Genomic DNA, 72089 nt, shown 5'->3' on the forward strand with positions numbered 1-72089 from the left:
CTTACAGCTCATTATTATAATTATATTTTAATAGTTGCCGAAAACCTCAGTCAACATTTTGGTGCTTTCATTGAGAGCTGAGGAAAGCAGCTTCACAACAAGCATTTAACTTCACGATAATGGTGGAGACAAGAGCTACACGTCATCCTCGCCCTCTAGAAGACGCTCAAGATCCCAATGAGGAAGATGTAGCCTCAAGGGCAGCAGAGGAGTCCGAGGAAGAGGTTCCCGATGAAAACCACGAGGAACACCTCGACGAGTACGCTTACGATGATGGAAGCTACCAAGAGCTGGTGCTCCTCAGACAAAAAGCTATCGATCATGAAGCTGAGATCGAAGCTCAAAAAGTGCAAAACCAAAAAATGCATGAAGTGATGCTAGCCATGCAAAAAGCCATGGAGGCAGCTGGTATTCACGTACATCCCAAGGCGATGGCCGCTGGACTCGACGGGGAGACAGCGACGTCTTCGCCTAATTCCCAGCAGCAAAGGCCCAGGGAACCTAGCCCTATAAGGCACCCTGCTGAGGAAAACCAAACAAAAAACCCTACTTCTGCCCCTGGTCGAAAGAAAAAGGCGCAGGATCCGCGAAAGGTCCGCTCGGATTTCCCTAAAGGGAAAGGTCCGCAGAGGGGCAAGCCCCAAAGAGGGAGTCTTGGCCCTCAGGATCGAGGGGACCGGAAAAGCGTTTCCGTGCACCAGGAACCAGGGGGTAGAGGAAGGGGAGGACAGAGATGTCCACCCGTTGATCTGAGAAATCAAATCAATGGGAATCAAGGTGACCTCCGGGATCACCTTGATCAAAAAAGATACAGACCCGTAGTCTCCTCGGGTACTGTAAACGAAGGGATTATGGCGGAGCTTGCCATACTTCGAAAAGATATTGCCCGAGTCTCCCGGAGGCAGAAGGGAGATGACTCCGACTCGGACAGTGAGGATCGGGAGCCTTGTGCCAAACATATCCTGGAGGCGGAGCTCCCTAAAAACTTCAAGATGCCCGAGATGGCGGCATATACTGGGAACTCCGACCCCAGTGATCACTTGTCACGATTCAACCGAGTCATGACAGTCATGCGGGTCAGCAATGACGCCAAATGCCTATGCTTCCCCCTCACCCTGAGCGGATCGGCAGAGGAATGGTTCAAGAAATTGGAACCAGGATCGGTGGGATGTTGGAACAAACTCCAAACCAACTTCCGGAGACAATTTGTCGCCGCCAGGAAGGTCAACTTGGAGGTTAGTGCCTTGACCAACATCAAGCAACTGCCCACCGAGACCTTGAAGAATTACATCAAGAGGTTCCGAGAGGAAGCCTCGAAGACCAAGAAGGTCGACGACGGACAACAGCTTGCGCTTCTCCAAGCAGAATCCGCACCGGACTCCCTTCGGAACGAATTACGCAAGAAGGCGCTGCTAGCCTTCAGGACTTCCAGAAGCGAGTCCAAAAATATATTAACCTCGAAGAAGCCCAGATCGTGGCTTACGGAGGCTATTATCCCACCGGGATAGCAGGATACATGCCAGGAGTATCGCCCTCGGGTACTGTCCCGACCGCGACCCCTCCGATAAGTGGCATACAGTTTTCTGCTACTCCCGGATACAGCCAGGGCCAAGCTTTGCCCCCGGCATCTTCCCATTACGGCAACCCGTCCGGGGTGAATGGACGGACTCCTTCACAGGCTGCCCCAACCGCTAGTTTAACAGGCCCTACCCAGGGGTCGAGAAGCAAAAGGTCTTCCAAGGGCAGCACCCGAACAGGAGAGAAGCGCCAAAAGAAGGGGTACACACCCCAATACACCCAGTACACAGAGCTCACGGACTCTCAGGAACGTGTCTATTTTGCCACAAGGCAGAATACGCACTACCGGAGACCCCAGCCATTGTACAGAGACAGCTCCCGGAGAGAACCGAGTAAAAGGTGCGAGTACCACAACGACATTGGCCACAACACCAACGAGTGTAAAAATCTCAAAGATGAGATTGAGAATCTTATCCGTTTGGGACCGATAAGGGGGTATACTGTTACCTAGTCATGCCTTTCGGACTGAAAAACGCCGGAGCAACCTATCAAAGAATGGTTAACCGGATGTTTAAAAGCCTCCTGGGACGAAACATGGAAGTATATGTAGACGACATGCTCGTCAAATCCAAAGCATGCAACAGCCATGCAAGCGACTTAGAGGAATGTTTCGATGTCATCCGGAGATACGGCATGAAACTCAACCCGAAAAAATGCACCTTCGGGGTCAAGTCGGGAAAATTCCTGGGCTTCATAGTCAACCAAAGGGGGATCGAGGCGAACCCGGAGAAAATCCAAGCTCTCCTGGACATGCCATCCCCCAAGAAACATAAGGACGTGCAAAGTTTGACCGAAAAGGTAGCCACACTGAGCCGCTTTATCTCACGGTCCACGGACAAGTGCATACCCTTCTTCAACATACTGAAGAAATGCCAAAAGTTCGAATGGACAGATGAATGCGAGGAGGCATTCAAAAGGTTAAAAGACCACATGGCTAAGCCTCCTATCCTGTCAAAACCCGTCCTTGGAGAAGACTTGTTCCTTTACTTGGCCGTCTCCGAGCATGCGGTCGCGTCGCACTAGTCCGGGAGGAAGAAAAAATTCAGCACCCCGTGTACTATATTAGTAAACGCATGATAGGGGCCGAGACAAGGTACCCGGTTATTGAAAAGTTAGTATTCTGCCTCCTGACGGCATCACGGAAGTTGAGACCATACTTCCAAGCCCATCCGATCAGAATTTTGACCAATCATCCACTCCGGCAAGTTCTCCGTGCCCGAAGCATCCGGAAGACTCCTCAAGTGGGCAATGGAGCTGAGTCAGTTTGACTTACATTACGTGCCCCGGATTTCCATAAAAGGCCAAGCCTTGGCGGACTTCATCACCGAATGTAATGAAGCCGAGGCAACAGCCAATACACCGGAGCCACCCATCCCCACTTGGAGAGTATTTGTGGATGGAGCTTCTAATGAAAACGGTTCAGGAGCCGGAGTGGCTATGATATCACCTACTGGGTTGCGCTCCGGGCAAGACTCCGATTCAACTTCACAGCCTTCGAATAATGAAGCCGAATATGAGGCCCCGATAGCGGGGCTAAAATTGGCTAAAGCTGTAGGAGCCAAGAGGGTGGAAGTCTACAGCGATTCTCAGCTGGTCGTAAACCAAGTTTCCGGAGAATACCAAACTCGCGGCGAAAGGATGGCCGCGTACGTAACAATAGTCCGAGAACTGCTCCACGAGTTCACGGACTATAAAATAGAAAGAATCCCCCGAGAAAAGAACGCTCACGCGGACTGTCTGGCTAAGTTAGCCTCGGACAGCGAAATCGAAGAGCTGGGGGTAGTACCAGTGGAACGCTTGGCAGAGCCAAGCATCAAAATAAAAGAGACCACACAAACGGTTGGGCAAGAACCCAGCTGGATGGTCCCCATCATAAAATACATAACTACAGGTGAGTTGCCCCAAGAGAGGGCACTGTCTCGAAAGATCTCGCATCAGGCTCATCGTTATGTAATGATGGACCAAATTCTCTACCGGAGAGGACTCAGCATGCCTTATTTAAGGTGTGTATCGGACCCTGAAGCTAGACAAATCATGCTGGAGGTCCATGAAGGGTTCTGTGGAGATCATACGGGAGGACCCAGCCTCTCAAAGAAAATATTGAGGCAGGGATACTTCTGGCCAACAATGAAAAAAGATTGTATAGACTATGTCCAAAAGTGTGACTCGTGCCAAAGGTACGCGAACATACCGAGAGCTCCTCCAAATGAGATCACTTTGATGACCAGCCCCTGGCCCTTCGCGGTCTGGGGCATAGATCTCATCGGATCTCTACCTACGGGAAAAGGAGGAGTAAAGTATGCAATAGTAGCAAGGACTACTTCACCAAGTGGACAGAGGCTGAGCCTATGAAGACAATAACCGCTAAGAAGGCGTTGGACTTTGTTATTAAAAACATAGTGTGTCGATACGGCTTGCCTCACAAAATAGTCTCAGACAATGGAAAGCAATTTGATTGCGAGGAATTTACTGACTTCTGCAACCAACACGGAGTAGTGAAAAGCTTCTCCGCGGTAGCCCGGCCTCAGACAAACGGCCAGGCGGAAGCAAATAATAAAATCCCGAAGGTCACCTTGAAAAAGAAGCCGCCGTCCGTAAAAATAACTGGCCTGAAGAATTGCCAAGGGTATTGTGGGCCTACGGACGACCCCCAGAACCACAACCGGTCACTCGCCGTTCTCAATGGCGTACGGTTGTGAAGCAATGGTCCCGGTGGAAACATTATTCCCATCCCACATGAGGACGACTTACGATCCGCCACCAATCGTGCCCCGCTCCAAGAAGCTCTGGATCAAGTCGAAGAACTCCGGGATGAGTCCCAAATACGGATGGCCGCTTATCAAAAGAAGGTGACCAAGTATTTTAACTCCAAGGTTAAAAACAGAAAATTCGCTATTGGGGATATGGTCCTAAGAAGGGTTTTCCCAGCCACCCAAGAACCCGGAGTGGGGGTACTTGGACCAAATTGGGAAGGACCATATGAAATCGAGGACGAAATCGGTTCTGGCACTTACAAGCTGAAAAGAATGGACGGAACTACTGTCCCAAGAGCCTGGAATACCGATCACCTCAGAAAATATTACCAGTAGCGAATTAAACTTAGATTTTGTTCAAAGGGTTTGTACCGTCCAAATGTATGCCTCCTCTATATTAAATAAAACTGAGTGCCTTAAAAACAAAGTTTCTATGCCACTCGTGGGTACTAGTGGTATACCGCACGGACAAACAAAAACAATCTAAGTAAAATATCCTGACCCAAAGGGCAGGTCAAGCTAAGTAAAATATCCTGACCCAAAGGGCAGGTCAAGCTAAGTAAAATATCCTGACCCAAAGGGCAGGTCAAGCTAAGTAAAATATCCTGACCCAAAGTATGTGTCAAGCTAAGTAAAATATCCTGACCCAAAGGGCAGGTCAAAAAATATGCGCAAAAATAAAAAGCGTAAGTATAAAAACCTTGAGCCAAAGGACAGGTTGAAATATATAAGTGTGAAAAAAAAAAGATCGCATATATATATATGAATATAAAAAAAAAATATCCTAGCCCGAAGGGTAGGTCATACACATGTAAACGGCCCAGGGACAGGCCTTAAATTGTCTCCCCTTCAAATAAAAGCTGCCGCCTGTATGTAAATTGTTCTAAGGCAGCAGCAAATATGTATAAACAAAAAAAAAAGTTATAAGAAGAACGGGTAAAATCTGGGTCAATAATATGGCAGCTCAGTCAGCCCGCGGTGGAAGACGAGGTCCAATCCGTGCCTCAAGCTCAGCATCAAGCCTCTTCTTCTTTTCCCGAAATTTGGCAATCATGTCCTCGGGTTTGGGATAAAAAGTGAGCTTGATACTCTGATCGTTGGTGGCCCAAGCCATGTAGACACCATCGTCAAAGCGCTTCGGGCACCGGGCGCAGGAGACAGGGGAAAGGAGCTCGGCCCTCTTGGCCTTCCTGGTAGACTGATATTTGTAGTCCCGAAGCTCCTTCAACTCCGCAGCTAGAGCGGCCTTGGATTCGATATCCGACTGGTGAGTCTCCTCTAGAGACCTCACCTTGGCAGCCATTTCATCCAAAGCCTCCCTGGCCTCCCGAAGATCTCGCCTGGCCTTCTCGGCAGCCTCGGTTTGAGCCCTTAGTTCCTCCTGATGATGGGCCTCCATCCTGCCTCTCCGCTGGGCCTCGGCCTGGATCATGGCCTCCGCCTGAGCCTCCCTCCGGGTGGCCTCCTCTTCCTTGGCCTTGGCCTTCTCTTCCTTGGCCTTGGCCGCTGCTTCCTGGCGCTCGGCAGCCTCCCCGGTAGATCCGCTCTCCGCTGTGAGGTCTTGGAGGACCTTCCTGACGTCGTTCATGTCCCCAAAGTCGGACAGAGCGAAGCCATGGTTTATGATGTTCCTGGAGAGACGACCAGCCTCAGCAGCAAGCTGAACCATAACGGGGCGTAAGGAAAAATTGCTCAAAGGAAGAAAACAAAATACAAACAACAAAAGAAAACGCAAAAAATTGCAAAGTACATACCACTGTGAGGGAATGGCTGAGGTCCTGGACCTGGAAGATGGAGTTCAGGGAAGCGCAAGTGGCAAACCGCTTGGGCGCACAGCGTGTAAGCTGAGAAGCGAACTCACCGGTCATTTCCGCGGCAAAGGGAGCCAAAGTGGGCCCTAGGAGGGGACGGAACCAGTCCGTTAAAGGGTCCAGGTTGAGGTTCCACGGATCATGATAGTCCGGATGGTTGATGCTCGCCTCAACCTCAGCCCGCAGAATCCTCCTAAGGGCCTCCACCTCGGCATACCCCCTGGAGTACTCATCCATAGCGTAGTTGTGTTTAGCTATGCGAAGCTCCTGCCTCACCTCATCCCCCGGAATCGGGGTAAGATCAATGTGAGGAGGAGCAGGATTTTCCTCCATCGGAGAAACCCCGCCGTCTAGGCCATGAGCAGGAGTGTCGGCCCTCCGAGGCCTCTTCGGCTCGTCCTGGGCAATCATCTTGCCCTTACGCTTGCGAATCAGAGCCACTTCAGGCTCCTCCTCGTCCTCCTCTGCTACCACTGGAAGGGCTTGGGGCTCTCCAGTACCCTCGGCGGCTTCCTCCGAGAAGTCCCACCCTTTCCCTTGGCCTTCTCCCGGAAGCACCTCCTCGTCATCCACTAAGTCAATGGTTTCGGGAGGAGCGCCGGAAGAAACCTTCAAGGAAGGAGCCGGGGGAGAGGGGGTGAAAGCCGGAGGAGCCACGGGAGTATGAACCCCGGCAAGCTGTTCCAGGATGGCATCCATGGAGGTACCTGTTCCAATAAAATAAGCAAGTGTTAGAAGTTCGTGAGAAACTGCTTATAAAAGGTGCAGCAAATAAACTACTCCTACCCGAACTTCCTAATTCGGCCCTAGCAAAGTCCCGAACTTTAATGCTGGCAGCATCACCTCCGAGATAACTGTCCGAGGGCCGAAACCAGCTGGACGCTATGTAAGCCGACGGACCTAAGGGAATAGGTTCCGGAGGGCCGGAGCCCATCCGGGACCGACCTAGGTAATCTCCTAAGTTCGTAAAATAAAATTCCTTCAAATGGTCCCCCCACCGGGTCGACGGCATCTTAAACCTACGGAGACGCTCGTCAAACCCTATGGGCCTATGACTGGTATATTCATCAACGGAAGGAACATAGCGAATTATCAAGGGAGACTTACCACCAGCACCGGAAGTGCTAGCACCGGGAGCACCCGAGTTTGGTTCGGGGGCTGAAGGCTGAGGCCGGGAAGTCTGGTTCTCAGAAGAACCTTCAAGACGAAGGGGCCCCCCGGCGGAAGGACCCCCAATCTCTTCTTGAAGAATCTTGTCAAAAAATTTTGCCTCGGACTTCCCGCCAATGGCTTGGCTCCTTCGCACCACCGGACTCCCCACGCGAAGCCCTCTCCCAGAGGCAGCCTGGGCCTTAGAATACGCCTTCTCCTGGGCCTTCCGGTAGAGATAATCTTGGTACTTCTTCTCTGCCGTAGCAATGAGCTCATCCCAGAAGGCCTTCTCCGCAATCAGCGCCCTCACATTAGGGCAGATGACCTTGAAGAGGTTGGAGTCATCCACGGATTGATGAGAAAGGATAAGTTTAGCCTTTCTACAATTCTCCGTGGTGACCAAGCCCCCGACGTCAAGATCGGCATGGTCGTAGGAGGCGAAGGCTTGGGCCCTTCGAAGGAAAGCCTGAGTGGGGAGCGTCCGCTGGTAAGGTGGGATCCGCACCCACTCCGTGAGAAGCTCCGGGTGGTCCACGGCCCTGAACCCGGAGGAGAAGAAAAATCGGTGGCGGTACTCCTTAACATGAGTCTGCCTATTATATGGAACCATCCCCTCGTTAGCAGGGTGGATCCGGAACCCATAAAAACCATCCTTAAGTTTGTCCCCTTTCTTGGGGACGGATACAAGTTCATAAAAATATAAAATTTCCGCCGGGCTGGGAGCCCCCCAGCCGCGGGCGGTGTAAAAAATAAATAAGCCTGAGAGCAGGCGGTAAGCTTGAGGAATAAGTTGGTATGGCGCAAGGCCGACAAAAACAAGAAAATTCACAAAGTAATCTTGGAGCGGGAGCATGGCACCGGCCATCAAGTGGGTCTGACTCCAAGCCCCGAAGCCGTCATAGTTGTGATTAGGCGTCTCCGAGTCACGAGGAGGCCGGTGGAAGGTCCCTGAGGTAGAAGGTTTGATCCCAGCCACATTAATGATGTTCTCCAGCTGGTGAGGGCAAGTCAGGGTCGATCGAAGATCGGCCGCTTCCCAACCAGTGGCACGGGACTTGTACCCTTCCTGGGCAACAGGTCCCAGAGAAACCTCCTCCAGGGTAGCTATGTTTTTCCCTTTCTTCTTCGAAGATTTCGAGCCAGAAGCAGACATTTTATGTTCTGAGAAAGACAAAAAGAAAAAACCCAGCAGTTAGGCCCCATACCAAACCCTAAATCAGAAAAAAGGGAGTGGGGGTCCCCTAACCGCTGGAAAGAGGCCCCCTCCGGACACGTGTCACCTGGGAAACTCAAGAGAGAATCCCTGAACAAGTTTCGGGTGCAGTAAAATCGCAGAAAAAGTGGTTTTGCAAAAAGGAAAAGAAAAGAGAAAAGCCTTCCTATGCCCTAAGCAATTGCTAATCGAAGAACACATGGCCTTCTTCAAACAAAGTTGTACGCCTACAACAGAGGCATGACAATGGCGACTCTACAACTAACACAGTAAACATAAAGCAGAACTCGAAGAACTTAAACAATCACACACCCAGAAGCCTCTAAATGCGAACCCAGGAAACAAACGAAGTAAAAGTAAGCATGTTATTATCTAAAGATGCAAGAAACTTACATTTGATTGTTAAACTGGGGGTACTGAGTGTGGTTGAGTGAGAGTTGAGAAGCACTGGCAAAATCGAACACTGGAAATAAAAGAAGTGTTTAAGTGATAAAGCAGTTTGTGCTACTTTGAGGAATTTTCTCTTTGAGAAATTCGAGCAGAAATGGCAAGGAATGGAAAGTAACCGAAATGAAGGAAAGGTGGTGGCTTTTATAGGCAAATGTGCATGAGGAACAGGCGTCTTCACCTACCAATCGCACGGTGGGGGAAACGCACGATTCGAATTCCCAAAAAGATCAACGGACCAGATCAATCTGCCATTAAGGCGGTGGAAACGTTTGAGTATCCGTCTGACACCATCAATGCGCCGCATCAATCATGGGGCGTGAAACGAATCGACCTCTGCAAAAGTGAATCGCCGCATTTAATGCCATTATTAGACACACCTCCACGCGCCCCCAAGTCGTATCAGAAGACCGAGGAGGCGGCTGGAAACATTCCTGCAAATGAGCATATTGCTGCATCAAATGACATCATTTAATGTGCCCCCACGCGCTCGAGGCTCGAGCTAGGGAAACGAGGGGTCAACCGGAGACACTTGAACAAGCCTTGGTTTATTGTTACTAAGTAAACAAGGCTTGGGGGGTAAATGTTGCTCCAAAATTCGCCCAAAATACGTGGACCAGTCAAGAGGGGACACGTGGATCAGATAACTTGGAAAGATTTGCTAAGTCTTTTTATGCCACCAGGAAGCGCTGTTAACATGGGTCCCGGAGGAGACACCCGGAGTACAAGTTACTCCTGGTAGCTAGTATAGCGTGAAGGCCCTCCGGGATGTGTCAGGTCTCTCCCGAGAAATCAAGTCGCATTTAATGCTGCATGGGAGGAAGCGTGTTGGGACTGTAACACGCAATAAAGTCTGACGGCACAACCCCTAAACAGCAGCGCTACAGTGATGATCATTTAAGTCTAGCGACGGCTACTCTGCGAAGAGTCACGTCAATCATAAGACAAAAAGGACATTCTCCATAAAAACCCTACAGCACCTAGGGATTTGACCATGCATCACCCATGGTATATTCATCGGAAATGCCCAACTTTATGGATACTTACAGACACATGTGTAAGAACAATTCTAGGGATTACCCCACCAAAACACTATAAATACCCCCTCAAAGCTCATTTAAGGGGGTCGGAGAATCTTGGTTGCAAAAGAGCAAGAAGAGAAAAAACTCACCAAGAACATTCTCTGTATTAAAGAGAAGAACATTCTCTCAAGTGTAGAATCTGTATTAAATACATCCATTAATAGCAGTGGCTCGTGGACTAAGGCTCATTAACGCCCCAACCACGTAAAAAGTCTTCATCTCGCTTTCTTACAGCTTATTATTATAATTATATTTTAATAGTTGCCGAAAACCTCGGTCAACACCAAGCATATCAAAAATATACCAATTTAGACACCAAACATGTCTAAATTCTCATATTTTAATTTTAGACACCAAGTATGTCTAAACTTTCTCATATTGGAGTATACAGCCCCACACTTTCACATTTCATTATCAAGACAATAATCTTGATTTTAAAATATAGAAAACTGCTTTGTCTCTATAATTTTTTTAAAATTTAATTTCTTTCTTGAAATTATTTTCACAAAAATTTGACACCAAATATGTCAAAATTTTCACATATGCACATGCTAAACTTGATTTAGAATATGAATTAAAAATCAAATAAATTAATCAATAATGTCTTAATACATTTTGATTAAATTTGTGGCTTACCCCCACATTTCTAGCATAAAGTGTATACAAAATATCACTTTTGTATGTATTTCTCTTGAAATGGCTCTTTAAAGTCACTTTGAAAATACCATTTGATATTTTTAGTTTTCTCAACAAAATTAAAATATCAAACTCACATCACCGCTTACAAAATAATGTGATTATTTTTACTCATTATTTTAAAGTTATCACCTCAATGAGATTAACCCAAATATTACACTAAAGTTAACAAAATTCTCATCAATTTTGTTCACCACTTTGATTATTTAAAATTCAAAATTGCTTCTCCAATTTTGTTATCTTTTTACAATTTTTGAATCCACATTGATTCATTTACTTTGAGTCCAAAATTGCTCTTCCAATTTATGGCTCATTTCACAAGTTTGGATCTACTTTTAATTCATTTGTTCTTGCTATGATAAGACAATTCTCATAAGTGTAACTCCCATAGTTCACTTTTCCTATCTCATAAAATGAGATAATTATTACTTTAAATTCTTAAAGAATGTAACTTCTCACAAGTTACAATTTCTTTTCTCAAAATCACTATTGAAAAAGAATTTCAAATTCTCTTTATTCACAATATATATGATAATAATCTCCACATCAATAGTAATAAACACTATTATATTACTATCAATATTATTATTATTATATATATTATATAATTTGTATATTAATGTACAAAATTAATATATAACTCCGATGCATGAATTATATCCCTCAAATAATAATTATATGCCAACTAATATAATATGTATGTTACTAATCAATATCTCATATGTAACCATACACATAATATCAATATTAAATTCATATGTTACATATCTCATATACATGTAATATATATACATATATACATGCAACATATATACATATATATATCATATACACATCATATATATTAATTACACAATTATATACATTACATACTTCTAGGGTCTACCCTATAATAATTTAGGCCTTCGGCAAAAGTAAAAATTGGGGCCCAGTGTAAAAGTGAGATTGTTGGGATTTGAACTCTCAACTTCTTAATTGTTAAACTAATCAAATTACCACTAGGTTGCAACACATATTTAGTATTAAAAGTATTATTATTTATTTTATTACGAACTATATTTTAATTTTTTTTCGAAATGGGACCCTGAGCGGTGGGGGGCCTAAGGCGGCCGCCTCCTTCGTCTCACCTCAGGGTCGGCCCTACATACCTCATACATATATAACATTTATATACACTTTAATATACATGCATGATATATAATATATACTATATATGCATGTCTCATATAAATACATAGAAAATAATTATTTCTACATATTTAATCTCACAATATATATGTATATTATATTATATCTTATCATATATACAATACACATAACTCATATTCATATATTATATATTATATGTCATCATATATATAATACACATAACTCATATTCATATGTTATATATTATATATTTTATATATATACACATATAAATATGTTATAAATTTAAATATCATATTCTATATCACTATATATAACAATATGATATAAAATCATGATCACATATATATGACACATATACATATGTATAACTCACATAAGTATATCATATATAATTTTTTATATATTAACATATAAAACTTTCTTATTCAACAAAGAAAAAGATGTTAATACATAGATTACTGTTATTTAAAATAATAAAACACAAAATTAAAAACCACCATACTCATCTAAGGATGATTTTCACATAAAATCTCTTATTTTTGTATTCTCACAATCTTGATTAATCTCCTCTTCCATTGAAAAGGAATAAACTTTTTGATTATTAGAAATTTTTTTTTTTTTGATAAATCAATGAGTTGTATTGCACAAACTGATATCACCCACACAAAGGTCTCAATCTATACAATTTGATATTCTTCTCTGTATTCTTTGTCTTTCTTTCTTCTAACAACAAAGCAAAAAACCAATCTTTATCTACACTTGTTATTTTCTTTGGTATTAATACATTGATCCGAGTCCTTATGCTCCATTTAATATCTTCAACAATCTGGCTGTTGTTCACCTGTCCTCCTTGCCATATTACAACGTTTCTTGTTTTTCAGACATTATACACTAGTGCAGCAATAGCTGCAGAGTAAACCAACTTCCTGAACTTTGACACTTTTGCCTTCCCAATCCATCGGATTAGCTGCTGCAGAGTTACAACTTGTGCTTTCCACTCCAGCCAACTTTTGATCTCCACCAAATATTGGCTAACTACACTGCACTCAAAGAATAAGTGTTGACCATTCTCATTGAACTTATCACATAAGCTGCACTTCTGTTGTATCTGAATACCAAATTTAACCAGCCGATCATTTGTCTTCAACCTGTTAAGATGGAAAGCAATAAAATCACACTATGTTTTGGTGTATTCAACCGAGTCATACCTTTTTACTCCAAGCCATTTTTTCTTGAGGAGTGCTAAACATCTTGTAACCGGTTGCTATGGTATATTTGCTCCTCTGAAATTTAGCATAAACAGTTAAGGAACTGATCTTGTTTTTTTAGAGATACAAGCTTCTTCCAGTACCAACTGGAGTGAATAGAAGCATTGTAACTCCACCAGGAATGGTCTTTGATCTATACACTATGCACCCATCTAAGCCATAAGCTTTCTTGGTTATTTGAGATAGCCCAAATGTACTTGGTCATGGCTGCCTTGTTCCAACCTTCAAGCTTTTTGATCCCTAACCCCCTGTAGACTTTGATTGGCAAACATTATCCCAAGAAACAGCCCCAGCTCCATGGAATAGGGCCTGCCCCTTCCATAAGAATGCTCTACAGATGGCTTCAATGGACTTCAGAATTCTTTTTGGCATGATCACAATTTGACTCCAGTATGCTTGTATAGCAATGAGAACTGAGTTAATTAGTGTGATTCTTCCAGCAAATGAGAGATTCCTTGAGCTCTAAGTTTTAATTCTAGCTGTCATTCTTTCAACCAACAACTCACCTTCTTTCCCTGAGATCTTTTTTACACAAATTGGAATTCCCAAATATGTGAATAGAAGTTCTTGCCTCATAAATCCAGATAGTTGTAGGATCTTGTTCACACACCCCTGCTGCATATTACTGCAGTAGATAGCAGTTTTTCTAGCATTGGGCTATAAACCCGAGGTAAGGGAGAAAAGCTTTAGTGCCTGTAACATGTACAACACACTTGTGAAGTCTCCATAACTGAATAGTAACACATCATCAGCAAAAGCTAGATGATTTAGTTTGAGACTAGAGCACCTGTCATGAAAGTGAAAGTCTTCTTTCTCACCAATCTTCCGCATTAGCCTAGAGAAGTATTCCATACCCAATACAAACAATAGAGGGGACATAGGATCCCCTTGCCTAAGCCCTCTCCTAGATTCAAAGAAACCATGTAAGGTTCAATTGAACATAAGAGAGAACTTATGAGTAGTAATGCAGTTCATTATTAGATGTATGAAACTTCTTAGGGAATTTGAAGCCTGTTAGAACTTCCTCTAGGAACTCCCACTCAATGGTGTCATAGGCTTTTTGGAGGTCGAGTTTGATCATACAACTTGGCTTGTTTGCTTTCCTGCAATAGTGTCTTACCAAATCTTGGTATATCATTATGTTGTGCCCTATAAATCTTCCTTTAATAAAACTCCCTTGGGAATGGGATATTATCTCAGGAAGAATGTTACTGATTCTAGAGCTCAATAGCTTGGTTGTAATCTTATAAATAACATTGCAACAAGCTATTAGTCTAAAATCCTTAATAGAGCATTTGCACTTTGGAACCAGGGTAATAATCGTAAAATTAATCTCCTTAAGAATATTACCTGATTCCAAGAAAGATAGCACATCACCACTGATGTCCTCCCCTATAATCTCCCAATTGTCTTGAAAGAAGCTACTTGAGAACCCATCAGGACCTGGGAATTTGTTTCCAGGGATGCTAAAAGCAGCTTTCTTCATCTCTTCAATGGTGAACTTCTGAATAAGGCCATTTGCTTGTTCTGTTGTTAATACAAGACCTCTTGCCATTATACCAGCATCTGTCTTCCTTCTCTTCTCTAATTTGGAACCAAGCAGCCCCTTGTAGAACTCCAAAAAGGCCTCTGTTATCAAAGCAGGGTCATGAACCCTGCTCCCATCCTGTCTCTCAATGGGTATGATACGGTTTTGTCTCAGTCTTTGTTTGATACAAGCATGGAATAGGGCAGTATTACAATCCCCATTTTGAATCCAGGCAGCTTTAGCTTTCTGCTGCAAGAAAGATGTGTAGTCTCCTTGCACTTTGATTAACTTGTCTCTAAGCTCTTTTTCCTGCAGGTGCAAGTTAGGATCAAGAGGCTATTGATGAATTTGGCTCTGTAGCAGGTCCAAGTCCAACTTAACCCTGGTGACAGAATTTTGTAGATAAGAAAATCCCTCTCTATTAATCTCCTTGAGTCTGAGTTTAAATTGTTTCATCTTAGTGACTACTTGAAACATTTTTGTACCCACTACAGGCTGTTTCCAAACTTCCCTCAGATAGGTGTCAAACCTACGATGTGTTCTCCACATCTTAAAGTATTTGAAAGGCTTTGTAACGTCCCCGCTTCAAGCCTCCATTGGGTCCTTACACCCACAGAATGAATGACTCTTATACACGAGTACGTCACTCTGGCTGCTTCATGAATTGATGACTGACCCTACAGACCAACACGAGTGTTTCCAGCGTGCTTTGTCCTCACTCACACGCATCTTGGGAAAACTTCCCAGGAGGTCACCCATCCTTAAAATTGCTCCAAGGCCAAGCACGCTTAACTATGGAGTTCTTTCGAGATGGGCTACCGAAAAACAAGATGCACCTTGTTGATATAGGTAGTACCAATCAATCCATTTAAGCTCTCTACAACTGTGTAGTCCCATACCTACACAGTCTCAGAATCATCCCACTTGACCTTCCCCAGGCGGTGTGGGATTGCACAGCTTACCCGGTGTATCCCCTTACGGATCACGGGACTACTGACTGTCACAATCACCCCCCCTTACGGGGTCCGACGTCCTCGTCAACCACACTTCCGGCTGGGTCAAGGCTCTGATACCATTTGTAACGTCCCCGCTTCAAGCCTCCATTGGGTCCTTACACCCACGGAATGAATGACTCTTATACACGAGTACGTCACTCTGGCTGCTTCATGAATTGATGACTGACCCTACAGACCAACACGAGTGTTTCCAGCATGCTTTGTCCTCACTCACACGCATCTTGGGAAAACTTCCCAGGAGGTCACCCATCCTTAAAATTGCTCCAAGGCCAAGCACGCTTAACTATGGAGTTCTTTCGAGATGGGCTACCGAAAAACAAGATGCACCTTGTTGATATAGGTAGTACCAATCAATCCATTTAAGCTCTCTACAACTGTGTAGTCCCATACCTACACAGTCTCAGAATCATCCCACTTGACCTTCCCCAGGCAGTGTGGGATTGCACAGCTTACCCAGTGTATCCCCTTACGGATCACGGGACTACTGACTGTCACAGGCTTCTTTCCACTTACTAAACTAGGATAGAGAGTTAAAATACCAGGTGTGTGTGGTCAAATAGGCCTTCATTGAGAAAAACAGCTTCAGCAATTTCATATTTATTGATCCATGCTTGATTGGCCATTATCCTATCTATCTTCGAAAAGATTCTATCTTCTCCATGTTGTTTATTTGTCCAAGTGAAAAAGTTCCCACTTGCTTTAACATTCTCCAACTGACAGAGATTTACACATTGTTGAAACTCTGTATCAGGGTATGTTTTAACTCTATGTCCAATCCTCTCTTCCTTGGCTAAGATATCGTTGAAGTCCCCCATTAGCAGCCAGTTCACATTCGTTCTCAGATCACATAAGTCTTTCCATAATATATTAGAGATTTTATTACAATGAAAGAAAATTAAGACATTATAACTCTATTGCAAATATAATACAATGATCAACAAAGAGATTAAATAAATATTACAATACATAATATACAATATATATAACACTATATATATTATATATAAGAAAGATAGAAAAAGATATATATCTATTCTATATAAAGTGTGCCTATATAACAGAATTCTTGGTTTATGAGAAATTCATGGATGAGTTTTTATTTATATTAAAAATAAAATAGTTTATGAGAAATTATCACTTTTTATTTATATATAATAAAATAAATCCCATTAAATTCAAAAAAATACGATTGGCTTTTTGCTGTTGTACATCTACGATTGTGTTTTCTTTAATTATTTATTGTATTCTTTTTCCTATTACAATTTGGACATTCCCATGGGATCACACATAATATTCCAATCCGCACTTCTCTTTTTTCTTCTTCACAACTTAATAACAAAATATATAAGTAATAATAATAATAATAATAAAAAAGAAGCGTGACTTTTATCAAAGTTCACAAAACCAAGCATCAATGGCGAAAAAACCCAACAAAGTTTGCTGCTAACAAATGATTCTAAGTGCTCGGCATATGCATTAGTTTCCAGGAGCAAAGTTTTTTAAAGTTACGTAATAATTTATATATATGCTGCAAACACACACTACAAGAAAGGAGACTTTTTATCCCACTTTTTATCCTTAACAAAAATAAAAAGTGGGATAAAAGATATGTTACAACTTTTTATCCCACTTTTAGATTTGGCATCTCAAAAATAATATATAATATTTTTTTAGACAAGGGCCTTGTTTGGTTGAACATTAAAAAAAAAAAAAACATAGTAAAAAATGAGTTAAAGATTGAATTTTTATTTACCAACCAAACAAGCTCCAAATGACTTATGTATATCAAGGGCCTTGTTTGGTTGGTAAGTTACAAATCTATTTTTCTCTCTTAAAGTAGGATAAAACAATAGCAAGTACCAAACAGGCTTTAGTTAAACCCTTTTATCCCGGTTTTTTGGCTAAAAACCGGGATAAAAGGGTTTAACCCAAAACCCTTTAATCACTTTGGACAGACCAAAAAACCGGGATAAAAGCTTTAGGTAAATAAATTGCCTCTTAGTCTCACACCATAACACGCTGCCGTCAGACCATTTTTAACCCTAGCCTCCTCTCAATCGCAGGTGCGATTTTTGTTCTTCTTCTTCTTCTTTTTTTTTTTTTTTTTTTTGCATTGGTTGTACAATAACTTTTTTTTTTCAAGTAGGAGGGAGAAGACTCATCTCCTTAAGCATCACTAAAGGAAGAAGAAACACATTTTCAGGTACAATAACTTCCTCTTTTTTTCATTTTAATGACTTTTTTTTATCAAAAAATATTTTTTTTTGCTTCTATCTTTACTTTGAAATGTTAAATATACCAATAAAAATCATTTTTTTCATATTTTTAGGAAGAAAAAAAGTGAGTTTTTGAGTGGTATGATTGAGTCCGAAAATTTAAGAAAATTTTAAGTGGGTTTGTGAGTGGGTATGATTAAAGATTTGTTTGTTCATTTTTTTTTAATAAAATACATTGAATATTATTTTATTTTGTTACTTTTTATTTATTTCTTTTTTATTATTGTTGTTGAATTAATATTTTTAGTTCTAATCATATATATGTATTTTTTTGAGTAATTTATTTTATTTAAATTAGAATGTTATAATTACCCACAAATAATGTACACCTATGCTAGAAATTAAAATTTATTTTACACCTAGAATTAGAACTAGTTAAAAGTTACGTGCCGAGGCACGTAAATATTAATTTTATTTAGAGTTTAGTTCTTTATTGTTTGATTTATATTGTAATTTATGATCATGCGAATAATTTGTTTTATTAAAGTAATATGTGAGCTATCATATTTGGTTAGTAAAATATAAATGGGTATATTTAAGTCATAACAAAATAATTTAAAGAAACAATAAAACTTAGCATTATAAAAGTGAGAATATTGTTTTGGGCTTCCACATATTAAATTACTAAAAAGTCCTCACTTCTCACCTTTAATTTATTATGTTGAGGTTAATCATATACAAAATATGTGGTGATTAATTGCTTTTTTTATTTTTTTATTAATAACTACTATGACAATTTTGTTTTGGGCTTCCACATATTAAATTTATTATGTTGAGGTTAATCATATACAAAATATGTGGTGATTAATTGTTTTTTTTTTTTTGACTAAATTATCATTTATATGTGAATGATTGAGTTTAATTGATTAATAAAACTAAATTTTACTCAATATATGTAAGAACATGTTTTATTGTTTTTTTTTATTCAATATAGTTGCATATATATATATACATATTTGTAAGAATAATAGTATGCAAAAATAAATATTTAGAGTTTTTTTTTAGCAAATTTAGCCTTAACTTTATCACCCTATATAATTTACTAAGAATTACATATTATAATTTCACATTAAAAAAATAATTTTAATAATTTTAATTTTCTACTTTTTGTAAAGAATTACATAACATAATTTCACATTAAAAAAATAATTTTAATAATTTTATTTTTTTTACTTTTTATAGTATACATTCTTCTATTTTTTTTTTTCTTTTGGTCTTTTTTTTTAAGAAGAGAAAATAAGTGTTTATTAAAGATTTTTTAGGACCACTATTAAATTGTATTTTTTTTAAGATTATCTTTGAACTAATCCTATTGTTAAATATAAATGAATTATGTTAGATTTTATCGCATATAGTTAATAAAATGTTCAGATCGTATTCAATGAGAAATATAAAAATTGTGTTATATTTGATACAAACATTTAATTTGTACATGACGCATGCTATACTGAATTAAAACTCAACCTTGACAGAAAGTGGAGTTGGAGTCAGATTGCTTAGTAGCAGTACAAGCTATTAAGGAAGAATCTTATCTTTTAACTGATTTAGCACATTAATAAAAATTATATATTTACTTCCAAAAAGATTACACGTGCCTAGCACGTGTTGTTGCAACTAGTAATTTAAAGAAACAATAAAAATTAGCACTATAATTTAAAGATAGATGCATGGTTTTTAGGCCAAGTTTTTCGACACAACACAAGAAGGCTCTCCTTCGGTCCTTTCTTTCCCGTGGAAATAAAGAAAAAGTATGCTCCCATGAATTGTACTGTCACTCACACATAATCGAACTTCAGAATTTCTTTCATGAATTGTTAATTCCTTAGGTTTCCCTAAGCAACAAAGTCCAATTAATAGAGAGCAAAAGCTAATGTTTCTGTGTCTAATTTTAATTCAGCTGTTATCACAATACATGAAACAAGATTGTCAACAAAGAAAAACTGATTTGCTTATCAAAATGCTCTACATGTTGTACAAAAGACTAATAAAATTATGCCAATGACAACTTGCGAAAGTCATATTTTAGTTAAACAACCTGTTGGCTATCAGCTATACTATCTCCCAATTCAATTAGGTACTGTTTGTCTAGTTGGTCTTTCAATTCTTTTCTCCACCCTTGAATCAACTTCTCATGTTTGTTGATAACCACATTCTAGTAATGAATTCAGCAAGATCCAAACACCCTTGCCTTCAAGAAATCAAATAAACGATAGCAATGAGAATCAAACTCAAAAGTATCATAATTGCAAATATTAGGAAAGCAAGAAAGGAAAAAAAAAATAATTCAATAATACATACATGAAACTATTAAAGGTTACAAGAAAATATCAGTAGAAAAGAATAATAATGTAAATAATAATAACATAAATATTGAAAACTTCATACTGACTTGGCGCGGTAGCTCCGTGAACAAAATAATACTTTGCAAACTCAGATGGAAAATACATTCTAACGACAATTCACAAATTTTGTTGGCATACATGACACTAAACTTGACTCTAACTATCAAGCATACTCTTATTTAATAGGATGATCTCTCACCCTAATAATTTTTATCGCCGGCAAATAGAATTCAACTATTTGGCCTGCATGAGTGGCTATAAAAATAAACTGAAAATAACTTCAACAATAAATTAATAAATCAATATAGTGTACTCATATTTAAGTTTTTTAAGGTTAGCCACATAAGAGGTGAGTTTTTCAATTTCATTTGCTCATTACACTGTCCGAACATGCTTGTCAAATTACAAAGCAAAAAAAAAAAAGAAAGAAAGAAAATGAAAGGCATACCTTTCATGTTAAAAGGAGCCAGAGAAGATCCTCATACAGTGGTTCTCCATCACACTTAACAACATGTAAAATTCTTCGACATTCAGGAATAGATAGGCCCCTAAAATGGACACCCAACAGAAACATACATAATGAAGATAGGCAAACATAACTATAAACTCTGATTGCACCAAAACCAAAGTAAATATGTAATATTCTAACCCAGAATTTCAAGTGTATACCCTTCTGGGTCAAATAATGAGGTTTCCCATAACAGTCCAGTCATTCCTCTCATTCCACCAATTACCTTCCTAAATACATATATAAGATGTAAAATATATTAGTTTACAATTTACACAAGATAACTTGTGGGGCGATATATTTTTTCACTTGTAAAGTATTTTGATTACAATGAACATTCAATTTTACACTAAGGAAAGTGAAAAGAATAAACAATATTTAAATATCAACAGTAATATTGCCCAATTAAACCTTTCTACGTTCTGACTTTAATGTCTTCAACTGTTCCTGTTACTATACAAAACAAGCACAAAATTTTAAGCTTCAAATAATATAAAATTCAGTAAACTTCTTAATTTTGTTCTTAATAGTATCTTTATATGTTTAACAAAAAAGGAAAAAAAAAATATGAACTTTAAATACATGTTGTATGGCACTGCATCAAATTACATTGATGTAAAACACCAAATATAAGTCAAATTCTATATAGGATCTGGTTATCAAAAAAAGCGCAAAAGGGAGTCATCAAATGAAAAACAATGTAATTTTATGAAGACAAATTCACAAACCTATTGTTGATTCCCTAAGCCAAGAGTAAGGTCCTATATGAAAGAGGAATAATGAACATAAGAAAAGTATTTAAATGTTATCCACTCCTCACTTCTAACAAGTAATTGGTACACAATAACCACAATTCACTAAAGTAAGAAAAGGACTGCAAGCCTCGTATAAATTGTTATATGAATTCAATTTCACCAAAATTTTGATAAACGATATTATTTACTAATTAATAACAACATAATTAATTATAATTTGTATTAGGGGTTTATAGGGATGTTAATAAATTAAATTTTCTAAAAAAATAAATACAAAAAAAATTGAGCAGAATATTAATACATATATTTCCTAGTGTTGAATTTGAAATTCTTTCACGAGAACGTATAATTAGATAAACTTACAAGAATGAACAAATGAATAACTCACATGATATGAAGAGCTCTAAACTTGAAGCCATTTGATAGAATTCTTGAGGTTTGACTGGTCAATCTGCAAAACACACTCATCAAAACTAACATTTGGATCAATTAGAACCTCCCAAATCCAAAACATAAATTAATAAATCAATGTCTCGATTTGAATTATATGAATGAATATGAGATAAACTTACAAGAAGAGAGCAAATATTTAATTTGGTATGGGTATATGTTGATCAAGAATGACGAAATCGTGTCGCGCAAGAACTGGAAGCGCTTATCTGATTATTGATAATTATTGATATATTTATATAATAGATTGAGAAAAGAAAACAAATAATTAAAAGCAAAACACATAGAAAGGTAATTACATATGGGACAAAAAGGATAATAATTAGTAAAATTAAAGCTATGCCAAATTATGAAATATGGGGTTAAGTTTTAGAATATTGTTTTTGACAGCGAGGTGGACGTTTTCCATGGCTAGAAGGAGGAAGCTTTAGTTCTCTGATAGATAGGCACGTATGAATTGATATTAGGGAGAGGGAATTCAATTTTCCTATCTATTCGTTTCATGAAGATATTTTTAGATGTACTGGTTGTTAGAGTTTTTCTAGGAGAGATTTTAGGGGTTTCAAAGGAAGATGGGATTTGATGGGTAATTTTGTTTATTAAATATATTTATTTAAAAAAAGATTGTTTAATTTTTTGGTTTAATTATTGGGTTTATTTATTTGTTAACGTTTAACGTTAACAGTCTGTTAAGTTAATCGTGTAAGGCTAAATAAAAAAAAGAATCGTTAAACCAAGAATTGCTGTTAGATAGGCACTTTTAATATATAAAGATATGTTACAATATTATTTTCTCAAAAAAAAAAGAAGAATGTTGTAGTTAAATAATGTGTAGGTAAATTAGAAACTAAAATATATTTTAAAAATAATTTTTGTTTAAAAGAGTGATTAGTTTTCAATTGCTCTAATATATTGATATTGAGAAAGTCTTAGTAACTATAGTCTATTAATTATATAAATAATTTTATTTGTGCTTGTTTATACTTAATTGTAGATATATTAAGTGATTTTGTGGTGATTTTTTTTTTATTTCTAAGAGCTTCAAGAATATTATTTTAAGTAGTTACTAGTTACTATTCTTACTTAGTTGGAAAAATCTCTAGTACTTTTTTATTTTGTATGCTAGAACTTTGTAAAAAATTTAAATTATTTGAAATTGTATTAAATAATATACAATTATCTTAAACTCAAATAGATTTTAGAGAATTTTTTTATCTAAAAGAGTAATAGTTTTCAAAAGGATATATTATATTGGATATTGTAAAATTTTTAGTTATATAACTATTATCTACTAACTATATGTGAATAATTTTTAATTGTGTTTGTTTAAACTTAAATATAGATGAATTTGGTGACTTCATGGTGATTTTGGTTTTGATTTTTAAGAAGCATCAAGAGCATTATCGTAAGTAGTTACTAGATACTATATTTACTTAGTTACATAATTATTTAGTTACTATTTATATATGTATGAGCTAATTATTACAATTATAATTTAACTTTTATTGAAACTTTTTATATTATATTTAATATTTTAGGTTCTGGTTCGTTATTGGAAAACAAAGTAAAATTTCGGTGATCATTAATAACTTTTTAGAGGAACGTTATTTGCTTATTTATTTTTACTAATTATCAAAATATTAGAGGAGTTTGAATATATTATATATTCATTTGTAGTGAAGTAGGTTCTGAGATATACTATACTGTGGTGAACGAAGAATTAATATATACATGCTATATATTATGATTATTATGTCTTGTTTCCCAATTTGTTGTATTGTTTTTGTTGTATGTTACATACTTATGAAATTGGAAAATGTCATAAAAAGAAGGAAAACTCTGCCCAATTTTTTTTAAGATTTGATAAATAAACATATTTTTTTATTATTTAATTAAAAAGCATGCTTAGGAATGTATTTGAAACTTTTAAGTTTCTTACAACTTGTTTATTAGGAAATCATGTTTTAATTTTTTAGAATAGATAAATCATGGATGAATGATAGAAGAGAAACACCACGATTTTAAGAAGAATACAACAATCTTTTAGAGTTTTGCCTAAAGAAGCCACCCCCATTTATCAATATTGGAAGGGTAAGTTTAGAGCTTTAGATTACTATGTACTAACTTACATTTGTCTTGTTAAATGCTATTATGATTATTTTGTCTTGTTTCCCAATTCGTTGTGTTATTTTTGTTGCATTGTTAGGTACTTAATTATGAAATTGGGAAATGTCATAGAAATAGAGAAAACTCTGCCCAATTTTTTTTAGGATTTGATAAATGAACATATTTTTTATTATTTAATTAATGAGCATGCCTAGGAATGTATTTGAAACTTTTAAGTTTCTTGCAACTTATTTATTAGGAATTTATTTTTTTTATTTTTAGAATAGATAAATCGTGGATGAATGATAGAAGAGAAATACCACGATTTTAAGAAGAATACAACAATCTTTTAAAGTTTTGCCTAAGAAGCCACCCCCATTTATCAATATTGGAACGATAAGTTTAGAGCTTTAGATTACTATGTACTAACTTACATTTGTCTTGTTAAATGCTATTATGATTATTTTATCTTGTTTTCCAATTCGTTGTGTTATTTTTCTTGTATTGTTATGTACTTATGAAATTGGAAAATGTCGTAGAAAGAGTGACCTTATTATAAAATATCTTAAAATTAGACAAAACAAGATAAAATTGGGCAAAACATTTAAATCCTATTGAAGTCATAAAAGGAAAAAATAAATATATACTTATCTTTATTATAAATATAAACATATAAAAAAACTTTCCTTTTAATTAGTTTTAAATTTTTAATTTGACAGTTTGGCGACCTATCCCAATGTTGTGAGGAAGAACATCTCGTAGCGCTTCGACAACAGTTGTTAAATCAATTACTTCCTTATTTATAAATATTGATCAGTAGTATTTTATTGTATTTTTTATACACTAGCAATTTATTATGTGTAGTATTTTAGAGAGATTTGTATACAATGTAAAATATTATTTATTAATTCAAGTTACTAATTATTATTGTTATTTTTAAAAATTATTTTAATCATTATCTGGGATAAAAGATACCCTTTTATCCCGGTTCTTATGAGAAAACTGGGATAAAATGGTACTTTTTATCCCGCTTTTCTCATAAGAACCAGGATAAAAGGGTATCTTTTATCCCAGTTGTTATAAAAAAACTGGGATAAAAAGTCCCTTTTTATCCCAGTTTTTTCAAGGACTTTTTATCCCACTGGCATATATCCTGGTTTTAATTTTAGCGAAAACCGGGATAAAAGACCTTAAAAACCGGGATTAATGGCCTTTGTTTGTAGTAGTGACAATATACAAAAAATAAAGAAGAATATGGAAGAAAGAAGAAACCATTATTCACATCTCGAAAGGCAGTAGAGATAATAATAAAAACTTTTCATTTTTTTATTATTTTTTTTTCTTTTTGAATAAAGATAAAAATGAAATTTTAATCGTATAGAGTTTTATTTTAATAAAATATAGTATTTTCAAATAATTTAATAGTATTTTGTTATAGAATACTATCACTTTTTGTTAAACATGGTTTTCACTTTTTTTATAGCATATTCAATTTATCAACGAAAAAATGGACAATCCAGATATATGCGGATCGGCTAGAATGAAAAGTGCAAAATACAAAAATTATACTATTATCTCTATCGAAGCAAATGAAGATTGAAATCCACCAATGACTATCATTAGTTTTCTTATCTACAATTTTTAGACAAATGCTATCTTTAATTATCAACAATTTAGAGATTGATTTTTAATTTTCTTTTTATATTACACCCATTTAAGTAATGTTTCTTTAAGTATTGGAATATCAATTTTTAATTTATTTTTGGATTAACTTAAGAACATATTTAAATCATCAAGCTTTCTGAAACACTAATATATTGCATTCGGTATTCACTTTTAATTCACAACATAATAAATTATAATATTTAGATACACATAATAATAATAATCTCACCTAATAACTAATAATATTTTTTCTTTAATTTTTAATTGTATTACTTTCAAATAACATAGAAAAAAATTAGCATAAAATTTAGTATACGTGTCTCGCACGTAGCTTTTTGCTAGTATATAAATATATGTATACACTCACTCACAACCTTAAGTGTAGAATAGTGGGAATCACTATGACTTGAACAAAGTATTACACTTTTGTCCAAAAGCTTATTTCCCCTATCTCTAAGCACTAAGGGAACTCTCATGGAAATTATCAAGCCTTTTAGGGATATTTTGGCAAAGTGCTTTATTGATAGAAAACTTGATCTCTCTCAAATGAGCACCAAAGACCTCTTTTTATAATGTTTAGGTAATCACACTTAGAATTCAAAATACACAACACTTTATTTCTCTCATATAAATGAGTTTTAATATAAATTGTAACAATTATATTTCATACCATTTAAATCCTATCATCAAATTGTGTAACAACTCTTTTATTACATTAATAATGTGTGATCAACACATGAGTTACAAGTAATAACAAATTGTAACTCCTCTCCAAGTTATAACATATAGGTTACAAAAGTATATGTTAAATTCATAAGTTACACATTTATTTACCATACACTTAATATATATTATTTATATAATAATATATTTATCACATTTTAATTTATACTTATTATATTATAAAATAATATAACATAAAATAAAATGGATTGGAGGTTTGGGTGTAATTGATTAGAATTGCATGTTAGGTTATTTATGTTTGTAAATTGATATTAGAAACATGCTATGAACTGATCTAAATTGTTGAATTAAGATATGGGCATGTTTAACTTGGTTGAATATTTTAAAGGTTTGAGGATGAAATTAGAGTTTTAGAACCCTAACTTCGTATTTATGTGAGTATTTGAATGCAAGGATGAAATTAGTGATTAGATGTTGTGGTGATTTGTTACTATTACTATTACGTCAAATCAAATATGGCTTAAATCGGAAGAAAAATAAAATGCAATGATTTTGGATTCTTAATGACGTTTAATGGTGTCATGAAATTTTTTTAATATTTAACTCAAATGATGTTTAACGATGATTTTGCAATGATGCTATAAAAAATTAATTTTTGACGCAAAAACGATACCAAATGATACTTAACAATGATTTTTGCGATAAAATTTTATAAAAACTTTAGTGTGGATAACTTTTTATTTTTGGATATTTTTTTGAACTGATCTCTATTTTTAAAAACTTTTCTATTATTTTTTTCATCATCTTTTTTTTTTCTTTTGATGGAACTTTTTTTTTTTTCATAATCGAATGTGTAGAAACTTAAATTTAGAGTAGTAGAACAACAAATTTCAATTATGGCTTCCATCTCAAATTTATTGTTCTACGTCCACTTCAAATTTAAGTTTTTTATACATTATAACCAAAAGATCTTGAAAACAAAAATGCTAATATTAAACAAAACATAACACTAAATTATCAAATTTCATCGCAAACTATCGCAAAACTATCATTAATTATATCATTTTTGTATTGAAAGATTCAAATTTTTATGGCATTACTAACAAGATTATTATTTTCGCTAAAAATCTAAAAATAAAAAAACTATGACATCATCATGGTTATGTATTTTGCTTAAGTAACATCCTAATTTATATGGGTGTGGGTTCATTGTCCTTGATTTATCTAAGTGTTCTATTAATTAATGTCAATAAAATTAGATGACAGCATTCGGATTAGGTAGTGTCGGTGAGGGGCAGCAGTCAAAGAGATTCTTTCACAAATAAATTGATCCTATTCCAAATGTAACCATTTTATCTTCTTTTACAATTTAACCACTTGAGCTAGGTGGTGCGTGTGTATTGGAGGTCCTGGGTTCGAGTCCCAGGTTATGCTGATGTAATATATAAACGCCTAAATCAAAAAAAAAAAAAAAAAATCTTCTTTTACAATTTTTGTTTTCCCCACTCTTTTCTCTTTGTTCATCTCAAAAGGCCAAATGACTATATTTGTTTATTTGGTCACAATATATTTTAATATAGTTTTTTTTAAAATTATTATTATATGTGTGTGAAAAATATTTGGAAAAACCCTCCAAAATAATCTCATAAAATAAAAAAATATTGACTAATTTTATTGAATACTTCTACACCTCTTAAAAAACAAAATATATCGATGCAACCTCATTTTTAATTTACAATATGATAGTATATATTATAATTATTTGAGATCATTTGTAAAGTTTTAAAAAAAATTAAAATAACTTACAGGATTCAAATATTTTATTTCACACTATTATTTTTTTCTTAATTTTATACGACTGTGAAATACATTATTTAAACTAGGGGTGTTCATCAAACCGCTCAAACTGCCTGCACCGCACCACACCGCAAAAAAAATACGGTTTGAAGTTCTTTGCAGTGCGGTCGTGGTTTGAATTTTTCTTAAATCGCGCAGTGCGGTGCGGTTTGCAGTTTTGAATTGTTAATATATGGTTCAAACCGCACCGCACTGCATAATATAAAAATACCAATTTTTATATTTATTTAGGTCCAATATAGGAAAGCCCAACCTAAGCCCACTAATTATTGTATTGTATAAACTTGAAACTTTTTTTTTTTATATTTATTTTCAAGCCTTATTTTATTTTTGACAAGTGTTGCTCAAGCTTTGTTGTATTTGTGATATTTTAATTACTTAGTGATAGTCAAAACCGCAAAAACTGCATAAACCGCACCAATTTTTGCGGTGCAGTTTTTGCGGTATTTTAGTTTCGCGGTGCAGGTGCGGTTTGGGAAATTGAAAAAACCGCATGTGTGGGTTGGTTTGAAAAAATAGTCAAAAACCGCACCACCCGCACCGCGAACACCCCTAATTTAAACATTGTTTTCAACATGTAAAATTATTCTTAATTTCTTAAATTTTTGTATGGTGTTTTAAATAATTACAATTTGCACTATAAAATTTCTCTTTTTTTTTTTTTGAATAAATCATGCAATTCTATTAATAGGGTCTACAATCCATTCAGGACATCTCCCCCGTTAGAGGCACGACCAGGATTAGAATTAAAAAAATAAGTCAAATAATCAATCGCCTAATTCCCAAATCGTTTGACAAAAAACTAAAAATAAAATCAAATGAAAAAAATTACAGTATCACAGTTAACCCTAAGAACACATATATTCAGTTTCATCTATCGCTCAGAAGACATAACAATAGAAATTGTTGCAGCATGTTCATTCAATCTCGTAGCTTGAGCACTTATGCAAGGTATGTAACTGCACTACTAACAACCTATTCAGTCGTAGAGAACTTGTTATTCTCAACCACTAACAGGGATTTAATGGTGAACCATCCAAGAACAAAGAAAAACCTACAACGAAACAAAACAAAATAAAATCATATCACACAAACAAGACTAAAACACTCAAAACTATATCACATAGACAAGACTAAAACACTCAAAAGTAAGTCATAGATATAAGACTAATCACAGTAGCAAAAATCGAATTGCAATAGCAAAACATAACCCCGACTAAGCTGCATCTATGACTAGGGAAGGCCAGCGGGCCTAAACTAAAAAAAAAAAAAAATCTTATGTAGCTATAAATTTAAGAACGAAAAATCCTAATACAAACTTAGTATTGTTAATTAATAATAATAATAATAAGGGTAATTTGCGACTAAACTATCTGAACATTAAGGTTTGGTACGATTAACCTCTTTACTAATTTTTTTGGGGCTAAACTCTCCATACTTTGGTTCTGTTTTGGTCTCAACTTTTCCTTCAACTCTCGTCTGTTAAGTGCAAATGTGAACTGCCACTGTGTATACTAATATATATGTGACAAGTTTTTATTTGTCCACCTAATATCAATTTTTTAAATTTAATAAAAATATATTTAAATTATATATATTATTAAAATAACTTTAAAATGTAAAAAAAAGGAAGATATTGGTGGCAAAACGACCTACTTTATATTTTTTAACAATTAACTACCCGAATCAATTTTTTGATGACAAAACTACTCAAACCTACTTTTTGTTAGCTATTTACACTTTCGTCCAAAAAGACTATGTTAAGTGCAACAATTGACATGCCACAGGATACACAAGTATACACGTGACAACTTTTTAGTAGACCACATAATATTAAGTATTAAAAAATATTTTAAATCAATTTAAAATTAAAAATAAATTAAAAATAAAAAATAAAAAATATATTATTTTTTATTTTATCTTCTTCCTCATCCTCTTCTTCTTCTCTTCTTTTGTTTTGGTTTCTCCTTTGAAACCCTAATCCTCTCCACTCTAATCTCATTCTTCCTTCTTCTCCATTATTAGCTTTGCATACACTAGAAAAGACATAGAGCAAAAAAAAAATGAGAATGAACTCATAGGTAAACAAAAACATCTATCAAAGCATCTTTCTTTTCTTCAAATACATATTCAAAGCCAACATCATCAAATATTAAATTGTATAATATTTTTGTTGATTAGGTTGAATTTAGAAATATTGATTTTTTGAACATATTTTGATTGTATAAAATTTTCATAGTATTTATATTGGATGGGATGCGAATGATCATGACCACGATGAAAGGGTTAGGTTTTCTCTGGTATTTCTTTTTTAATCAGTTAGTTATTAATATATAGTTTTGTTTAAAATTTAATAAATTTTAAAATAATTTTAATAATATATAAATAATTTTTAATTATTTTTTTATTATATTTAAATAAAGATTTTTTTTTCAATTATGGTCAAATTTGATGAGAGCATATATATCTTCAGATGAAGGATCTAAAAATTCATCAAAAGATTATAGTCAATATTATATATTATTTGTATAGCCTATTAAGGTTACTTTTTAGATTTTATTGTATTAATTTTTATAAAGTAGATATTATTACTACTATTAAAGTTACTAGTTATTTATTATTTAAGTGTATTATTATTGATTATTAGAGTTGTAAAATTATTAAGTGATTTAAGTTATGAATTATTTGAAGTAGCTTGCGATACATCAATTATTTTTTACAAGATAAGTATTTTTATTTTCCACTCAAAATTGACTATTGTAACTATTTATCTACACTGTTTATCTGTAGTAAAAAAAATATTATAAACTTTGTAACAATATTTATTTTTTTGTTATAATGTTTATTTATTTATTTTTTTCCTTTCGACTAATGTATTTTTGTTTATTTATAGTTAAAATAATTTCTCTCTTCAAGGAAGTCAATCCTCACAAGATTCTTACATTTATGTTGCGTAGATTTCATTCCTGCCGACAGTTGTTCATTGATGTTTGGTTCATTTGGAGGAAGTAGAACAAGTGGTTGTTAACTTAGGAGTGGAAGATGAAGATTATCAATAATTCAAGTATATTGTTTGATATATTAGTGACGTTGGATAATTTTTTCTTCAAAGTTCGTTGAATTTGTTGATTCTGATCCCTTAGCAATTGTGTTAGTCTTTGCTAGGAGACATTCTCTTTTCAGTGGTCTAAGATCATTACTAGAGGATATAACAAGTTTGTGATCTAAATTTCCCAGAGTGTCCCTGATCCATATACATCGGTCGGCCAATGTGGTTGCATATGGAGTAGTTGTGCATGCTCTTCGGATAAATAATCAACTTGTTTGGCTAGAGACGGGTCATTTTTTATTATTTGTTTATCAATGATATTGGTCATTACTTGCCAAAAAAAAGGAATTTTTTCATTTTTACACTTTAAAACAATTTTTTTTTTTTTTGCATTTTTTACAGAATTTCACATAAAAACCCTTATAGCAACTAACAGAGCAACTTAAATCGTAAGCAAAATTCATATAACAACCTACATAGAAACTACTGGAGTAACTCAAACCGTAAATTTAAAAAAAATTAAAAAAATAATATATGAGATAATTTCCTTTTAAATAATTCCTTGATATTAGATAGACTAATGAAAACATGCATATATTATTATATAATGGCAGTTACCAAATCTTAAAATTTAAATAATTTAGTCGCAAATTATTGTAATAATAATAATAGTAATAATAATAATAAAATTTCTCAATTTTTTTTTGAATGAAATTCATTTTTATTATTAAACTTGAATTTCAGCTACCAACACAGGTAGCAAAACAGTTGGGACATTCCCAAACTGAAAACACAATCAGGATAAGAACTAGAAGCTCTTGCAAAAGCATGAGCAACTAAGTTCGCTGATCGTTTAACAAAGATCACAGAAACATTTCGCATAATAGCAAGCAAGTTCTTACAATCTTTAATGACTAAACCAAATAAAGAAATCATATCCATTGAGCTACGTAAAGCTTGAACTACCACAAGGCTATCGGTTTCCAAGACAACTTGCTGCCATGAGAAGGTTTTTATCCAGCTAAGGGCTTCCCTAACACCCATTGCTTCAGCAAGAGGAGGATCCACATGACCTTGATAGTAGACTGTTTTTCCTTGAATAAGAACCCCACAACAGTCCCTAGCAACAATACCGAATCCAAAACTGTGGTTTTCCACAAACATTGCAGCGTCTACGTTGACCTTAGCACTATTAGTACTAGGTGTTGCCCAATGCTCAGCTCCATCCCCAGGCATTAAGTCGTGGATTGATGACTCGAGTATCAAGTTCTGAGCACAACTCCATTGGTTAAGAGTTGTTGCAGACGAGATGATGTTCGAGATGTTAACAGTTTTTTTGTTCCAAGCCACTCCATTTATGGCGCCCCAAATTGCCCAACATAGAGCAGCAACATGGGCTTTTTTCTCACTGTCCAGGTGTCGAAAAACCTCCCTGCACCAGTCTAGAAAACCAGCACCCTCCTCCACTCGAGTGCCGATCCCAACCCTTTTCCAAACCTCCTTGATTACTTGACAAGTTACCAAACAATGCAGCACAGTTTCATTCTCATTTTGACAGAAAGGACACAGAGCACTCACCTCTACTCTTTTAATCCTAAGTTGATCCATTGTTGGCAAACAATTGGTGCCGGCCCTCCACAAGTGATTTTTGATCTTAGGAGGCATCCTCAATTTCCACATGTTTTTTCAGAATGTCGAGGCCTCTTCTTCACTCCATCTCCCATTAATTTGCTACAATAAGTTGTAGACTGACTTGACTGTGTAAAGGCCTGAAGTATCATTACACCATATAAAATGGTCAGTACAATCAGTCACCTAGATGGGAATTTGTAAGATAAGGCTTGAGTCTCTCTCATCAAAAAGGTCATTAAGCAATTCAATGTCCCATGTTCTTGCATCGGGCATCATTAAGTTGCTTACCTTAGTGTTTACAAGGCCAGGGTGAGATGAAATTACATAGGGGTTACTCAAATCTAGCAGCCAAGGCTCCCCTAATACACTTATGTTAAAGCCATCACCCACACACCACCTTGTTCCCTTTAAGACAAGTTGTTGAGCCTCCCATATGCTTCTCCAAACGAAACTAGGATTGTTCCCCAAGGAGGCATTGAGAAAAGAGCCATTCGGATAATAACGAGCTTGAAAGATTCTTGACACAAACGAATCCTTTCTTATGAGGAGACGCCATCCTTATTTGCCTAGAAGCGCCAAATTAAAATTCCTGAATCCCACTCCGCCCACATCGTTATGCTTGCTGAGTTTTTCCCAAGACAACCAATGAATTCCTCCATTGTTTTGAGTGAAGATTTCCACCAAAACTTGGCCATCAACTTCTCAATCTCTATACTGATTTCTAACGGCAAAAGAAATACGCTCATAGCATAACTAGGAAGAGTTTGAGCCACTGTTTTGACCAATATTTCCTTGCCAGCTCGAGAGAGAAACGTCCCTTCCCAACCTTGAAGTCTTTTACGCACACGATCTTTTAAGTAGCCCAAGACATCGGTTTTGTTTCTCCCCATGGTGCTTGGAAGACCCAGGTAAGTACTGTTCTCATTGGCTTGTCGCATCTGTAGTACATGGTTCAGGTGCATACGAGTAGCTTCTGAAGTATTAATGCTGTAAAAGATAGATGATTTGTTCAGGCTCACTTGCTGACCAGAAGCATTTTCAAACTTGGCAAGTAACTCACGAACCTTCACTGCTTCAGGAGCCGTGGCCTTACAGTATAGATAATTGTCGTCAGCGAAAAGCATATGTGTGATTCTCGGGGCACCGTTAGCCACCTTACAACCATGAATCCAACCACGGTTCTCGTACTTTTTAATCAAGGCAGAAAAAGCCCCTCTGCGCAAAGAATGAACAAATAAGGTGATAAGGGGCACCCTTGTCTTATGCCCCTTGTTGGAATAATTGGACCCATTTCTCTTCCTCCATGTATAATGTTGTATTTTGCTGAGGTAACACATCACATAATGAGGTTAACCCAACTTCTAACATAACCCATCTTCAAAAAAAATTTCTTCAAAAAGTCCCACTCAATGCGATCGTACGCTTTACTCATGTCCAGTTTTAAGGCCATGTACCCTTCCTTGCCTTGACGTTTCCTCTTCAGGTAGTGTAAAACTTCAAAGGATACAAGAATGTTGTCCGATATTAAACGACCTGGGATAAAAGTACTTTGGGTGACGGACACGGCTTTATCCATAAAAGGCTTCATTCGGTTTGCCATTACCTTAGTAATGATTTTATAAATGACATCACACAATGCAATAGGCCTAAGATCTGTAACATGCTCTGGGTTTCTCTTTTTGGGTATCAACACAACATTGGCATTACTTATATCCATCTTAAGTCCCCTTCTTTGGAAGAAACGATGCACCACATTAACCACATCTGACCGAACAATGTTCCAACATTTCTGATAAAAACCAGGTGTCGTACCATCGGGACCTGGACTTTTTGACGGGTGCATCTGGAAAAGTGCTTTCCTAACTTCCTCCTTAGATACAAGGAGAAGAAGATCATGGTTCACAATATCAAAAATAGAACACTTGATTTCATCAAAAACTTCCGCACATGTCGTTCTTGAACTTGTGAATAAACTGGAATAATAATCTACAATTAAGACAAATAGACCATTCTCCCAATGAACCCAATCCCCACTGTAATTCTTAAGCTTCTCAATATTATTCCCTCTTCTAGTTGTGGCAGCCATGTGAAAGTACTTACTATTTTTGTCTCACTCCTTGAGCCAGAATTGTTTGGCTCTTTGTTTCTAGAAAGTCTCTCGCTAGTCCATAATTTGAGAAAGCTTCAACTTCACTTCCCCAAAACGCTGCACAGAGAAGGGATATCTCTTGTTTCTCAGTTCAGAAAGCTCTTGCTTACACCTTTTAATCCTCAGTTTAAAAGAGCCAGTTATGTCCTTTCCCCATTCGGCCAACCGCTCAGTACACATTTGAATTTTTTTATCAATAGAGGCATTGGGCATAGACTCCCAACTATCTTTAATCAACTTATAACAAAGTGGTTCTTTGAGCCAAGCATTTTCAAAATGGAACTTACGAAAAAAGATGTGAAGAGTTTCAAGTACAGGTTCTAAAAGAATTGGAGAATGATCAGAGGGGGAAGTTTCGAGATTACTTAACTTGGCTTGAGGGAACAAACAGAACCAATCCGCAGAAATCAAAGCATGGTCCAGACGAATCTCAGCCCAATTCGTTGTACCTCTTCCTCTCTCCCAGGTGAACAGATAGCCAAGAAGTTCCATATCCGTCAATTCACAGTCACTAAGGGCTTGTTGGAAGCCTTGGAGTAAAGCCTGAGGATAGGGAAGACCCCCTTCTTGTCTTGTTGAGAAACCACATTATTAAGGTCCCCGACTAAGCACCATGGCAAGTTTGAGCTTTGCTTCAATGTGCGAAGAAGATCCCAGGTTATGTGTCGTTGATTCCTTCGAGGCTCACCATAGACCCCTGTTAATCTCCACTCCGGCTTCCCCTCCATCTTAACAGTAAAATCGATATGATGATGTGAATATCCCACAACTTGACCTTCCTCACTTGTCTTCCATAAAAGGGCCAACCCACCACTTCTACCTTGGGCCTCAATTATAAAAATCCCTTCAAAGCCCAATTGTATACTAACCCATTCAACTCTTTCCTTGGCACACTTAGTTTCACACAAGAAAACAAATTTGGGTTTCTTTTAAGAAATTATCTCTTTAAGAAATTGAACAGTCCATGGGTTCCCAAGCCCACAACAATTCCAACTTAGAACATTCATAATACTTGGCGGGCTTGAGAACCAAGGCCCGCCCCCATTCAAGTTTTTTGGATTATCATCTTTGTTTGGAATCATTAGAGTGTCACCACCCTCCTTAAGACTAATATGAGAGGAGTCACCTATTTCATTATATGGCCCATGAGAATCCATTATAATTAAACTAGGCTCACTGCTGTTTTCCCCTGGCCCATCCGAGGTGTCAAAAGACATTCTTTTCTTTTTAGCATCCAGGGAAGACACATATTTTTTTTGAATTAATTCAGTTGACCCTAAAATCCCTCCAATTTGCTTCTTTCCTTTTCCATCTAATAGAGTCATTATTGGATGTATATTTCCTGTTGACCGAGGGTCATAAATGGTGATGAGCAATTGACTACCCTGATTCATGGGATTACCAATTTCTACCACTGGAATATCTCTATTCACACTAGGCGGATGTTCACACTCTACTGTCGGTCTTCTCTCTGTCTCCAATGAGCGCTGGATATTCTCGAATCCACCACTCGTCTCGCCCCTAGAAAATTTGCCATTATTCTTTGAGTCATCAACAGTTCGTAACCAACGAGAGCCAATCGTGTGGTTCCGCCTACGGGGTGCAGCTTTCATCTCCATGATATACGGTTTGGGCAACAAATGCGATGGGGTATCGAAAACTTCTCACAGGATTTTTCCGAGTGGCCGATGATCCCACATATAAAACAGAATGTTGGCAATCCTTCATACTTAAATATAGCCCAGCAAACAGGTCTCCCCACCTTCTTTAGTTTCATTTTCCTTTTTTAAAGGTTGATCAACACGAATAGATACTCGAATTCGGAGATAGTCTCTCCATATACCCATGAAATTATTATGATCAGACTCGACAAAAACCCCAATATAGTTGCCAATGTCCTTCACTACCCGTTGAGACATGAACTCTTTCGACATTCCATGTAGTTGTACCCAGAAGTCAAGCTTTTTTAGTATCACTGATCGGGGTTTTTCCCCCCTTCGCAGCCTTTGAAAACCCAATTGAATTCTGTCAAACGTCCATGGGCTTCCCTTTATAACCCTGCCAACATCTATTTCATGATAGAACTGAAATAAATAGAGATTCGGTTCCAGCTCTTTGACATACAATCCACGTCCTGGTCGCCATAAGGAGGCCATTTTATGTTGCATAGCTAGGAAGTCAATTTCCCTATCCGTGATAAATCTTCCCACCAGACACCACCTGTCGTCGATTTCTGAGAGTCCCTCATCCTCTTCTCCATATTGCAAACCACCCATTTCTTCTTCATCTAACGTCATCGAAGCATATTGATCATCCATGTTCGTACGTGTTTGATTAAACGTAGCCATAGAAAGACAAAAACCACAATCACAATCAGAACTAGAAAAACAACATTACCATATCAAAAGACAAGACTCCAAATCACCACCCTACAAAATTATAGCTCACTTAGATATTAATTTGCAATCAAAAAATAAATTATGTATTGTGACCACATATTATTTTATATTTATATCATGTTTAATATGATTGTTTGAGCTTCATCTATATTCTCAATTTTATTTTATTTTGCTCCAAACAAAAAAGAGAAAAAGAAGATTGAATATAATGACTAATTAACGTCTCACCAACAAATAAAAAGGAAAAGTTTGCGTTAGATCTAAGAGAAGAGAGAAAATTGACCCAGACGGACCAGACCCACACCCACCGACCCAGACCCATACAAATTAGGAGAACGAACCTCAACCTTCCTTCGCATTCTCAATCCATTTTCATTTTTGGTTTTCTCTTACTCATTACAAACGCCGTCCCCAGATCTATCTAACCGGAGCTACTCAGATTCTGCTGGTATTTTCTTCTTCTATGCTTTCATCTCCCAAATCAATTTTGTTTTTTTTTTTTGTTTTTTTAGGGTTTTTTCAAAAGAAAAATAAATAAATACAAGTATGTTAATTGATTGGAAAATCTTGCTATTCTGTTCGTAATGATTGACGGAGTTTTCATTTGGTTTACTGAGAGCAAGAAAGAGTGTGTATCTGTGTGTGTGTTCTGTATAGTGATTGTTTGATTTTACTTGTGTTGTACAGAGTGTAATGGTGATTGGAACTGGCGGGAGGTGATTTCGGACAGTTTATAGTTTGAATTAGTGGATCGGATGGATAAGAATAAGAACCGTACCGATCTGCTTGCCGCTGGCAAAAAGAAGGTATGGATTTTTATTTCTATTTTCTTCACTTGTGTGCTTTGGTTTTCTTTTTTCGGAACTATGATTATAATCCTTTTTGCTTAATGGGTAAGCTAGGACAGTGAAACCAAATTATAACTGAAAGTATGAATGATATGGTTATGGTTGCTTATTGGGAAAAATGACATGGACACAGAGAGGATATTGTAGAAAGACAATGTAAACAAGTAAAATTAACAAAACAACCATTACGGTCGTTCATACTTCAACTGTTTCTCCACAGTCCTTTATGTATATGATCGCTCTTAAGTAAATAGGATGCTCATTTTGCAAATAAGTATATAATAATATGTGTATATATATATATATGCATTTTATGTATATTTTTGGTGCAAATAACAGTTGATCTAGAGTCATTGAAAATATTGGTTAGATGGGGTTTGTGAGTATGTTTCAGTAAGCAAGTAGAGAGTTGGTTCTCTTGTGTAATGTAAGTTTTTCACTATTTTAATATGGTATATGAGCTTACATTTTTGGCGTTATAGTCATAGAAGTTAGGAACATAAGTTGAAATTCTGTTCTTGCGGGATATCTATGATTCTAGCTTAAGTGCTCTTTTTGCAACATCTATAGTGTGCCAGTATATTATCCTAGGTTCTATGTTTTAGAACCTTTTATGAGTTTGTGAAGTTTAATTTTGTATTTTTTATTGTTTTTTTTTTCCAATAATCAGCTTCAACAATATCGCCAAAGGAAGGATACCAAAGGGACTGGAAGTCATGGAAAATCCACTAAAAAGTCTAGTAATAAATCAGAGCAGCGTGAAGCTGATGCTGGCTCAACTGCTGATAAAACTACATCCATGTCTTCAGTTGAAGGGGAAATTACATCTCATTTTGATTCTGATCCTTTGGTAATTGCTTCATCAACTTCTCAATCTGTAGAGAGTGTAGCTTCTGTCAGTGAAGTTGTTGCAGTTGATCTATCTACAGTTTCCAGCACACCAGACTTTAGTATGGATGAAACATTAACAGCCCCCAATGAGTTATCTACACCGAAGGTGGGGGTTGGTGAGCATCATGTTGACTCTTTAGTCCAATCTGAAGGCACAAGTATTGGAATTGAGGTGGCAAGAATTATGTCTTCAGATACATCAGATACTGTGCACTCTGGTGGAGAAACTAAATCCGATGATATTTTTGTATTAAGTGATTTGCTCACTAAACCTGAATTAGTTGATTCTACTGGAGTAACACTTAATGCTGAATTACAAAGTGGTAGTTTGGAAGATAGTTCATTTCCTTCACGAGCAAATTTTGTGGATTCTGAACACGAATCACTGCCATCGAAAGATGATAATCCTGATAAATCCTTGATGCAGACAAGGGAAGATCAGGTAACAGATGTAGGTTGTGCTCTTCTCCGATTGTTACATTTTATGTTTTCCTTTTGTTTATTTCTTCTTCTTGAATCTGAGGTATCTAGGTAGGGTAGTAGTGAGATATTTGGATTTAGAGAACTATATTTTAAATTTACATATATTATTCCTGAAATTGACTATGATGAACCCAGGTAGTGCTTTATGCCTACTATTATGTTTATTTGATGTATAATATTGTTCTCATTTGTTGCTGGGTAGGGTCAATGCAGGAAGCTGATGGTTTGGATGGAAGGAACTCTGATTATAAGAGTGAAATAGAGCACAAGGGGGATACCAAATTTCCTTTATCTGAGGCTGATGTAAGTGGTGAAGCTCTTTCTGGGATATCTTTAGAAGGGACTTGTGTGGACACATCATGTGAAGTTGATTATAATGGTAAGGTGGATGAAGTATCTGTTTCGGATGGTGCAAACATTATGGAAGATTTTCCAGGTGATGGTCTTGTTGTGGCAAGTCAGAATAGCACGGGTGCCGTGATGGGTTCATTTCATGAAGGGAAGAGTAGTGATTTGCTGAAGACTGATGATCTTGGAGAAGGAAGTACAGAGAGGGTTCAAAATGATACAGGAGATGAGAAAGTTGTACAGGTACATAATCAACAGCATATGCTGGACAGCTATGAAAAGCCTTCGGAAATCGATTTGGTGAGTTCAGCCAGAGAGTGGAATGTATCTTCGGGCTTCGTTTTGAGCTCAATAAATCTCTCCCAGCTCATGGATTTGGTTAAGGGTCTTAGTGAAGAAGAATACAATCTTCTAGTTAAGTCTAGAGAACCAGTTTCTAGTGCCGAACTTGGGCCTGCCAATTTGAAAATGGCTGACCCTGACTTTTCTAAGTTGCTGGAGAAGCTCAAAGAAGAATTATTTCTCACGAATTGTACAAAAGATATTTTCCAGTTGCAACTTGCTCAGCAGTCTGAGCTACAAGGTGAGTTTGATCATCAGCATCATCAGTTGGTATCCGTGCTTAGTGCCTCACTTAAAGAAGCTAGTGAACAGAACCAACTTCTTAGAGAAGAGCTTTTGCAGTGCAGATGTGAATTACAGGCTGCTGTTGGTGCAAGGGAAGAATTTCAAAAAGAATTTTGCACTTCCCAGGCTGAGGTTGCCAGAGCATACGAGTTGCAGATCAGTCTTGAAAGGTCACAGGGGGATTTGTTGAGACTCTCAACAGAGTTGGCTGACTGCAAGCAGTTAGTGGCATCTTTACAGGTGGAAAATGAGGACATGAATGGAGCTCTTGCTTTAGTAACCGAAGAGAAAAAGAAATTGAAGGAGGAAAAGGATCATCTTTTTGAAGAAAATGAGAAGCTTGCAATTGAATTAGCGGAGTGGAAGGGATTGATGGCTGCTTTACAGCTAGAAATTTCCAACTTAACTACAAATCTGACTTTAGCAGCAGCAGAAAGAAAGATACTTGAGGAGGAGAAGGAACATTTAGGCCACGAACATGCGAAGATATTAACAAAATTTGCTGACTGTAAAGAAGTGGCCTCAACATTGCAGCTCGAAAATTCTAGCTTAAAGGAGAGGCTTGACCTTGTTACAGAAGAGAGAAAAAGGCTTGAAGAAGACAAGAGGTGCTTTGCTCTTGAAAATGAGAGGCTTTTGTTTGATCTTGCCAGTCTTAAAGAGCAGTTATCCACTGAACAAAGGGAACGAGAGAGGGTTGGAGTTGATTTAAAAGAAGTGACATCACGCCTTGAACAACTTATGGAGGAAAACATTTTTCTTTCTAGCAGTTTGGACATTCATAAAGCTAAACTTACTGAGGCATCAGATAGCAACAGAATTGAAATGCCGGTTCAAAGCAAGGAAGATTGGCATCAGGTTGAAATATCAGAAGTTCGAAGCAGGGATGGTGAGAATTTAAGTGCTGGTGAAGATTCTTATTGTATTCTGGGGAAGCAAGTCGATGATGTTTGCTCTTACACCCAGAAGCCTCTGTCTGATGATATTGCAGGAAGAACACCATACATACTTTTTGAAAAGGGAGTTTTTGATGATTCCTTGGGCTTTGTATCCTTGAAGGGACACTTGGATGAGGTAGAGAAAATATTGCACCAACTTGAAAAAGCGATTGGAGAGGTTCAGGCTTACTCGGCGTCATTAAGCAAGTCAGGTGGCAAGTTGGTTGCACCTGGGGTATCTAAACTGATTCAAGCTTTTGAGTCAAAGGTGCATCTTGATGAGCAGGAATCTGAGGATATGCCTCCAATAGAAAAGCAGTCAACAGCAACAGACCCATTTGTGGTAGTGGAAGAAGAAATTAGAAATTTGAAAGAGTTATTTAAGCAGTTGGTATTGGATGCTGCTGATGCTTATGTATTGTTCAAGAGTGAAATTGATGGGAGGAGAACTGCAGATATCAATGTTAGGGAGCTCAAGGTTCAACATGAAGCCTTAAAGGATCACAGCAACAATTTGGAAGCGTCAAACATTGAACTTGCAATTGTTTCAGAAGTTTTAAAGCAACATGGGGGCACCATTGAAGCAACAAACAATGAACTCGTAGTTTTGTGTGAAGCTACTAAGCTAGAAGTTATTGATCTCAAAGCAAAAAACACTGATCTTTGTTGTAAGCTACGTAAATGTGAATCCAGAATTGATGATTTACAGAGTCAATTGTATGATTTACAACAAACTTCAAATGAGATGGCAACTGTGATTGGTAATCACTTGGATGATTTGCAGAAAGAGGTTTCTGGGAGGACATTAATTATTGAAGAAGATTGGAATTCTACTCTTGCTCAGATTTTTGAAATAGTTCAGAAGCTTGATGGTTCCCTTGGGAATTTTGCCTCAAAAGTATTTGTCCCTGATGACGGATTGGATGTTGTATGCCACCTTGCTTCTTCAGTCAATGCAGCCACCAAATTGTTTGAGGATATGCAGAAGAAACTTGAAGCTTTTCAAATTGACCATGAAGTTATTTCTGGGTCATACAAAGAAGTGAACGAGAGGTGTGAAGAGATGCATCGGAAGAATGATATGGCTGTTGGCTTATTGCATAAACTACATGGTGACTTTAGAAAACTTGTGCGTTCACATGGATCTCTGGATGAAAATGAGATAAAGGAGGTGAATCCAGATCCTCTAGATTATAGTATATATGAGACATTTATGGGGCAGCTGGAGCATTTTCTGAGTGAAAGGCAGGAGCTTGAATCTGTTATCGATAAATTGAATTTGGAATTGGTAAATAGAATAGGGGAATTTGAGGAACTGAATAGAGGATGCCTTGATACAGATGTGATCTGCAAGTTAATTGAAGATGCTCGGGGTGTCCTTAAAGAGGAAGATATTGAGATTTGTGCAAATAAATCACCTCCTTTGCATTTTGAATCATTGATTACTGTTCTTGTTCAGAAATACAAGGAGGCCCATATGCAGTTGAACTTAATTGAAGAAGAAAATAGATCCAAGGTAATGAAATTTGAGGAATTGCAGCAAGAAGTACAGCATTTAACTGCCATCTGTCTTCAGCATGAAACTGAAATGCTTGTTCTCAAGGAAAGTTTTAGCCAGGTAGAGGAAGCTCTATTTGCTACTGGTTCTGAATTACAAAAGAAAGTAAGTGAACTTGAATTGTCAGAGCAACGTGTATCATCCCTTAGAGAGAAGCTCAGCATTGCTGTCACTAAGGGGAAGGGCCTGGTTGTGCAGCGGGATGGTCTAAAGCAGTCCCTGGCAGAGACATCTAGTGAACTTAAGAGATGCTCACATGAGTTACAGTTAAAAGATGCCAGGCTTCATGAGGTGGAAACAAAACTGAAGACATATTCAGAGGCAGGTGAACGTGTGGAAGCTCTTGAATCTGAGCTTTCATACATTCGCAATTCGGCTACTGCGCTTAGAGAGTCATTCCTTCTCAAGGATTCTCTCCTTCAGAGGATAGAAGAGATCTTAGAAGACCTCGATCTGCCAGAGCATTTTCATTCCAGAGATATCATTGAAAAGGTTGATTGGCTAGCAAGGTCAGTTGCTGGTAATAGTTTGCCTTCTGCTACTGATTGGGATCAGAAGAGTTCTGCAGGAGGAGGTTCATTTTCTGATGCTGGTTTTGTCATGATGGAACCTTGGAAGGATGATTTACAGTCAAATTCAAATTCAGGTGAAGATTTAAAAAGAAAATTTGAAGAGCTTCAAAGTAAGTTTTATGGTCTTGCCGAACAAAATGAAATGCTGGAGCAATCTTTAATGGAAAGGAACAATTTAGTTCAGAAATGGGAAGAGCTTTTAAATAGGATTGATATGCCATCACACTTGCGGTCTGTGGAACCAGAAGATAGGATTCAGTGGCTTGGAAGAGAACTTACAGAGGCACATCATGATACCATTTCTCTCCAGCAGAAGGTTGATAACCTTGAAAACTACTCTGGTTCTTTAAGTGCTGATTTGGAAGACTCGAAGAGTAGGATATCCGTTCTTGAGTCAAACCTTAAAGCTATTACACTAGAGAGGGAACATCTTTCTGAAAGATTGGACGTTCTGAATCATGATTATGATAAACTTCTAGCAAAGGCAACCCAATATGAATTAGAGAACAGTAGGCTGCAGAGTGAAGTTACTAGTTTTCAGGAGAACCATGAGATGCTTGCAAGGAAGGCTGATGAGTTTGACCTCAAGAACAGAAGTCTGCAGAATGAAGTAGATGATCTTCAGAAGCAGGTGGCCGAGATGGCTGGAAATGAGAAACAGATTCTTAGTATTGAAGAAGAAATAAGAAGATTACAGAATTTGGTTGGTGATGTGCTACAAGATCCTGGACTAGAAGATCAAATTTCTTCTGGCAGTAACATTGAGTGCTTAGAAATGTTGCTGAGGAAGCTTCTAGAAAATTATGCAAAATTTTCAACCATAAGACCTGTACTTGGTGGTGGAATTGATGAGCTGCAGACTGACGTGATGACTGTAGAGGCAGCTAAGAACTTAAGCAAAACCCATGCTGGGGAGTCCGATGAAGTTATCATGAAGAAAGAGCTTGAGGAAGCTTTGCACGAGTTGATTCTTGTGAAGGAGGAGAGAGGTGTATTTGTTGAGAAGCAACAATCTTTGGCCCTTGAAATTGAAGCTCTGGTTAAAAGAAGGGAGGAGTTGGAATTACTTCTACATCAAGAGGAGCAGAAGTCAGCTTCTGTTAGAGAGAAGTTGAATGTCGCAGTTAGGAAAGGGAAGTTATTGGTACAACAGCGTGACAGTCTGAAACAAACCATTGAACAATTGAATGCTGAATTGGAAAATTTAAAGTCTAAAGCTAAGACCCAAGAAGATAAACTTGTAGAATATGATAAGAAGTTTGAGGAACTGTCCATGTATCCAGAAAGGGTTAATGTCTTGGAATCTGAGATTCTGTTGTTAAGGAATCGTTTGACAGAAAATGAGCAGCATTTGCAGGACTCAGGACATGTATTGAGCGTGATTTCAAATACTTTAGCTGATTTTGATGGCGGAGATGGAGTTAATGCTGCTGACCCAGTGAAGAAATTGGAGCAATTTGTGAAACTGTGTCGTGATATGCGTTCTGATATGATTTCTTTAGAAGAAGCATCAAGGAAATCTAAGCGAGCAGCAGGACTACTTCTTGCAGAGTTGAATGAAGTTCAAGAGAGAAATGATAGTCTTCAAGAAGAACTAGCAAATGATGCTGCCGAACTTTCTGAACTCACAAAGGAGAGGGATCTAGCCGAAGAAGCCAAACTTGAAGCACTTTCGCGTCTTGAGGAGTTATATAATGTTCACTCTTTGGAACAGAGAAATGGATTTTCTGAACTTGAAGGTTTAAAATCTGTTGTAGATCAACTTAGGAAAGGTTTTCATGATGTCAATAATTTACTTTCCGATGTCTTCTCAAAAGATCTAGAATTGCTGCGCAATCTGGAGTCTGGTATCGACAAGTGTCTGAAACCAACCAATGCTACTGATGAGGAAAGCGTGCCTCGTTTTAGTGCATCCAGCCTTATATCTAGCGGTTCAGATGGCAAGGTATTCGTACATAGAGTGGTCATTTTTCTGTTTTACTTCCCTTTTCCATGCTATTGGACGAGATAGTCTCTACAATGGTTTTTCTTTCCAGAGGTTGGGGAAGGGGAGAATGTTTTTTAGAAAACTACATGCTTACAAAGACAAATAATGTTTAGAATATTGTTCTCGGAAAAATGTTCTCAAACTACTTTATGGTCTAATATCTTGTCCGTCTTTTTTTTTCTTCATTTCAACATTTTTAAATTGCTCATTAAAAAGTATATATGATAATTAAAAAAAATATTATAGCATCTTCATTATTTTGTGTGGTGCTTGTTACCAAAAAGAATGGTTTAAAGACCTTCATTCAATATTGTTTTCATGTCCTCTGTAATCAATATTTTCCTTGCTACCAAAGATTATTTTCTTTTTCATTTTGGTTGTGTTTGTCTGATTAGTTCGACTCTCTTGTAAAGATAGTAACTGGATTCATGTTTTTGTTGCATTTAGAATGGATTCTTCTTAGAATAAAATGCTAATTATAATGGCCACTTGAGTCTAGCTCAAGCAGTTGGATTTATGACTTGTCTGACGATATAAGGGTCCATCTATTGTTTTTTCAAGAGGATGTATTGTTGTTATTATGCTCTGTATTTTACTTTTACTGTTATTAATGATGTGTAGCTTGTCTCTGTCTAGCTTGGTACTTTTCATTTACAGCTTTGAATCATCACTTATCAACTCTTCTCTTTTTTTGGGTGCTTGTTCAGGATTGGTATTTTTCGAAGGGTTCTTGGTTAGACTCCATTATGCATGATAATTTTGAAGGCAGTTCTGTAACTGAAATCTGTAGTTATGTTGGGCATCAACTGGAAGAACTCACGATTGAGGTTGGAGTTCTTAAAGAAAAATTGCAGAGTCACACGAGTTCATTACATGAACAAGCTAGCAGTCTGTCTAAGTTAATGGCGGTCGCCCATAGAGAAACAATTTCCCGATGGGAGTTGTATGAAGCCATGAAGGGAGACATTATAAGTAAAGAATCATCCGTAAAAGAAAAGGACAAGGAATTTGTTACGTTGCAGAAAAGTATTGCTTTGTCTTTTGAAGCATTCTCCAATTTGCATATGGAAATTGAAAAAGCTAAAGCTGAATTACTTGGACATAATTATGGTGCGGGAGATCAAGGGATAAACTTAGCGGGTCACCTTTCCTCTGAGGAATCTATTAGAACCATGGAAGACAAGCTATTGTTTGCTATCCGGGAGTTCGCTAGGATAAAAGCTGAAATTGTGGAAGGTAACCAAAAACAACTGAAGACTGCTGTTGCAGATTTGCAGAAAGAGCTTCAGGAGAAAGAAATTTCAAAGGAAAGAATTTGCATGGAACTTGTAGGTCAAATCAAGGAAGCTGAAGCTGCAGCAGCTCGCTATTCACTTGATCTTCAATCTTCGAGAAGTCAGATTGATGATTTGGAGAAAAATCTTCAAGTCATGGAGCATGAAAAGAATTTACTTGAACAGAAAATGGAGGAATTACAAAGTGTGCATGCAACAACATCCACAGAATTACAGCAGAGGGTCAGATCACTCTCTGATGTGATTAATGCCAAAGATCAAGGTCAGTTTACTTTGGCTTTGATTTGTTTTAGTTGTGTCCATTGTCATTTATTGTATTGAAATTATTTATGATTACAGAAATTGAGGCTTTAATGCAAGCACTAGATGAGGAGGAGTCACAGATGGAGGATCTTAAGAAAAAGAAAGAGGAACTAGACAAGGCTTTACAGCAGAAGAACCTAGATTTGGAGAATGTTGAAGCGTCTCGTGGAAAAGTTATGAAAAAGCTTTCCACAACGGTAACTAAGTTTGATGAGCTTCATCAATTATCTGCAAGTCTCCTTGCTGAGGTTGAAAACCTTCAATCACAATTACAAGATCGGGATGGAGAGATATCTTTCTTACGGCAGGAGGTCACTAGGTGCACGAATGATGTTCTTGTAGCATCACAGCTAAGCAACAAGAAAGATTCAGATGACCTTCAAGAGTTCTTGGCATGGTTTGATAATTTGATTGCTAATGTTGGAATGCAGAATATTCATCCTGATATTAAAAATAATGATCGTGTTATTGAACACAAAGAATTACTTAAAAAGAAGATTGAGTCTTTTGTGTCAGACTTCACAAATATACGTGAAGCTGCTCAAAGCAAGGATACATTATTGCAATTAGAAAGGAGTAAGGTGGACGACTTGATGCGCAAAGGAGAAATTCTGGAGAGATCTTTACTTGACAAGGAGTCACGCTTAAGTTTTATTGAAGGTGCAGAAGACCCGGGAGTGACAACTTCAGCAACCTCTGAAATTTTGGAAGTTGAACCCCTGGTATGATGTTGGATATTTCTTTGTATTGGTCTAAGTGTTAGTAATTTAGTAATACCCTTTTTTCCATCAAAAAATTTGTATTACCCTTTTTGAATTGTGTTTTCCTTGGAATGTATATTTTGTTCGTTATGAATTTTCATACATTTGTGTGGTATGTTCCAAATTATACTTCCCTGGTATTTGTTAAATTAAGAGTACTACTAGCTGTACTTGTTTGCATCATCTTTGTTTCTGTAGTTTGTGATTGGCTCAACTGTGATTATATTTTCCTGCTAATGACTTGGTTGTTGTGTGCTTATGCAGATAAACAAGTGGACAGTGCCAAGCTCTTCAGTCGCAACTCAAGTTCGAAGTTTACGTAAAGGAAACGCCGATCAGGTTGCCATTGCTATAGATATGGATCCTGGTAGTAGTAATAGACTAGAAGATGAAGACGATGACAAAGGTATCTTAAGCATTAGTAATGTCCTTTCCTCTCAAATTATAGCTTTCTTATTTTGGATTGCTTATACTCATTTTATTTGTCTCCTCTGCCTCAGTTCATGGTTTCAAGTCACTTACTACATCAAGAGTTGTTCCAAGGTTTACAAGACCAGTGACTGACATGATTGATGGCCTTTGGTATGCATATACTTATCTGTGTATTTTATCTTTTTGAGACTTGGTATTTTTCACGGGGATGGGTTGGAGTTTCAAGCTTTCAATCAAATTTCCATATATCTTGATAAGGTTCTCAAATGAAAATGGTTAAAATTTTGGTAGATAAGTTGGTGTCTATGCCTTTTTTTTCCCCTTCAATTTATCTCGATGTTTTGAATATGCTTAATAAATTCTGTTGATGCAATCCACCAGGGTTTCTTGTGATCGGGCTCTGATGCGTCAACCTGCGTTACGTCTTGGTATTATAATCTACTGGGCTATATTACATGCACTTCTGGCAACCTTGGCAATATGAGAAAATCAAAGATGGTTAGTGGTCTTCTTATTTTCTGGTTTTTGCTTTGTGGATAAGCTTCTCATACTTGTTTTGTTTACTTTATTTACATGTTGAACTGATGAGTAAGAATTCTAGTAAATCTTAAGTGTGCATTTCCTTCCTTATGTCAGGGTCAAGGTTCGGTTTAGAAGTGGAACAATCTTGGCGTGTCCCCGTCACATGATAATATTTTTTTGCTCGTACTGGCTCTTAAGTTGGTCTGTGTCTCTACCTTTTCTTCTTGCTAGATGCTGTGAAATTGATTTATTGTTTAACCCAACCATACAAACAGCGATTCCCATTTTTATTGACATGAATCTCAGCTTTGCATGGTTGCATCAAATAAAAAGAAAAATAGGTCCCTCCCATTCCTCACAATTACAAAGATAATAGATTATGCAAAAACAAAAAAAGATGTAAACTATAGCTTCTTCTTTGTTTTATGTTTTTATCTAAAACCATAGATGGACTTTAGTTCTTTTCCTATACGAGCTCCAATTTGGTTATTCTTATTATTATTGTGTAATACTGTTTGTACGAATAACCTACCCACCCTTTATTATCTAATTCGCTTATTTTGGCATGTGATCACTTCAACTTCAAGTCTCTGCAGCATTATATTATTATTATTATTATGTCACTTTTTATAATAAGTTACCCTCTTTTTTATTTATTTATTTTTATTTTAAATTTTACTTTTTAAAATGCAACATAGATGAATTCATCAATTTTCTCTTCATTGATTAATTGTATTTTTATGAATGCCATGAAGTATTGTCGCAGGACGAAAAATGAGTGCTAGGTACACCCTCGTTCAAACTCCATTAAACTCGTAATACTTTTTTCAGGAAAAAGTAAAAATAATATTTTATAATAGCCATTATCTCATTATCTTTACTTTTATATAAAAAAGATATAGCTATAAGTAGGGCTATTTATTAGATCTAATTGGTACTTTTTTGGTCAAACATTTAATTTAATTAAGTGTAGATTTTATATTTTAGATTCAATTTGATCTACTGTTAATAGTGCAGAATGAATCAGTTGTGTATTTTAATATTTTATTAAAATGAAAAAAAGCAACAGTTGCACAACTAAAATTGGAGATGGAGTTTTTATCTGTTTTAATACTTGCACAATTGTCTCAATTAGAGTGTAGGAGAAGAAAAATATTAGGTTTAAAAATTAGAATTTATAAATTTGTTCTTTTAATATTATTAAAAAAACTTATATAATATTATATATTAAAAGTGCCTATCTAACGGCATTTCTTGGTTTAACAGTTAAATTTAACGATAGGTTTGATCTCCTGTTAACTTTCAAAAATATATAAATAATTAACTAAAAAATTAAACAATTTTTTTTAAACGTTTAAACCAAATAATTAAATCCAAAAAATTAAACAATCTTTTTTTAAATTTAAAAAAATCATCCTAGCCACATATCTCTCTAACATAACAAAATATTAATATTGTTACACGATTAGCTTAATTACACGATTTTTTTTTTAAACCCAAAAAAATTAAACAATCTTTTTTTTAAACGTTTAAACCCAATAATTAAACACAAAAAATTAAACAATCTTTTTTTAAATTAAAAAAACTACACCAATACCCACCCTAAATTAGAATCATCAATATAAAATTTAAACTCTATATAAAAAAAAATCGTTTATAACATAAAACATTTGAATAACAATGTGTATATTATAGGTTTATATACACAATTATGACATTCTTAACAATTAGTTTTATAAAACATATCGTTTATAACATAATTTACAATTAGTCACTAAATTCTTAAACAAAAACCCCTAGAACTTAAAATAAAACTAATATTCCACGTAACTCTCTTCTAGTATATTTTAAATATATATAATTAGGTGCGGATTAAATTATATCGATTATTTTTTGAGGTCAAACAATCCAATTCAATCTGTACAGATATAGATATTTGCATTTTGCAGATTGAATTGGATCAGATACTTTATACTTTATGAACAACTCTAACTATAACAGAAAGTATTGTATTAATGAGGTTTTGTTATTTCTCTATTAAAGCTAATGGTAAAATTAACACCATTAATCACTTCATTAATTATTTATTAAAACAATTTTTTTATTAATTATTGAGATTAATATTTTTTTTTATTGTTTATCAAATATAAATTATTTAACTATTTAAAAAATTTCGTAAAATTGGGTATATATATATTTTATAAAAGTTTTGAGTTAAATTTTACATATTAAAAAAAAAATAATACAATTGAATTAGATTTAGTTTTTATTATTAATTAAATTTAATAATTAGATAATGGCAGTACGAAACATGCATATAGACATTAATTATTTAATAAGTGAGAATATTATACTATCATTATAATCTATGTTTTTTTTACAATATAATGTATGTTTTGTTTGATTTAATAGATATTACATTATTCGTCAGATTTTTCTTCTTGAAATGTTTGGTAGAATATTTAGTCAAGAATGTTATATTATTTTATATGATACAATGTTTTTTTTTTTTTTGAACAATATATGATATAATGTTTGAATAAATTAAAAATGTAACAAATTCATTATTATACTTGAGTTGCACAATCCAATTACATATATAACTCCCGAAAAATTAAGAGTAAATATTATTTTTGAATTGTATTTTATAAAATTATTGATTTAATTTTTTATTTTGTAAAATGATAGTTCGAATTGTATATTTTTTAAATTATATAATAACGCTCTAAAATTATTTTAAATATTTTCATCTATTCTCTCTTTAATTCTCTCATTCTTTTATATAAAATATTAATATTAACTAAAATTATTCTAAATACCTTCATCTATTCTCTACTTAATTCTCTCATTATTATGCTTTTTTCACTGTCAAAAGCGCCTATACTCACTTACAGTCGGTCAATAGTAGTTGGAACTCATCCATGGAGGAGGATGTTTGGAAGATGCCGTGGAAGATTAAAGCCCCTCCTAAGGTTTTACATTTTGCTTGAAAAGCTCTTTCGGGTTGTTTGCCTACACGTACTCAACTTCATAGTAAACATGTTCCTGTGGATTTATAGTGTGTTGTGTAACTATAGGGAAGAGTCAATTTTCCATGTTTTGGTTCAATGCTCCTTTGCTCATTCTTGTTGGTTCCGATCAGCGTTAGGTGTTGGCTATTCTGCAGCAACCAATTTTTTAGACTGGTTTATGGAAGTGTTTGCAGTAGGCAATATGTGGTTGGTTGAAGAAGCTATCATGGTTGGTTGGGCAATTTGGAAGGCTCGGAATGATATGCTTTGGAATGGTAAAAGTTGTAGTGCTGCTAATGTTATTTGGATGGCTCGTACCACTCTTCGACAATGGACGTGTGCTCAATCTAGGAGGTTGGACTCGGTTTCCCTAGCTTCTAATCGCACTGACACAAGAGAACACTAGTCCAAATCGGCTACTGGACAGTTAAAAATTAATGTGGATGGGGCGGTTTTTGAAGACACAAATGAGGTCGGGACTGGTTTTGTCGCACGTGGCTGTGATGGCCGGTTAATTGAGGCGTTTTCAACTATTTCTTCTGTCAGTTGCCGACCCGAAATTGCAGAGATTCTAAGTGTCAAAGAGGCACTTAGTTGGATAAAGAAGAATAACAAGTCAAATGTCATTTTAAAGTCGGATATCATTTTAGTTGTTCAAGCTATTCTTAGTTCGGTATCTATGCCTTCTATTTTTGGTCTATTTGTTCAAGATTGTCAACTTATTTTATCTACTTTAAGTAATGTTTCTATTGGTCATGTTAAACGGTCTGCTAACAAAGCCGCGTACTGTATGGCACGTGGTGCTTGTTATTGGTCAAGTCGTCGTTTTACTGAGAGCGATGTTCCTCTTGCTCTTCAGCCCGTTATATTAGCGGATGTTTCTGTCTAATAAAAATTATTTTCATTCAAAAAAAAATATTAATATTAATTAAAAAATACTCCAAATACATCAATTTATTCTTTTCTTAGTTTTTTATTTTTTTTTTTTACTTTTTAAATAAAATATTAATTAAAAAATAAAAAATAACCATGTATATATACCAAAAAAGTATCTATAAAGCAAAAATCACTATATACCAAATAAGCGTGTAAAAAAACACTTAAACTTCATTCTCAATTTCAAAAATCAGTAAAGCAATAATATAAGTAATAGTCTTAATATTATGATGAAATTATCTAATATCTATAGTTATTATTATATGCAAGTTTGTAATGCTTTTTAAGTGTTTTTATTTTAATTTTACTCATGATATATTATTATCAACTATACATATACTTTTGTATTAGTTTGGTTAATTGACTTAGATATGGATACATATCTTTGTGGTTTTATTGGTAGATGGTATTCTATTTTTCAGCTTAACTATTATTGATTTTGTATTACCTTTAAATTAAGAGAAATATTTTTTACTTCTTATGTGTGCTCTTTTATTTTTTGTTCATTAATATACTTTTGATGAGTATGTGAATTGTGATAGAAGTAGAAGACTATTGAAGGATTCTCTCCCTCATGATTCAGGAACAATGATTTCAGATGTGTTGGAAACGAAGTGATAAGTCTTTAATGAACTTTTTATTTTTTTGAACAACCCCAACGAATTATTTGGATAATCACCATTATAATTTTAGAAGATTTATACTTTGTGTTATGATCGGTAAAAATCACCTTTTGATTGAATGATAACAAACTTATTACATATTTAATTAAAAAGAAATTATGTATAATTTAATTTTATTGGAGAACTAATTCTGCATATATATATATATATCTTTATATATTAAAAGTGCCTATTTCTTGGTTTAACATTCTTGGTTTAACAGAATATATTCTGTTAAATTTAACGATTAGGTTTGATCTTCCGTTAAAAAATAAACCCAATAATTAAACCCAAAAAATTAAACAATCTTTTAAATAAACAATCTTTTAAATATTAATAATCTCTTTTTAAATTAAAAAAATCATCTTAGCTACATATCTCTCTAACAAACCTATCTTGGGAGAATATTAATAATTTTTTTATTTATTTTTTTTAAAAAAAATATAGATAAAATATCTAGAAAAGATAATATAAAAGAAGATTGATTGTGTTGGCTTAGAGATTTTTGGGCTTGGCTTAAAAAAATAATTAAAAAAAGAGGAAATTACACTCTATACCCTTTTTATATTGTCCTCTTTTATTTTTACCTTCTTTTTTAAAATCTATTATTTTTACCTCTTTTTTTAAACATTGTACCAATTTTACCCCTATCACTTCAAGATACTCTCCATGTGATTCTCTTATGTAAGGGTATTTTGGGTACAATACATATAAAAAGAGGTATGTTTCAAATAAACATAAAATTAGAGGTAAATTTGATTAATTGATGAATAAAAGAGGCATTTTTCAGCTTACCCCTTAAAAAAAAAAGATGAAATGGGCTGTAATTAGTATTTACCTTATATGTTTGTGCTTATTTTTAGTTTTATTTTTAATTTTACCACCAAGAGGAGAAGGTTGAAAAATATTAGAATATGAAAATATTATTGGTGCTTATTAGTAATGGGAAATTTGAAATTCTATGCTTAAAATGCCATTTTATTTTTTCCCTAAATGTATAGTTATTAAAATTGTTCCTATATGCCAACTTTTCTAATTTTCCTAAACTACCCCTCACATTTCAAACAATCATCCTCTCTCTTCCTCTTGCTCAGCCGAACCGTCCCCCACGATACCCATCTATCACAGCCAAAAATTGTTCAACCCATTCCTCTCACAGCCACCCATCTCCGTCGACGCTCAACCCGACCTACCCACCGCCGTCGAAGCTCAACCCCGACCAACCACGGCGACCAATCTCAGGTGAACCCGAAGCAAAAATGTCGAAGGTGTGTTTGGTTTTCTTTTTTTGTCTTTTTTTTTTTTTGTAAGTGTTAAAAGATTGATTTAGATGTGTTTTTTGTTTGTGAAACTTTGTTGCAAAAATGTCCGACCAATATCTGCTGTGGGTTTTTTTTTTTTCTTCAGATTTTAGAGAGAGGAAGAGAGAGGCCCGATGGTCGGACCTTGGGGTCCGATTGGTCGGACCCCATCGGACCCCAAGGTCCGACCATCGAGCCGTGGGTTTTTTTTTTTTTTTTTTTTCTTGCATTTCGAGAGGCCCGATGGTCGGACCTTGGGGTCCGATGGGTCCGATTGGTCGGACCCCATCGGACCCCAAGGTCCGACCATCGGCTGTGTGGGTTTTTTTTTTTTTTATTCAGATTTCAGAGAGAGGAAGACAGAGTCCGATGGTCGGACCTTGGGGTCCGATGGGTCCGATTGGTCGGACCCCATCGGACCCCAAGGTCCGACCATCGGCTGTGGGTTTTTTTTTTTCTTAAGATTTCAGAGAGGGTCGGGGTTGAGCGTTCGGCCGGGGTTCAGTTCGACGAAGGAATGCTCGGGGTCGGGGTCGGGGTTGAGGGTTGGTTCGTTGAGTGATAGTTCGGCTGGCTGCGTTTTTGAGAGAGGGGGTTCGGCTGAGAGAGATGAAGAGAGAGGAAGAGAGAGGCTGATTCAAATGAGGGGGGTAGTTTAGGAAAATGAGAAAAGTTGGCATATAGGAACAATTTTAATAACTATACATTTAGGAAAAAAATAAAATGGCATTTTAAGCATAGAATTTCAAATTTCCCTTAGTAATTTGCAAAGAATGTGAAAGTCTATAAATATATAGTTGTGTAGCTATTATTAGATATGAAATGAGATAATAGAACTTTTTTCAATTAGAAGATTAATGTACATTTTACTATTAATAACATATATTATTATAACACAACTATGTTTTACTTACTAAATATACTGACACATATTTTATTTTTATAAAACAAATCGTTCAAATAATTATACTATTTTAATTATAAAATAAAAAACTAAAATATTAAATAAAACTAACACTACGTGGCTTGATACGTAACAATCACCTAGTATATATATATATAAATACATCACATATTTGGTAAGTATAAGAAAGAGAAAGTGATAAAAAAAAAATCAAAGCAATAAAAAAAAAGTGTGACCATTGGTACCCAAATACTGTACTATGTTATGTAGATGATGTTGGATGAAGACAGATAAAAAAAAATTAATGAATTAAAAAAAAAAATCCCAACTAAATAGAAATTCTAAACTTTTATAATAATCTATAAATATCATATATTTTAAAAATTCTTAACTATCATTAATCTATTCTATAAATTTAAAAGATATATATGCTAATAGTTTTTTTTATTATTAAAATAAATAAAACTTTTGTAGTTTTATAATTACGTATATCCCTAAAACTTTTTTTTTTTACATTCTTATGCGATACTCTTTTTACATTATTTTTACTTCTCATGTTTTAATTGCATTGGTATTTTTTAAAAAAAAATTATTAATTATTATAAAGTAAAAATAGAAAACCAACTTATATACTTTAATCCATTAGTTATTTGTTCTAATTTTTCTAAAATTTAAAATTTAAAAAAATCAAAATATCTATTTATAATATAACAAATATATTTTTTCTTTCGAAAAATCATCAAAAATATCTATTTGAAATTGTTTGTATTATATCCATACAACAAAAAAATATAATAATATTAAAAAGTCTTACAATTTTATACTAAAACACTATCACAATCTTATATGACACTATTAATTAAATTTATAAACAATTGAAAAAAATTAAGAATCATTGAAAAAAAATAACAATGTTTTATTAGAGGCTTGGTTAGCTTACCGTTAAGTTACTTATTCTGTTTCTAACTGTATTAGAAGGTTGTTAGGTTTCTGTTAAGTTCTGTTTTCCCTTTCTTGATTCATGTAACAATATCATGTATATATACCTTGTTTTGAGTCTCTCAATCAATTAATTCAGTCATTTCTAATATGTTATCAGTCGCTTAAAATACTCTCACGATCGCTGTCATGGCTAGAACTCGAGCTACTGATTCCAAGAACTCCGGCCAAACTCCCTTGCCAAACAATTCATCCTCCATACCAGATGCTCCTCCAAATCCTCTGATCATTCCTCCGGTCTCTGCTGTCACCGGAGACATTGCTCCTCCTCTGCCCAATGCAACAACACAACCTGTTCATGAAGATATTCGAGTCCCTATTTCTTAAATTCTGGTGATAATCCAGGACTCACCTTAGTCACTCCTCTACTATTCGATAAGAATTTTCAATCATGGTCACGTGATATCGAACTTTCCGTTGGTGCGCGAAACAAGACCGTCTTCCTCAAAGGAACTCTACCTCAACCTCCTGTCGACGATCCACTATATCACCATTGGTTTTGATGTAATCAGATGGTGATGTCCTGGATCCTCCATTCCATCTCGCCTGACATTAAAAGTAGCATTATGTTCTTGGACACAGCTGCTGAGATGTGGCAGGAGCTCAATTCAAGGTACAATCAAGGAAACGGTCCCCATATTTTCGAACTCAGAGAATCGCTCATCACTTTGCATCAAGGCGATGATTCTGTAAGTTCTTACTTTACTAAACTTAAGTGCATGTGGAATGAGATCCAAGAACTTCGTCCACGGATCCCTTGCACATGTGCTGCATCCATTGACAATCTTGTGTTCTTGAATCAAGAACATGTTCTTTAATATTTAACAGGGTTAAATGAATCTTTTTACCCTGTCAGAGCTCAAATATTGCTCATTGATCCCTTTCTATCCATGTCCAAAGTTTTCTCCAAGGTTATCCATGAAGAAAGACAGAGAAAACTCAAATCCCCTCAGATTCCATTTCTTGTTGCATCTACTCAAGATTCTGCCACTAATCCAACTCTTGCACACAATCCCTCTGCATCAGCTGCTAATGCAAATCAAAATCGCAATAAGAGAATGAGACCTTACTGTACAAACTGCCACAAACCTGGTCATTTGAAAGAAAAATGATTCTTTCTCATTGGTTTTCTACCAAGCTATGGAGACAAGAAGAAAGAAACACAGGAAGCTGCTAATCAAGCATCTACCTCTACTGATCCTTTCTCACTCTTGGCCAATCTGACTGAACAAGAAGACATCCAAACCCTCATTTCTCTACTGACTCTAAAGCTGCAGCCAACTACTTCGAACTCAGAAGCACAGCCTTTTGCTTCAAACAATTCTAGAATACCAAACATAACTCAAATTCTCTATGGATTGTTGACAGTGGTGCTACTCACCACATTTGGTGTGACATTTCTTTATTTTCTCAATTACATGATATCCCTACTGCCACATCTGTCAAATTACCAAATGGCTTGAGCATTAAAATTCACAAATCAGGCAACATAAATTTTTTCCAATAAACTCTACTTATGCAATGTTCTTTATGTCCCTGATTTTCAATTTAATTTGTTCAGTGTTCCTACTTTCCTCCAAAATCTTACTAACAACATATTTTTCACAAAATCTTGCTGCATTTTATAGGGTTCCCAAAACAAGAGGATTGGGATTGCTAAACGCATCGATCACTTCTATTTTCTGGTGCATAATTCCCCTACTGTCCACCATAATACTGTTTGTAACATCTCTTGTAATAATTCTCATTCATGGCATGCTCGACTTGAACATCCATCTATGTACACTACAAATCTAATCAATAAAATGTTACATTCTAAAGATTCTAATGATTCTTCTCCTTGCTCCATATGTCATCTTGCAAAGCAAAAGAAATTGCCCTTTATTTCGAATAACAACTTTGCTGCATCTAACTCTGATCTCATACACATGGATATTTGGGGCACTTTCCATATCCAAAGTATTGAAGGATTTCACTATTTTCTTACTATTATAGATGACCACAGTCGCTTCTGTTGGGTTTATATGTTAAAAACAAAAGCTGTGGCACAAATTTATATCCCCCAGTTTTACACTCTTATACACACACAATATGCTACAAATATCAAAGCTATTCGTTGTGATAATGCAAAAGAACTTAATATGACATCTTTCTATGCTCAAAATGGTATAAAAATCAATAACTCTTGTGTTGAAACACCTCAACAAAATTCTGTAGTTGAGTGAAACACCAACATATCCTAAATGTTACTCAGGGTTTGGCTTTCCAATCGTCCCTTCCCCTAGCATAGCGGCCTTACTTCATAAACACATTTGTTTATCTCATCAATAGGACTCCTACTCCCCTATTACATCACAAAACAGCCTATGAACTCTTGCACCATAAGAAGCCTGCCTACGGTCACTTGAAGACTTTTGGCTGCCTTGCTTATGCATCTTCTTTACCTAGCAAGAGACGTAAATTTTCCCTGTGCTCATGCTTGCATATTCATTGGTTATCCCAATGGCATGAAAGCATACACTCTCCTTGATTTAGCCAGCAATGCTATTTTCAATTCTAGAGATGTTATTTTTTATGAAATCATTTTCCCTTTAAAAGGTTCCTTAAATTCTGATCTCGACCAATTTTTTGCCAAACCTGCTGCCATTTTTCACCCTACTCCTATTATGCCTTCATAGCATATTGATACAGCTTCACATACTGATCCCCCTAAGGTTCCTCTCACCCCTCCTCATGTTGTATCTATTGATACAAAAAAAAAAAACTAAAACTAGCAGAATTACTTCAAAACCTGTCCATTTAAAAGATTTCATATGCACATCTTCAACTGCATATCCACTTGAAAATTATATCAAGTATGACAGGCTCCACAAATCATTTTGAAATGCCATACTCCAAGCATATCTCGAACTCGAGCCAACTTCATATAGTCAAGCTTCTAAATTCTCTCAATGGCTAAAAGCCATGGATAATGAATTTTTTGCCTCAAACAAAGAAATACATGGTCTATTGTTTCTCTTCCACCTGACTGCCATGTTATTGAAAACAAATGGGTATGTAAGATTAAATACAATTCCAAAGGTGAAGTTGTACGATACAAGGCTCGACTTATTGCAAAAGGTTACAATCAACAACATGGCATTGACTATGTTGACACTTTTGCACCCGTTGCAAAATTCAATACACTCAAAGTCTTGCTTGCCCTTGCTGCCCTTAACAAATGGTCTCTTCACCAAATGGACATAAATAATACCTTTCTACATGGTGATCTTGATGAACAAGTCTACATGAAAATTCCTAAAGGCTATATACATGAAGGGGATCTTCCTCCCAATACTGTTTGCAAATTAAATAAGAGTTTATACGGTTTAAAACAGTCATTTAGGCAATGGTTTGCTAAGTTAAGCTCTAATCTACTTAGCAATGATCTTACTCAATCCCCAAATGACCATTCCCTATCTACCAGATCATCTAATGACACTTTTCTTGCTCTTCTTGTCTATGTCGATAACATAGTTATTGCAAGTAACAATGACTTGGATGCATATGCTTTTAAAACCTTTCTAAACTCAAATTTCAACTCAAGGATCTTGGTCCACTTTGTTTCTTCCTTGGATTAGAGATTGCTCGATCCAAAGCAGGCATTGCTGTCTCTCAAAGGCCTTTTACCCTGTAAATTCTCACTGAAACAGGATCACTTGGCATCAAAACTGTCTCCACTCCTATGGAGGCCAACCTATCTCTCAGCAAAGACATTGGCCCCCCTGAATTTGACCCCACTTCATATGGGAGTCTCATTGGAAAACTATTATACTTAACATTAACACGACCTGACATCACCTATGCTGTCAACTGCCTCAGCCAATTTCTCAGTGATCCTCGACAACCTCACATGAAAGCTGCCACCAAGATCTTACAATATTTGAAAGGTGCACCTGGTCAAGGTCTCTTCTTTAGCTCCTCTGCCTAAACACCAAATCCATTTCAACTTCACGCCTTCTCTGATGTTAACTGGGGAGCTTGTGCCTTTACCTACAGTAAGCTCTCGAACCAGGTCCAAGGTGTCCACACCAAAGAAACCTTAAGTGGTTCTGCCCAAAGGAGATTCCAAAGGAAAGAAAGTGGTGCCTTCATCCTCAAAGGGCAAAAACCTCAAAGAGAATCCTCCTTCCCATTTCATCATCAGATTTTGAACCAGAAGAAGAGATCGAAGATGATCAAGACTCAGAGGGTGTGTCTGATTCTAGTGAGAAATTTGTTCCCAAAGAACGACCCTTTGTTGATGATTCTAGGTCTGAAAGTGAAGTGCCTGAAGTTGATCCTGTCAGTGCAGAACCAGTTGTTGTCCCTGCTGCAGTTCCAAAGAAGGACAAAGGAAAACGACCCATTATTACTCCAAGCCCTATTTTGCCTCAGAAAAGGAAGAGGCCCTCTAGTGTTACTCTTGAAAACTTCAAGCCCCATTCTCATTATTTTGGTTACAACGATAATGCTAGAGATATGAAATTTTATGAGAATAGTAATTTTACTGTTGAGAAAAATTTCAATGTCATTGCTCATAAGCCATTTGGGGTTTATCATATGTTGAAAGAAAGACAATGGGTGGATACTTTGATCGATTTTGATGGCTATGTGGATCGAATTGTCAAGGAGTTATATGCTAATATCACTGATGAGTGCCTTAATGAGGATTCTTTTATGTTTGGCAAAGTCTTTGTCAAGGGACATTGTATTCCTTCACTGTGAAGGATGTGGCTGAAGCTCTCAATCTACCAATGGGAATTGAGCCAATTGATGTGGAATTTGATCGTCAAAAGGTGTTCAGATATCTCACTGGTGATAATAATGTGGAACTCTTCAACACAATGCATATGTCTCAACTCACCTATCACCATGCTGCTCTTATGAGGTTTGCCCTATCTAATTAGTTTTTTTGCTCAAATCTGGTAAATGTTTCAAATAAACTTGCCTTCTTTTTGTATAAAGTTTCTATTGGTGCAAAAATTGATTTGGCTGACATGATTTGGGAGCGGATTGTCTCTCTTAGAAAGGGCAAGAAACCTAGACTCAATCTTATTTTTCCTCACTTAATTTATAAGATTTTGTCTAACCAAGAGGAGTTGATTCTTGAGAATGAAACCACAAAAATGCCTGCTGTTGGTACCACTTTCAAAGTTCCAAAGAAACCTCCTCAAGGAAAATTTGCTAAGAAAAAGGCTCGGTCTGCTTCCCCTGGTGCTACTGATGAACCTGTTGCTGCATTTGCCTCCACTTCTACTTCTACAGAAATGGCTGAATTCAACTTGCATTTGGGAAGAATGGAGACAAGTCAAGCCTTACTTCTCAGGAGGATGGACAACATCATGAAATTCTTCTGATCCAATGATGATGAATAAGTGGTCCATTTTTTATCTTTTGCTTTTTATATATGTCTTTTGAACTATTATGACTTTGCTCAAGTTATTTGTTGTCTTTGGCTCCTTGATAGACAAAAAGGGGGAGTAATATTTATTTTTTGGTTTGTTTGTTACAACTTTGGACCCTTGGTTTTAGGGGAAGTTGTCTTATTTGTGGTTTGTGAACTTTTCCGTTTAAAAAGTTATCTTGTTTGTGGTTTGTGAACTTTTCCGTTTAAAAAGTTGTCTTGTTTGTGGTTTGTAAACTTTTCTGTTTAAAAAGTTATTTTATTTTAATGTGTTAGAGTACTTACATGCAGGCGGAGTATTTTCTATATTCTTTTGTTTTTGTTTCTAACACTTGATGTAGGTTTTCTCCAATTAAAATATTTTGTCAATCAAAGTACCAAAGGAGAAGATTGTTAATTCTATTTTTGGCATATTTAATTGACAAAATTATTTTATTAATTTATTGTTCAATTTCAGCTGTGTGTAATAATCTGAAAAGGTTGTTAACACCACATACAAAAACCTTGTGTATTTTTACTTTTCTGCACTGTTTGTTTTTCTGGTTTCTTCTGGAGTTACAGAGTTATTTTCTGTAGCTACAGAAAAACTGTTTTAGTACTAGTTTTATTATTTCACATTTAATTAAGTATTTAATTAAATAATAAAATTAGGAATATTAAAATACGAAATTTCAATATGAGTCAGGTACGAATTTACAACACTAATGCCCACTACTTGTACTACTCATGTTGTGAGCGTTCATTATTTTTTATCTTATTTGTTTGTTGTGTTCGTATTATTTTTGATCTTTATAGCTTTGAGTTGTAGAACTTCTTCTGTTTTTTTTTACGTTGTACCAATTTACTTGTATATACAAATTTTTTGTTATATATTTTGTCATGAGTTGTTTAATCCATGGGGAGTTTTATTTACACCCCATAAAATGATAAATACACCCTATTATTAAAAAAAATATAAACTTAAATAATTTTTAAAAATTATTCTTAATTTTTTTTAAAATTTTTTCTTCAAATTATTTTATATTAATTTCAATACTTATTTTGAGTTCATTTTCATAATTTTTTCTAACTCATGGATATATATATATATACTAGCAAAAATTACGTGCGATGCACGTATACTAAATTTTATGTTAGTTTTTTTCTATGTTATTTGAAAGTGATACAATCAAAAATTAAAGAAAAAATATTATTAGTTATTATGTGAGATTATTATTATGTGTATTTAAATATTATAGTTTATAATGTTGTCAATTAAAAGTGAATACTGATGTAATATATTATTGTTTAAGAAACCTTGATGATTTAAATATGTTCTTAAATTAATTCAAAAATAAATTAAAAGGTGATATTCTAATACTTAAAGAAACATTACTTAAATGGGTGTAAGATAAAAAGAAAATTAAAAATCAATCTCTAAATTGTTGATAATTGAAGATAGCATTTGTCTAAAAATTGTAGATAAGAAAACTAATGATAGTCATTGGTGGATTTCAATCTTCATGTGCTTCGATAGAGACAATAATGTAATTTTTGTATTTTGTACTTTTTATTCTAGCTGGGTCCGCATGTATGTGGATTGTCTATTTTTTTCGTTGATAAATTGAATATAGGAGTGTCGACAAAAAATGAAAACTATGTTTAATAAAAAGTGATAGTATTTAATAACAAAATACTATTAAATTATTTGAATTTAAATTATTTTAAAATACTATATTTTATTAAAAGAAAACTCTATACGATTAAAATTTCATATTTATCTTTATTCAAAAAGAAAAAAAAAATTGATAAAAAAAAAGAAAAAAATAATAAAAAGCTTCTCTTATCATCTCTACTGCCTTTCGAGATGTGAATAATGGTCTCTTCTTTCTTCTATATTCTTCTTTATTTTTTGTATATTGTGTTTGCAGCATACATGTAAATTATTACGTAACTTTAAAAAACTTTGCTCCCGTACAACAACAAAAACCCAATCGTATGTTTTTTTGGATTTAATAGGATTTATTTTATTTATTTTATTATATATAAATAAAAAGTGACCCATGAATTTTTCATAAACCATTTTATTTTTAATAATAAACTATTTTATTTTTAATATAAATAAAAAGTCACCCATAAATTTCTCATAAACCATTTTAGTCACCATGAATTTCTCATAAACCAAGAATTCTGTTATATAGGCACACTTTATATATAAACCAAGAATTCTGTTATATAGGCACACTTTATATAGAATAGATATATAAAGGAATTATTAAAATATTCGTAATATAAATGGAATACTATAGAAAGCAATTCAAACTTGAATTTTTTCCCTACATAAACAAGGGCAAGGATTTATTTGTAGTTTTTCAATGTGTTCTCAATTAAAACTATGACATATCTGATTTGTGCATTAGTCTTTAAGTTTAACGTAGTGTGGTTACCCACCTAATTTATGTAAGTTTAACGTAGTGTGGTTACGTACCCACCCAATTTATGTATATTAGTGATTTGTTGAAATAAACTAATATATTATGGGTTTTCCCTTAATTATATTTGTGAAGACAGTCCTAGACAGTACGCTTCTCTATTGTAAGCACTTCGACTTGTGTACCTAAAAGGCTCTGCTTTTCTTTCTCGATTGTTTTAGAAAAATTTTGTGTGTAGTAAGAGGTTGTAACAATGGTGGCTTTTAACCCTGATTTAATTGAGGGTAGAGGTGATTCAAATGACGTTTTCTTTTTAAATGGGTGTGATTGTAGAATATTTAATATCAGTTCAAATATTAGTAGGATTTGTTTTATTATTATTTTATTAAATAAAAATTAAAAGTTACCCATAAATTTCTCAAAAACCAAGAATTTCAGTTATATAGGCACACTTTATATAGAATAGATATATATTTTTTTTTTTTCTAAAAAAAAATTTATATAATTTTTTATTTTTAATTTTTTTGCTATAATATTTAAAATATAATTTATTTTTATTTGATAAATATATTTTTTAAGAATATGAATTAGAAGAAAAAAGTTCAAAAAAACTTAGTACAATTAAAGATATAAATTTTATATAAAATAAAAATTATAAAAATAGAGTGTGTTTAGAAATTTTGGAGGTGTTAATAAAATTTTCCTTAACCCATTTGCAGTATTTGTATTAACTTTGATTTATTTCTAATATTATGTAACATGTTAAAATTACAACATCTTGTGTGAAATATTTGTCCAAAAAAATGTTTATGATATGATAAGATATGATATGATGTGGATCCACGTCCACGCCACATATATACTCTTAGCTGTTTAATTTATACTCCTATGTCCAATCCTATCCCATCTCACCTCTGCGTGGTCAAACCTACAAACTCAAAGACAGCTTGTTATTTATTATTGTCATCAAGTTGTCAACTTGGTAAATCATTGATATACTTTATACTCTTGTGTCTTGAATAGTAAGTAGGTGTTCATCCAAGTTTAGATCTTGATAATGCTTTGCGACAGAAAGAATTCAAGGGCTAGAAATCTGAACAAAAGGAGTCATATTATTCCGCTGCAATCAATGTAAGATTTTCTAAACTCTTATGTGTTTAATTTCATTGTTTTAGAGAGATATTCATATTTAGGATGTTAATCAACATACTTGTTAGTAAATCTAGATCATGGTAAAATATTCTCAACAAATAATTCGTCCTTTATCTCATAAGTTAATACAACAAAAGGAGAGTAAAACTATTACAAGAGATTGAACTTCTATAAATTTTAGTATTTTCTTTACTTATTATTCTTTGCTTTTTTTATTTATTTATTCTTATCGCTTTAATTAAGACTTAATGTCATTAGCTAAAAGCGAAGTCAACACTTAATGTTATTTATTTATTATTTTTTTTTTTTGCAAGGTCCTTAACATTATTCTTAATTTATAATTTATATAAATGTGGCATAGATGATATATACTTTAATGTAATAGAGATCTTACTAAATAACATTTAATATAATTTAATATAGGAAAATACTTAGATAGAGTCACGAAAAATGTCTATACATGTACATTTTTTTTTTCATTATGTGTCACTCTATTATTTTACACAAATAATTAATTAATTCTTTTTATATTATTTTTTTTTTTGAATAATTTAGTGATCCCTAATAAAGAAAGTTACTAATATTCAATATTGTGGAATCTTTAAGCCTCATTTACTAAAAGATCTTCAATGAGGTGTCTTACATGGATTTTTTTTTTAAAAGAAATACTTCTACAATATTTTCGTTTGATATATAGTGAAATTTGGAGATTGAACATTATGAACACATTAGACATATAAAACTAAAGTTTTAAATATATTTATGTACAATTAATTAATCAAATAACACTAATTTTTTAACCACAATTTGTATGACTCTGTTAGTATGGCTTTCGATAAATATTATTCACTTGAAGATTACTTATGTTGTATCAGCATACATATAATTTGTTCACCAATCAAAATGCAATTAAGAAATCCTAATAATCTATCACTCATCCTTTTTATCATCTACATATAAAAGAGAGAAAGTGACATACATACATATCACATTGATCAAACAAAAAATATTACAGAAGTGTTTCTTTAGAAGAAAAAAAAAATGGTGTAAGATACCTCATTTGAAGATCTTTTAGTAAATGAAGGTTAAGAGTCAATATTAGTAATTTTTCTTATTATGGGTCACCAAATTATTCAAAAAAAGAAATAAAAATAATATAAAAGGAATTAATTAATTATTGATATAAAATAATAAAGTGACATATAATGAAAAAAAAAATATGTGCGTACAGACGTTTTTCGTGACTCTACCGAAGCATTATCGTTATTATATATTTTATATATATTTTATTTAATAATTACTTTAAAAAACTACTAGTCACTCATAAAGTGGTGTGAAACAACGACCATTAGTGTTTAAGAGTATCTCTAAGGGTACTTTTTATTTTTTAACCAAATTTGAGTTAAAATAGAGAAAATATTAAAATAATGAGTCAATTTTCTTTGGGTCAGTTTGACACAATTGTATAGTGAGAAAAGATAATTGTAGCTTCATTGTGAGAAAAAATTGTTGCAGGTGAGCTGTGAAAAAAAACTGCGCCAAATTATAACTCTTAATGTATTTTGAGTTGTTAAAATTCTAATTATAATAATAACAATATTATAATATTAATTTTATAATTGTAGCTTCATTGTGAGAAAAAATTGTTGCAGATGAGTTGTGAAAAAAAACTGCGCTAAATTATAACTCTTAAAGTATTTTGAGTTATTAAAATTCTAATTATAATAATAACAATATTATAATATTAATTTTATATAATCACAAATATATCAAAATTTATGTTATATAAAATTTTTTATTTTTTATATCTTCTTTTTTTTTAAAAAAATATGAATTTATATGCATTTAATAAAAAATAATTTAAAAATATTTTATTTGATTACAGTTAAAAAATCATAATAAACGCTAGATTCATGTGATTTGTTAACATAAAATTATGAAATTAAAAATTATGTAAGAAATATAAAATATTTTATAAAATAAAATAAAAAAAATATAATAGAATTATTTATCTTATTATAATATTAATTTGTTTCAAATATTTTTATATATAGTGATATATTATAAATAAATGGATAATTTTTAGTACAAATAAATTTATTATAGTGTTTAATCAAATTTATCAAAAATAACTTTTTCTAAAAGTTGGGTTTTATCAATTTTAGCTCTTAGCTGTAATTTCTCATAAATTTTTCAATAAATTGATTTCTAATTGTTTAGCAATTTATTTTGAAAGCAGATTTTAGTTTTTTAAAAAATTATGTCAAACAGCCCATAATATTACTCCAAGTCTCTAATCATGCTCTCTACCTTTTCCTTTTGAAAAAAATGCTCTCTACTTTAGTTATAATTAATTATTTTAATAAATTTTTTATAATTTAAATTGGTAAAATATAGAATAATTTAATTAAAAAGTGAAAAAGTAGTAATGCTTTTGATTAAAATATTATTAAAATAATTTAGTAAAAGAGTAGGTAATTTTCTATATTTAAAAAGTTTCATGTCCATTTTCTACTCTATGATTAGAGACTAAGAGTTCATTTTTTAAGCTCCCCTCTCTATCTTAGCTTGAACAAAAAAAAAAGTATTTAAAAAGTATGGTTAGAAATGGTCTAATAAATAAGTTAAGTTGCACATATGCATAATAATAATAATAATAATAATAATAATAATAATAATTGTTGCTTAATAAAAGATAAAATGAAAATGATAACAATAATAAAAGCAATGGAACACTCTACTACTATCTACTACTACTATCTACTACTACTACTATGATCTAGTGATCTACTACATTACATACTATAAATGATATATCATTATCCACCCACAGTTATTTATTTATATATTTTTTTTTGTTGAAGGAATTTATTTATATATTGTAGTAGATCATATTAATATAAATATATAATATACAAGAAAAATAATAAAAACAAAATAAATAAAAGAGGAAAGGCAGAGAATATTGGGACAGATTTGATTTGAATAGGTGATTGAGAATCTTCAAATGAGTGATCGAATAAAAAGGTTGACTTGCTCCTCATAATCTTTGACATTACCTTTAGGATTCTCCACAAATCTCCCTATCCTAAAGTACTTGAGGTCAACTCCCTCGGTTTCCCCGGTCAACGCCAGATCAGCCAACACCCTCCCCACTGCGGGTGCCATCTTGAACCCGTGACCCGAAAATCCACCACCCAAAACCACATCTTTTCCAAACTCCCCACCCAGGAAATCCAACACAAAATCCTCATCTGGGGTCATAGAGTACATGCACAGCTGGGTCGAAACCGGTCCGCTCGGATCCACCCGCCCCGAAAACCGCTTCCCGATCCACTCCTTCATGGCTTCAATTGAAATCCCGGGTCCCCACGGTCTTTTGTCCGGGTCACAAGGGAACCCGCCGTGGACACCGACCTTGAGGAGACCCGGGTACTCCAGAGACGGAGTTCCGTACACGTAGGGGTCTCCGTAGCTAGCGAAGGAAGGAAAACCACTGCCGATTGCATAATCGGACACGTGGCCATCTTTAATTCGCCAGTAACTGACGGTGGTCTCTAGGGGCTGAATGGGTAATTCAACCCCGCAAACTTTTTTAACCAACTTCTTGGTCCAGGCCCCAACAGTGACCACGCATTTCTTTCCGCGAAAAGTTTCGCCAGTCGCGGTGGTGACCAAAACGCCGCCGTTTGCTTCCCTCTTGATATCTCTAACTTCAATGTTGTCCTTCAGTACGGCGCCGTTTTTCAAGGCTAGAGTTTGAAACATCGAAACAGCCTTAGATGGTTTAATGACCCCACCTTTCTCCGAGTAAACCCCGACCCAGTCATCGGGAATCCGAATCCGACCCGAGAATTGATGGGCCACTTGGTTGCTATTTAAGGCCCGGTGAGGGAGGGAGTTTTTGAGACAGCTGGCAATGACGGCTCTAAGGCTTTTGCAGTCAGATGGGCCCATATCAAACTGGTGGGCCTTGAAGTAGACCTTGTAGCCTATTTCGGACTCGGCCTTTTCCCATAGCGCGTAGGACTCAAGTACGAGTTGAGTGTAGTAGTCTTCTGGATAAGTGGCGCGTATGGTTCGTGACTCCCCGTGGGAGGAGCCACGGTGGTGGAGGAAGTCGTATTGTTCAAGGAGGAGAGTTTTTTGGCCTCGCTTTGAGGTTTGGTAAGCGGTGGAGCTTCCCATGACCCCGGCGCCGATGACTATGACGTCAAACGTTGAAGATTCCATTGTGTATTTATTATGAGAGTAGAAGTAGTAGTATAGTAGTGCCTGCAATTGGTTTCTTAGCTTAGCTTATAATTAGCTTCTTCTCATTCTCATCATCAACGTACCTTCGTTTTTAACGTTGTTGAGTAGGCTAAAAGCACTATCTTTTTCGTTTTATTTCAATACTGCCACTCTTTACCTTAAAATATTTATTTACTACCACTTATATATAAATTATGGGACACGATTTTGTGCCGTGTACTTTTTTCGTAGTATATTAGATGAGTCTCAGGGTACATTAAATGAATGTCTGAATACGTTACTATTTTTAACCCTAATTACCCTAGATCAATTTTGTCGTACATCACAGAATACATTCCGTAAAAGTACAATCACGAGACAAAATTATGTCCCTATTATAATATAATATAATAATTGTTTTTTCTTAAAACAAAAAAAAAAAACTTCTATTATTGCTGAAAAGAATATACATATTTATACATTGCTTCTAAAATATCACAACTCACAAGTTCATGACAAAATTTTGTTGACTTTATTAAAATTTGATTCTGAATAATATAATAATACGACAATCATATAATTATAAAGTCGAATTATTATTTCATTTTAAATTTCATATTAATCTCCTATCACACTAGACGAATTTTCCACGTGATGATCTACATATACATATAATTATTATATATATAGACGATAAATATGATACCATATATATTATAGATAACTTTTGAAATAAATATGCCTTAATTATTTAGATGTGTTATCATGATGTACACAAAGTAATAAGTGAGCAACACGGTAGCATTACATGTAACATACATCTAAATGACAACAAAGCCTGAATAAGGCTCTCTCGTGATGATATTTACTTTTTATCACAATGCATGTGTATATATATATGCACTGTTTGGTCAACAACTGATTGGGACACGACACGACTCTAATAATTTAATTTGTTGTGGCACAGAAAAAATAGGTTCTTTTACATAAATTTTCAAATCAAACATTCAAACAAATTTTGTAAAATTATTCTAATTATTAGCATAAACATATATGTGATCATATACAACAACAACAACAATAATTTGTCCAATTAGACATATATATATAAATTGAATTATGTACGTGTTCCCTTTTGAGGAGAAATAGTAACAGTCGAGAATTTTCTTAAACTATTAATTATTAAAGAGAAAGAAAGGAAAAGACAAGGAATAGGAAATGGCAAAAATAATAGAGCAGAGTAGTTTTTAGAAAGGACAGGAAAGGATCGTAAGTAATCTATTATCATGACTAGACTCCACGTTTGATTATTTATCAAACTTGAGAGCACTCACATCACTTTTGTATTCTATTGTTTTCATTTTATTATTAGTATTATATATATATATGGTACCACGCACCAGCCTAATAATGTAGCTGTAAATATCTATATATATATAAGTATTATATAAATTAAAGTCTAATTAACATTTTTGTCACCTAAACTTTGACATATACTAAATTTAACAATTTTAATAGTTCAGAGACATTTTTAACGACCTTAAAAATTTAAGAGGCATAATTTGGTACATGTCAAAGTTGATAGAGCAAAAGCCCTAATTATCCTAAACTAAATTAACAATAAAATTACATGTCTATGCTGATTTTTTTTTTTGCACCATTTTTTTTTATGATTTTCATGCTTTTTATTGTCCCTCAGTGTTTAAGTTGAATTTGTGATATGATTTTCAAATCTGATAAATAAGTGTTTCAAATCTTGATATTATGATATGGATTGTTTTACTATCTTTATTCACATTAACTTTTTTTTTTTCATTAAATTGTGTGGTAATAGAGTTTTATTTATTGTTAATCAGTATGTCAATTTGAAGAGGGCCAACTGTTACAGAAATTTTGCTTATAAGTTTATTTTTGTTATAAAA

The 72089-nt window shown here is 34.6% G+C and overlaps 3 protein-coding genes and 1 long non-coding RNA gene across 7 annotated transcripts; 1 reads left to right on the plus strand and 3 right to left on the minus strand.

Annotated features, from left to right (window-relative positions):
• Positions 1-19593: 19593 nt before the first annotated feature.
• Positions 19594-21178, minus strand: LOC133032631 (uncharacterized). 2 transcript variants are annotated; one of them, XR_009685224.1, is made up of 3 exons: positions 20964-21178; positions 20763-20862; positions 19594-20160 (listed from the first exon to the last, which is right to left on the minus strand). It is a non-coding gene; the product is annotated as an uncharacterized LOC133032631 (long non-coding RNA). The 2 variants fall into 2 exon arrangements; XR_009685223.1 differs by having other exon boundaries at positions 20763-21178.
• Positions 21179-35181: 14003 nt separating this feature from the next.
• LOC133032402 (uncharacterized) lies at positions 35182-35661 on the minus strand. The gene has a single exon (XM_061106332.1). The coding sequence runs from the start codon at positions 35659-35661 to the stop codon at positions 35182-35184; it is 480 nt and encodes a 159-aa protein (XP_060962315.1).
• A 2088-nt stretch (positions 35662-37749) lies between these two features.
• LOC115700158 (trans-Golgi network-localized SYP41-interacting protein 1) lies at positions 37750-49699 on the plus strand. 3 transcript variants are annotated; one of them, XM_030627720.2, is made up of 10 exons: positions 37750-38016; positions 38256-38374; positions 39087-39762; positions 39993-45778; positions 46528-47377; positions 47455-48140; positions 48444-48585; positions 48680-48761; positions 48993-49109; positions 49248-49699. In XM_030627720.2, the coding sequence occupies exons 2-9, from the start codon at positions 38324-38326 to the stop codon at positions 49093-49095; spliced, it is 8376 nt and encodes a 2791-aa protein (XP_030483580.2). In that variant the 5' UTR covers positions 37750-38016; positions 38256-38323; the 3' UTR covers positions 49096-49109; positions 49248-49699. The 3 variants fall into 3 exon arrangements, with proteins under 3 accessions (XP_030483580.2, XP_030483583.2, XP_030483586.2); XM_030627723.2 differs by having other exon boundaries at positions 39087-39758; positions 40004-45778; XM_030627726.2 differs by having other exon boundaries at positions 39087-39749; positions 40004-45778.
• Positions 49700-68597: 18898 nt separating this feature from the next.
• LOC115700173 (probable sarcosine oxidase) lies at positions 68598-70476 on the minus strand. The gene has a single exon (XM_030627737.2). It carries the CDS (start codon positions 70165-70167, stop codon positions 68938-68940), a length of 1230 nt encoding a protein of 409 aa, XP_030483597.1. The 5' UTR covers positions 70168-70476; the 3' UTR covers positions 68598-68937.
• Between the last annotated feature and the right edge of the window lie 1613 nt (positions 70477-72089).

Source organism: Cannabis sativa, chromosome X (assembly GCF_029168945.1).
Source record: "Cannabis sativa cultivar Pink pepper isolate KNU-18-1 chromosome X, ASM2916894v1, whole genome shotgun sequence".
Classification (NCBI taxonomy): domain Eukaryota; kingdom Viridiplantae; phylum Streptophyta; class Magnoliopsida; order Rosales; family Cannabaceae; genus Cannabis; species Cannabis sativa.

What these genes read in the sequence shown, in the direction of transcription:
- LOC133032402 (XM_061106332.1), bottom strand. Translation starts at nt 35,661, where the DNA reads ATGGAACTTCTTGGCTATCTGTTCACCTGGGAGAGAGGAAGAGGTACA.
- LOC115700158 (XM_030627720.2), top strand. Translation starts at nt 38,324, where the DNA reads ATGGATAAGAATAAGAACCGTACCGATCTGCTTGCCGCTGGCAAAAAG. An exon ending in AGATCAGGTAACAGATGTAG is followed by an intron (nt 39,763 to 39,992) that starts GTTGTGCTCTTC and finishes GTTGCTGGGTAG; the next exon opens with GGTCAATGCAGGAAGCTGAT. An exon ending in GATTAATGCCAAAGATCAAG is followed by an intron (nt 47,378 to 47,454) that starts GTCAGTTTACTT and finishes TTATGATTACAG; the next exon opens with AAATTGAGGCTTTAATGCAA.
- LOC115700173 (XM_030627737.2), bottom strand. Translation starts at nt 70,167, where the DNA reads ATGGAATCTTCAACGTTTGACGTCATAGTCATCGGCGCCGGGGTCATG.